Source organism: Prionailurus bengalensis, chromosome D4 (genome assembly GCF_016509475.1).
Source record: "Prionailurus bengalensis isolate Pbe53 chromosome D4, Fcat_Pben_1.1_paternal_pri, whole genome shotgun sequence".
In the NCBI taxonomy this organism is placed as follows: domain Eukaryota; kingdom Metazoa; phylum Chordata; class Mammalia; order Carnivora; family Felidae; genus Prionailurus; species Prionailurus bengalensis.
The window spans coordinates 56,448,638-56,518,848 of record NC_057359.1 but is presented as its reverse complement, the minus strand read 5'-3'; the positions used below and the strand labels follow the sequence as shown (position 1 = coordinate 56,518,848).

Sequence of the window (70,211 nt, the reverse complement as noted above, 5' to 3'; positions counted from 1 at the left end):
TGTATCATTGACAGGACTGATGCTGAAGGAAGGGCATCCCTGGCAGGCAGAGGAGTGTCATCTGAGGAAATGTCTGGAGGTAGGAAAGTACAAGGGAGTGTTTGGCGAGCAGAGGGGAATGTTGTTAGCAGGGTCTGGAAGGGACTGGTCAGGGCCTTCAAGGTTGGGCCCTGAGCCATGACCAAGTACTGCAAGCAAGGGGCACCACAGCCAGGTTTTGAGCAGAGATTGGGAGAGTCACCTTCCTTCAGTCTCATGAATATGCACAGAACCTGTTGAATTATGCAGACCGAAAGGATGTAAATGTATATGCAAATTTTCTGCTGCCCTTCTTGTTGCTATGGAAACCAAAGAATAGCAAAAGGGGGCCCAAACCCTGGGGAGACCAGACTGGAGAGACTGGAGACCAGGAGGATCTCCTCTGTCGCCTGCTTTTCCCTTTCCTTCTGTTTTAATCTTTTTCTTTGCCTCACTCTTTGTCTCCGGGCTCTCTGTTTCCATCTCTTTGCCCCTCTTGATCTTTCTGTCTCTATCTCTATTTATCCCTCCTGGTTTTTTTGTTTCTGTCTGTCAGTCTCTAAGCTTCTGTCTGTCCATGTGTATATATCTTTGACTGCATGTCACTGTTGCTCTATGACTCTGAGACAATGTTTCTCTGTGACTTCATGTCTCCCCCTATCTTTGTGTCTTAAATTCCATGGCTCTCCCTCCTGCATTTCCCTGTCTCCATGTCTCTGACTCACATCTTTTTTTCTCTGCATCTCTATTTTTGTGTCTGACTCTCTCTAATTGTGTCTATTTCTTGGTCTTTCTTCCAAGTTCTTTCCCTTCTCTTTTCACTCTGATTCTGTCTCTCTGAACTTCTTATTCCAATGCTTGTCTCTGATGGGAAGGACAGGAAGCTGCACATCTGTTCTTGACTGATGGCCCAGCCACCCACATGTTCAAAGATTCCTAGGTGCTCTCCCCACATAAAATCCTGTTGCAGGTCTGGCCCCTGTCAGTGTTGCCATTGGACCCCTGTGACAGGCCTATGCTGGCTGCCAGTACACCAGGGCTCCTGTTCTAGCCTTTGCCTACTGTGTGACCCTGCCTAGTGTTTCTCTCTCTGGATCTGTAGTCCCATCTCTCTCGAAGCTGGTGGGCATCTTGAGGCAATGAGGTATAGAGAATAGAGAAGTGAGAGGTGAGTCTTAGTGGTTCACCCATCTGGCCCTCTGCCCAAGGGCTGACGTGAAGGGTCTGGCTGGGGCCCAGGTATGAGAGTGTCTAGGGCTAGTTGAGACCAATCCTGGCCCCCAGAGAAGACTTCTTGCTGATCCACAAAATCAAGCAGCAGCCTATCCACAGTCTATCCATGCTTCTGCCTGTTGCAGACTTAACCATCCAATTACCTGTTCAGGGTCCTTTGTTTGCCCCTCTGCCATTGATTGGGCTTACATTTATAGAACACCTATTCTACACCATGCTTCTGCCTTCACAGGTCCACAGTGATAGAGAAATGTCATCTGGGCTTTTTGCATCTTCCCCCTCCCCCCCAAGAAGGGTCTCTTTGGTCCAGGTGGAAGGAAGAACACAGACCCTTCAACTCCCATAGCTTCCTATCCCTGGTGGGCTCATTTGTGGGTATAAAGCATATGCAGCTGCAAAAGTCATGGATCAAGGTTAGGAGAAACAGACACAGAGATAGAGACAAGAGTAACTGGATCTATGGAGGCAATATGTCTCCATACAGGGTTTGGGATGGGGTATAGGAAATTTAGGGCAGGACTGAGGGTGAGGGTGGGCCAGAGTATTTTGAGGGCAGGTAAGCCACCCTATGTAGAGGTGGAAGCTTCCCCTTTCAGCCCTGGGCAGGATGCCTTAACCTCTATGGAAGCACTAGACATGGGGGATCTGGCTGGGGCCCAGGTGTGGGGGCAGTCAGAGCAGTCAGGGCAAGTCCCCCTCCTCCAAGAGACTGCCAAGCTAAGGCCCCAGCTCTCCTGTCTCGCCAGAAAGGACACAGACATAATCACTCTTCCCATTGACTGTGATTCACCCATGTTCAGGCCCAGGCGTGATTATGCTGTCAGGAATTCCATGTTTGAATTAAAAACCTCCCTGGACACCCTATCCCACCCCACCTGGGCCAGTTGTGCCAATGGGTGTTGGAGCAGGGTCAAACAAGGCTGTCTGGAGGGCTTTAGGCAAAGCCACACATGGAGAGAAAAAAAGGGATTAGGGGAAAGATGGAGAGTGAGAAAGACTGAAAGACACAGGAGACATAAACATTGATGGGTAGAAAACCAAAGCCAGCAGATGAAGGGGGCTCTGGTACCCACCGGGCTGGCACTGAACACTTGACTGGATTATCTCATTTAATTGAATCCTCACAACAGTCATAGGCAATAGGCACTATTATGATCCCATTTTATTCCTGAGTTAATTGAGGCATAGAGACATTCAGTCATTTCCCTGAGGTCACAAAGCCAGTAAATGGTGAGTAGGTACTTAAACGTTTCAGTCTCACTGAAGAACCAAGAAGACAGACAGACATAGAGACAGAGGTTGGGACAAATTCTCACACCACCACTCATGGCAAATCTGGGACTCCTGGAATCATCAGGCAGCTGTTCAGGGGAAAGCCTTCCCACAGGCCGAAGAACATGCAGCTTCCTATCCTTTCTATCAGAGTCCAGGACTGTGACAGAGACATAGAGGGAGAGAGAGACAAAGACATCAAAGCAGGGAGAGAGATGGAAGGGGAACTCTGTGCCACAGAATTCCTTATCTGACTTTCCTCCTTCCTGCCAGGTGTGCAGCCTGTCCTGCCCCTGAGTCTGATCTAGCCCAGCAGACACCTTGCTTTGGTGGGGCCTAGGCTTTGAGATCCACTTTTCTTCCCTACAAATTTATTTATTTATTTTAAATTTAATGTATTTATTTTGAGAGAGAGCACATGGGAGGGGGTGGAGAGAGAAAGAGAGACTGAATCCCTAGCAGGTTCTACACTGTCAGCACAAAGCCCAGCTCAGGGCTTGAACTCATGAACCATGAGATCATGATATGAGCCAAGATCAAGAGTCAGATGCTTAACCAACTGAGCCACCCAGGCACCTCCCCACACACAAATTTATTGAGCATCTACTAGTAGAGAGGCACTCCTGCTCCACATCTCCTACCTCTTTCTCTTTCACTATTGAGAAATCTTTCCCATTGTCTAACTTCAATCCCCTAGGATAGGTTCTGCAATAAGGGATCAAGATTAGAATTTGGGGACACTTTGATATGGAGGCTTATTCTAGCCAAGTACAGAGAAGAGGCCCCTGAGGGCTGGCTTTGGGTGCCTTCTGGTTGGAGGCCCCTTCTAGTTGGTTTAGAGAAGAGGCTCATGGCCCAGCTGGTGGGGCCTAGAGAGCTGAGCTGTCAGCAGTAGGGAGGATAGGGTTGAGAAAAAAAACCAGGAACTATCCTGAGGGAGCCAGGGAGTTGGCTTTATGGTTTCTAATGTTTTAACCCTGGTTTCAATTACCCCCGGGGTCCCCAGGCTTCCCTGATGGTTGTGGGCTCCCAAGCTTGAGGGAGGCTCAGGACTCTCCTGGGAATGCCAGAAACTAGAGGCTCAGGGATAGGAGTCTGGGGGCAGGGGAGAATTTCCATCCTCTTCTTCCATGTGTCTGGCTGAGAGAGGCCGCCAGACCAAGCAGGACTCTGGGGACAGCAGGGAGGCTGGGGAAGGAGGGGCCTACACTCTGCTCACAGGCTTCTATGGAGGGTCTACATCAGCCAGCTCCTTAGCACCAGTTTGGTCCCATTGGCCTCAGCCCAATCCTGGCTGCTAAAGCCCAGAGCTCTTTCTTGGCCTCATCAGGCTCTTTTTTGGTCTTGTGACAACCCTGACTCCTGGCTTTCCTTCTGCCTCTGGGGCAACCACACCTTCCCTGCTCACTCTGTTTTTTAAAATTATTTTTTTATTTTTATTTTTTTATTTTTTGAGAGACAGAGTGCAAGCAGGGGAGGGGCAGAGAGACAGAGACAGAGACACACACACATACACACACACAGAGTCGGAAGCAGGCTCCAGGCTCTGAGCTGTCAGCAAAGAGCCTGACGAGGGGCCCGAACTCACAAACCAGGAGATCATGACCTGAACTGAAGTCAGATGCTTACCCAACTGAGCCACCCAGGCACCCCTCTGCCCACTCTGTTTATTAATCATGGTTCCTAGGGCTTCAGCTTCAATCCTCTCCTCCCCTCCTCCTGCCTCTCATCATTTTTTCTCCCTGCTCCTGTGATCTATCTTGTTATCTTCTAGCACATTCAGAGTGCCCAGATCAGTCCAAGACTTTGATGGATGCCCGTACAACCAGCAAGAGCCAGTTACAGGGGGCATTAGAAGCCAAACAGGGACTGCACACTTCCAACCAGGTGGCTCTTTCTCACCTTCTGTGTTCTTCCCATCCTTGTCGCTGCTGGTCACCATCCCACAGACCTTCAACTCCATGCATATGTCAAGCCCCAACTCTCTCCAGCTCAGTGAATGGCACCATCATCTCCCAGTTACTCATGCCAAAAACCTGGGAGTCATCTATGCTTTTGTACACAATGTTCCCTCTGGGCCTGGCACACAGTAGGTGCTAATAAATGTCTCTTGAACTGAGCTTAATTCAGTTTTCTCTCTTGGACTCCCATCTGCCTCTGTCTGTTTCCCTGGGACTTGGTGTCTCTGGCATTCAATCTTTAAATCTCTAATTTTTCTCTGTCTTCTCAATCACTACAATTGAGTTTCTGAGGGAGAAGCTGGGGCTTCTTTTTTTCCCTCTGTCCCTGCCCCAGGGAATCACAGGCTCGCTGGAAATGGAGCTGTGGGAGATGAAGGGAGGAAACCAATCTTGGGGCCATGTGGCCCTCAGTCCTATTTGGAAATAGGGAAGCAGTTCTGCAGCAGCAAGGATCAAGGTCAGACTCTGGGCTGGCACTGGAAGGAGACAATCCTTTGAAGACATATGCCTTCTATGAAGAATTGGGGAGAAAAGGATCAAGACCCACTGGAGTGGGAGGAAGGGTAAGTTCTTTGTGTTTTTGAGCAGGGAATTAGTTTCATGCAAAATTTTGCAACACAACATGAAGAAAAACGGCATCTGTGATTTTGCAAGTCTGTGTCCTTGCTCCAGCCTTCAAACACACTTGGTGTCCTAATCCTGACTTCTCTGTCCTCTTTTGTCTCTCTCCCCACCATCCACTCTGATTCCCCTATTCCTTCCCTGACCATCTACTACTCTTTCCAAACGTATCCCAGACCTTGGGATCACTGGGGGAGGGTCCTTGGAAGAGCAGACTCTAGACTAAGTGTCCAGGGGTCTGTTCTCTGTGTATAGGGCAACACAGGGGTTCCTCTGTCAAGGGAGCAGATGGAGATGAATCTGAGCCCTCCCCTCCCCCACCTCCCCTGACAAAGCCCTGTTCTTTCTTCAGCCCCAGGGCCCTGCCCTGGGTTAGATTGGAGGTCTCCCTCCCATGGGTAACTGCAGACACCTCTTCCCTGGCTGCCCCACCTTCAGCCTTAGCCTTTCTCACTACTCTGTACAGCAGCCTCAGTGATCTCACTAAAATGTAGATCTGGTTATGTTCCTCACCTACTTTATGCCTTTCCAGACTTGCATGGCCTTGGCACTAAAAGCACTTCAGGACGTGGTCTCTGAGCCACTCAGGCTATCTCAGTCTGCCTTTTGCCTTCTGGGTCACTGCTTAATCCCTTACTGGACACCAAATCCTCTTTGCCATCCCTTGAGGATGTAACCCATTCAGATAGCCTCCCTCTCCTGTGCCCTGGGACTTTTCTTCTCTGGGCCAATGTTGTCCTGCTTGCTTACCACATTCATTCATTCATTCAACATTTATTTAAATCTAGTTCAAATGTTAGGAGTACCTGTTCTATGCCAGACCCAGCTCTAGTTGTCACAGGGCTGCCCTCACGGAGCTCACAGGCACCACACAAGTAACTAGGTAGTTTAACGTCACACAAATTACTATAAGGAAAAAGACTATGGCACTATGGGAGAAGAAAAAGGGGCTTAGTCTAGGCTTCTTTTAGGTGATATTTAGGCTGTCACCTCTCGCCTAAGAGGACCATGGATTCAGACACAGCACTCTCACATGGACAAATTGTATACTTGCCTATTTTGCTTAGTATCCATCTTCCTTAACTAGAATGGGAATCCCATGAGGACAAGGGATTTTTAAACTTTTTTAGACAAAAAGTAAACAGTAAAGTACACAAACCTTAAGGGTACAGATCAGATTTTGACATATGTGTTTACACTTTTGGAACCCAACATCCCCCCCCCCCCCCAACAAAGGTAAGTACAATTCCAACTTCTATCACCATAAATGAGTTTTGCCTGTTCTTGAGCTTTGCATAAATGAAATCATTCAATATGCTGTACTCTTTTCTGTTTCTTTTTTTTTTTCAATTGACATTTTGTCTGTGAGCTTTATCCATTTTTGTTGTGTGTAGCTATAGCTGTTGTTTTGTTTTTGTTTTTTTTTTTCTGTAACTGTATCATAATCTATTCATTTATTTGGGTTGTTTCCAGCTTGAGACTATTATGAATAAAACTGCTATGAACATTCTTTGTGAGGTAATAAGGTACATAGATGTTCAACTTAGTAGATCCTGCCAAACAATGTTCCAAAGTGGCTGTACTAACTTATACACGTACCAGTAGTGTGTGGAGTTCTAATTGCTCCACGTCCTTGAGAGGGCAGAGCTTTTTGTCTGTTTGCTTCATTGCTATGTTCTATCACTTACATCAATGTCTGGTACATAGTAGATGCTCAATATATACTTATTGATTGCCTTATGAATGGGGGAGCTATCTGCATTCCTGGGGTCCTGCTCTGGCCCAGGCACTAACTTGCTGTGTGATTCTGGGCAGGAGACTCTCCCTCTCTGAGTTGTTTCCTTGTCTGTAGCATAAGGGGAGTGACAGTAGAGGCTTTACCTTCCAGTGCCAGCTAGATGCTCTGAGAGCTGGACACCTGTTCATTCATTCAGTCCACTTGGGTCTATAAGGTCCTACTATGTACCAGGATGGTGAGGGTGTGATCCGTGACATATCACTGACAGCCTCTTTCAGGTCAGCCAAGACCAGGGGTCATTGCCCATCTTGTCCCCAACTCATCCTTCTGGAGTCTGTTCTTCCTTCCTCTGTCCAGCCCTGACCCCAGGGGGAGGGGGTCTGGACTGAGCCTGTGGATGGAAAATGTGATTAATGATCAAAAAAACATCCAAAAGGAAGAGACCAGGAAAACAACTTGGGGAAAGCTCCTCGCCCAGGGGAGGGGGGCCATGTCCTGGGCCTTGGGACAGCTCCGGCTGCCCTCCCGCCGCCCTTTCTGGGAAGCTGCCACAGAGTGGGTAATTTTAGCCAAAAGTGAAAAAAAAAAAGCCACTCTAATTATTTATGAAAAAAGTTCCCCCCACCCAATGTAAATTATGCTTCCCCTGGAGGCTTCCCCCTACTGTTACTCCATTCCTAGTGGTCCCTCTGCTTGGTCAGGCTGGGGGGCCCTAGAGACACTGGGCTGGGGGCAGAGGAGGAATTTCAACATGAAATGTTTTGTTCATTAGCAGAAAACATAGGGGGAAATTCCCTTTTTGCCTGGGCCTGGGCAGCCCAGGCGAATACCCAAAACCTATTGTCAAAAATAGAGTCTGGGCTGCAGAGCAGGGTGGGGGTTTTACTGGGGTGGCGGGGGCGGGGGGGACACAGACGTTTATTCCCCTTCTCATAGACTCCGGGCTTTCAGGGGTTTCCTGAACCTTAATTCTTCCTTCTTTTGGGGATTTCATTCCCAATGTCTCAGGTTGCCCACAAAACTTCCTTCATAGCAAAACGGGAGGAACTGGGGTTAGACTGGCCTTAGAACTTCCAACTAAGGAGGAAGGGAGGATATCAAAGAGAGGGAGGGGAGGCCTTGGACCTATCCAAATAATTCAGAATTCTGGTAGAATATGTTGGGATCAGTAGGTAGCAAATCTGAGGGGGGCCAGGAGCAGGAATGAAACCACCTCTTTCTATCTGAGTGGATTTAGAGGGCCCCAGTGAGGAGGGAAGTACGTAGATAGCTCCAGAGAGCTGAGGACAATTCCAGGCTGAATATTTAGGTTTCCCTATTATAGTTTCAGCTCTTTCCTGTTCTTTACCTTTAGGGAATCTTTGCCCTTTCCTGGTGCAAGGTTAGAAGGGTCAGGGCACTCTTAGGCAGTGGTCCAAATGACAAGATTCCAGAAGGGGCTCTGCAGCATAGGGGTGTTGTAAGTGGGTCCTAGGTGCTGTCCCAGGATAGAAGTGAGTCCTCCCTGGGGTGCTAGGCTGGACCCTGAGTGTGTGTGTGGGTGCTCAAGGGGCCCCCCTGCCTGGCTCGTCCTGGGGCTGTGTGGGGATCGGGTTTCTCGGCGCCTGGAGCCTCCGCGAGGCCGAGCTGTTCCCGGTCCCCGGCCAAGCCGCCCCGGGCGCTGGCACTGGAAGAGGAAGCAGGGGGGGGGGGCGCGGTGAGGGGGAGCAAGGGGGGGGGAGTGGGGGGAGCTATGAGGGCTTTTACGTAACTGCCTCCCAGAGCCCGCCCCTACTGCCAAACCCCAGAGTGGGACTTTGTGTGATTGAGTGTGTGTGCCTATGTGACATGCGGTGTGACTGAGTACATGGCTGTGTGTGACCGTGTCTGTGTGTGGAGATGGTGTATAAGTGTGCGATTCGGGGGGGTCCTGCCCTTCTGGGACCTCTAGCTGCCAGTCCTAAGCAGAGGACCCTGACTCCCAGTGTGCCATGGCGAGGTTGAATATAAACTTTTGACTCTTTGAAACTATGTTACTTTACATGACTGTGTGTTTGGCATTTGTAGGCAAGACAGAGAGCCTATGTGTGTTTGTAACTTCGGATAGCCAAGTGTGTGACGCTAGTGGAACTTTCTGATGGACCAGCACATTAGAAGAGCATCATTTCCCAAAGGAGCACTAGAAAAGGTAGACCATAGGAGGTGGGATAGAAGCCTCCTTCCCTGAGGGCACATCAGTAGGAATGGAGAAGGGTCCTTGCTATCCATGATGGAGGAGGGTTGAGCCAAAAGTCCTGCCACAGAGCCCTCTTTCATGGCAAGTGTAAAACTCCAAGGACTCAAGAGTCAAGAAGAATTTCCCTCAATTTCCCAAGTCTTTCTGGGGTTATCAAATCTGAAATCTACATCACTTGCAGGGCAAGAGGGCTCTGAACTAAGGGCATTATTTCCTGCTGCCCCTCACTGGAGAAGCAGATGTTGGAGATCGGTGAAGATAGGGTGGGACTGGGAGGAGAGTGTCCATGAAGTTGGTTTAGCTTAAGAGTAAGTGCATGACAGAGAAGGGAGCTGGGGCGGAGCTGGGGCCAAGGGAGATAGGGGTGCCTAGCTGGCTCAGTCCCTAGAGCATGTGACTCTTGATCTCAGGGTTGGGAGTTCCAGCCCCACATTGGGAGTAGAGATTTCTTTAAAAAAATAATAATAAAATTAAATTTTAAAAGCTTGAGAGGACACAGGGCCAGATCCTGCAAAGGCTTTGAAACCCCACCTAAGAAGCCTGGCTTTGCCCCCACGCCGGGGTATGGGAGGGTTCAACACGAAGATTTAGGAAGCCCAGAAGCTCGTGGCAGATAGGGCATTGAAAGCTGTGGGAGCGGAAACCCACGAGTAATCTGTTGCCCCAATCCAGATGGGAGCAGAATCAGTTCTTATGGCGGCCAAAGGGAAGGCGCCCCACCCAGTCTGTTCCATAGGTGGGCGCCGCCTCTGAGCTGGAGCCGCAGCCTTAGGGGGGTACGCGCGTCCCTCATCGCCCGCCAGGTGTCGCTGCGACACCGGAGAAGAGGGCGCGGCCAGGGTGTTGCGCCTGGAAGTTGCTGAGGATCTACCGACGCCGGGATCCAGTCCGACGTGCGCCTCTTGTCCTTGCTAAGCCTCGGACGCACCGACATGTCCGGCTCCCGGCTCCTGATTGCCTGGCGCAGACCCTGCCCCGGCACCCGCGGACTTCGGTACTGCTGACTACAGCCCCCGAGTCCCCAGGTGGAAAGGGGACGTTTTTCGGGGAGGAACCCCCCACTGCCCTCAACCTGGCAGGAGGCAGTGGCTAAGACACTGAAGGATCTGGAAGTCAAGTCAACCCAGCAATGACCTGCCGATCTCGGCGCCAGTCGGCCCCTCGAGGGGTATGGGGCCCCCTGAGCACCCAACCTCATCCAGGCCTAGTTGCTGCGCAGGGTGAGGGGCAATTCCTGACTCCCTCACCCCCCATTTCGTCCCGCCGGCCCCGCTCTTTCCCAGGGTCCACCATTCCGTCCCCGTCCGTGGCCTGGGAATCTGGAGGCTGCGGGCCCGAGAGGCTGGATAAGGGACCCTTACTGTGGGTAGGGATGGGCGGGATCTCAGCTGAGTGCCACTATTTCGCTGTGTATCTTTAAGCCCCAGCTGGCCCTCTCTGAGCCTCAGCCCCGGCTGACCCCTGCCGGTTGCTCTGAGGGGATTCCGAAGCCACGGAAGTGAAAGTGAAAAGCCCAGGCAATGGCGGGAACAAGGGAGTCCCTGAAGCACTTCTTGGGAAAGGGCCCGGCGTTTGGGCAGCCTACTGGGAAAGGGTGTGAGGAAACTGCGAGATAGTTCCTTCCCCTCTCCCCGCCCCCAGCCCTGGAGCAGCTCCCGGGAGGGGCCAGGCGCAGGGATTAATGGTCAAAGGTCGGGTGAAAAATCCATGGGGTGGAGATAGGGGTGGGCCACTCGTTCTCCGCCTCTGGCATTCAACCTTTCTTTTGCGCTCTCGCGTGGCCTCAGAAGTTGGTTGGGTTGTCTAGCCTTAATCCCCCTTGTTGTAGCCAGACCAGAGGCCCGAGGGCAAGTGAAGTGAGCACACTGGACCCTCAGGGGCCGAGGCTGCGAAAGGAAAACTCGAAGGGTGAACCTCCAGCGCCAAACTCGCGCGTGCCCCGCATTCTGGAACTGCCCGTCCAGGCATAGAGGGTGTAACCTCCCTACCCTGTTCATCCCAGCGGAGGTTTCCCCCCAGACCATGTGTCCCGCGGGGCGAGGAAAGAGGGGATAGTTATAGTGTCACCGGAGACTTGATGGGAGAGAAGGCCTGGAGTCCCAGCCTGGTCCATCCTGGTCAGGGTAGCGAAAAGCCCCCTTCCCTCCGCGTGAGAGGTGTATGTGTATATGACTGTGAGAGTGGTCATTGCTGGGAGCAGAATAGGGGAGGGGCAGAGACGGCTGGTCTCCTGTACCCAAAATGGGTCCTGGGGGCTCTGGCTCGTGCTTCTGTCATAGAGATGCCTGCGGGAGGACCCTGAGAATTGGCCCAGGGTGTGCCAGGGTGTCGGTACGAGGTAGTCAAGGCCTGAACAAGCAGGAGCACTGAGCAGCAGAGACCTGGCCAAGGCTGAGTGAGAGAGGGAGTGTGAATGAGCGACCTGGGAGGGGGAGAAGGGGGCGCGCCCAGCGTCCCTAGGGAGTCCGGCGGAGTGGGTGCGGGTACGTGTGCACGCGTGTTTTTGAGACCAGCGGCCGGCCTGCGCGTGAAGCACAGGGGCCACAGCCGTCTGGAGGGCGGGCGTTCCCAAGGAAGGGCGAATGTGAGGGGGCCACGCGTGCCAGTGCGGGCGAGTGTGCCAGCGGGGGGAGGGTTCGTGCGAGCGCGAGTCTAGTGGGAGTGGGGGCTCCCAGGCCTGCGCAGAGTGAGTGTGCCCGCGCGTGCCAGGCGCGGGAGCGTGCCAGGGCGGGGGCGCGCGGGGACAGTGGCCGGGAGGGGGTCGTGGCGCGCGGCCGCGGAGGCGCGGGGAGACAAGGCGGGAGGGGGAGGGGAGCGAGGGCGCGCGCGGCCGAGCGGGCGCCCGCGGTCACATGGGCGAGGGAAGGAGGGAGGGAGCGCGCGAGGGAGGGAGGAGGATGGGGGGGTTAAAGCCGCCGAGCGCCGAGGAGCCGGTGCAGAGCGGGCGGCGGCGGCGGCAGCGGAGGCGGCGGCTCCAGCCGGCGCGGCGCGGGGCTCGGCAGCGGGATCCGGCAGCGGTGCTAGCTCCGCGCTCCGTGCCTCGCTCCCTGCCCGGGGTGGTCGAAGGGCGAGGCGCGGAGCCCCCGCGGCCCGAGGGCGCGGTGAGTACCCCGCGGCGGACAGCGCGCGGCCGGACCCTCAGACCCTCGGGCTGACCGACAGACCCGCGGCCCTCGTGCGCGCGGGAAGAGGGAGAGGACACGCGTGGGCCCGCGACCCTGGGGAAGAGAGAAACGGGAAAGTTCAAGGGAAACTTTGCCCGCAAACTCGGGGGCTGGGGCGCGTGAGAAGCGGCCCCCAGCGTCCCGGGGCGTCGGGGGTTGGGCGTGGTGATGGTGGGGGCGGACAATCGGCTGGGGGGATGTGGCCGGGGCGGATTGTCCTAGCGTCCCTATTCTCTCTCACCCCTCAGCAGCGCACGCGGGGTCTGGGAAAATTCCGGAACTGGGGGGTCGTAGTGACCCCCGCGCGCCCGAAGGCGGATTCCTTCTCCCGCAGAAATCTAGACTTAAAAGCGCCCAGGGGTGTGAACGGACGGTTGCGCGTTTGCCAGTGTATGTGTGTCCGTGTGAATACGCGTGTGTGTGTCTCGGTGTGAGCCTGCCTGTGGTTTCCTCGTGAGTCCGCCTGTATCTCCATGTAGTGGGTTTCCTTCAGTGTCTCTTTGTAAGACCCCCTCTGTTGTGTGTTTGTGAGTCCGCTTGTGGTGTATCCCCGTCTCTTTGTGAGTCAGCCCGTGTGTGTCTCCTCCAGTGCGGCTCTGTGTGAGTCGGCTTGGGTGTCCCTGTGTTGTTCCGAGTAGTGTATCTCCCCGTGCGTGGGGGCTGGGCCGCGGGGAGGTCACCAGACGGACAGCTCTCTTCCTCGGCTCCTCTCCTCTCCCGAGCCTCTTCTCCTGCGTCTAGTTCTCGCGCTCGCTCGCTCCCTTGGCCCCCTCCCCCCTTCAGTAGCTTCAGGCGGGCAGGACTATTTCACGCCTTGTTGAAAATTCAGGATTTTCTTTCTCTTTCTGTCTAGGCTCTCTCTTTGATTAGTGTCTGTGTGTGTCTGTGTGGCTGGCAGCTTGTCTGCAACACTAGGTGTGTGTCTGCATGCCACTGTGGGAATGGGTCTGTAACGCTAGTTGTTTTGCTTGTAATACTTGGTATGTTTGTGTCTGTGTCACTGGGGGTGTTCATGCGGCTGTAATCATTGAGGTGGGAATTTGAAATGCTGGGTGTGTGTTTGCATTGACAATTGCTGTATGTCCAGGGCGTCTGAAACAGTGTATTTTTGTGTTCTAACTCTGGGTGTGATGGTGTACCATTGCTTGTGTAGGAATGTGACTTGAACAATTGAATATTCCTATGGCTGCAGGGCTAGCCAGGGCTTGGGGGTGGAGGGCCTATGTGTCTCAATAAACTATGCCTCTCTCTCTACTGTCAAAACCACACAAATCCTCTGGATTGGTTCTTGGGGTTCCTGGTCAGGATTGGTGACATGGAGCTAAGGTTCACATTCCGTCAGGGTTAATACTCTGAGGGACTCTGAACCTTAGACAAAAACTAGGAGTTTAAACTACACATTCAAGACTTCCTGGGGCTTCTTTAGAATTCATAGTCAGATTCACACTGGGACGCTTAAATGCATATAGGCATACACTCAGATTCACACTTAAATTCTGGGGCTCATATCCAACTGTACACTTCAGTTGTAGGGTTACATCAGACTCACGTTGGGACTCATGCTGACACTTCTATTCTCATTCCTGTTCTGAGGCTCATAGACTTACACTGATACTTAGAGCCCATGCTCAGAATCTCACTGGGGTCCTAGAGTTCACATCTGGATTCACACTAAGACCCTGGACTTCCATTTTGGATTCACACTTACATTCTGGGGCTCATAGCTGGAGTCACATGAAGGCTAAGGGCTCACACTCAGATTCTCATGGGGAACCTCGGGCTCATATTTGAACTCAAGATTCACACAAGACACTGAGGTTCATAGACTCATCCTTTTACCTTGGAGCTCACACTCAGATTCACACTAGCAAGATTCTCACTTGCATCCTGGGATCACTCAGGGACCCAGTGTTCAGTGTTCACACTCAAGACTAGCATCTCTGGTGATTACATTAAACTCACTTCTGTCTTGGGGCTTAGACTCACACTACACTTTTATATATTCACATGGGGGCCCTGGGATTCACACTTGGAATCACACCCAGTTATGCTTCCATCCTGGGGCTCACATTCAAACCCAAACTAGGGTTGTGGTGAACTCATAGTCAAATACACCCATGCTTTCTTTGGTTTATGGTGTAGAACAGGGCAGTTGGGTAAGGAACAGCAACTGCCACAAGACATGTCCCCTCCAAAGGTGGAAAGGAGAGAGGATACATATTTGGGAGTGTCACTCACTTGGGTTGTGGACTGATGGAGAGGGTTGTGGGAAGCACTCGCCCAGTTAAACCTTTTTGCCTTTCTTTCTGCAAGGAGACTAAGGCTATTGGTAGGACGATCTGAGTGGCTTTTTGGCACAGGAGTGATTATGTACTCTTAGAGTCCCCATGTGAAAGCATATCCCCCTTAAATAGTTTTGGGTACCCCTTCTGTGGTAAGGGAATCGGTGTGGGGAAAAAAGACTCGTGTCTTCCCAAGACATTTCTCCCATCCCAGTCATCCTTAGTATGGGAGGAGTGTCAAGATTGACTTGGTGAGACGGTAGACCTCTGGCTCCTTTGACCTTTCCAGGGTATTGAATCTCTGATTCTAAGGGAGATGGTAGCCTGGATCTGTGGTGAGAAGGTAGCCAAAGGAGGAGACTGGAGTGAAATCCACCCTCATATTTCCTCTGCCCTGGCTGGAGAAGGATAGAGGCCAAGTTATGTTATATCTCACAATGTCTCCTGGAGTGTCTATGGAGCTCTTAACCTTGTCTCTATGGTATGACCAGCGATCTCTACTGTACTCCACAGAAAAGCAGTAACCCTGTGAGGGAGGGTTGGGTTAGGTTGTAAACTATGCTGGGACTCCACCTGCCTTGGAGACACTGCTGGGCTTACATATCTTCCTGCTGTGGAGGCCAGCAAGTTAGGGCTGCCTGAGGTGCATAATCACCCCATGGGCACCCCGACAGCAGTACAGATCTGGCCCTCAGGCTCAGATGGCTCAGCTCTATCAGCTCCCTGTCCCTGAAGGGGACACATGCTCCCCACCCCCCTCTGGGGGGGGGCTTGAAGGACTGGCATTCTGGTCTCTGCCCCCCCCATGGTGAGTTGAAGTGTAAATGAATGGAAACATATGGAGCAGATTTTCTTTGAAATGCAGATGGGTGGTGGTGGGGGGGGGACCATGTGTGCCTGGTTGGGGGGGGGGGGTGTCCCAGAGAGCAAGAAGGCTGAGAAGAGAGCTGACCCCTCCTCCAGTCCCACCATAGGGTGAGGAGAGTTGTATAAACTGTGGCCCTGGGTGACCACACCCACCCAGGCTCCAGCTTCCTGTGGGGAGAGGCTGGGGAGGCCAGTGGTCCCTGTGGGCTGAAGGTGCTGAGGTCATCACTCCCCTTTACCTCTGTAGAGGGCAAAGAGAGCCTCCAAAGCACAGAGTCATGCTGGGTTGGGGGTCACCAGAGCCAGGAACTCTGGGGGCCAAGAGGTGGAAGGGGGAGCTAGGGCAGATGTGGGGAAGAGTTAGACCCTGCTTCTTGCAGAACTAGCTCTGGGAAGCTGGGGCTACAGCTACAGTGGAAGGAACTGAGGCTAGACTATAATGATGACATCTGGTCAGGGCAAGAGCTCCTGGAGTTTAGGATTGGAAGAGTCCTCAATCCTGAAGTTTTTCCAGACCTGGGATGGTCAGTATTTCCCCTCACAAAACTCAGCAAAGTTACGTAGTAATTGCCTGTGAGCTCTGTGAGACCCGGGGACTGGGTCTCTCTGCTCACTGCTGTACCCTGCCCCTGGCACAGACCTGGAACACTCCTTGGTAAGAGGGTGATGCATCTTTTTCTCTCTCATCAGACTGAGCGCTCCATGCAGGCAGGACCATATCCTCAACTGCCAGCACAGTACCTGACACGGATTAGGTGCTCAATAAATGTTGAGGAATGAATTGTTGAGTGGGAGAGGGGATTCTCTGGGGTTTGTGGCTTGAGACAGAGCAGTGTCTGTTGTATTACCCCTATTTGACTTGAAAGGCACCTGAATGATTTGTAGTCTAGACTAAAGGAAGGATCTCCGTGCACTCAGGGAAGGGGTGCAGAGGATAGGCAGCTTATTCCTTGAAAAGGGTGGGACTAAGGGCGACTGGGGTGGAGGTGGGGATGACTGATTCTGTGGCAGAGGTCAGAGGTCACTTCTGTCCTCTCAGCTTCAGGATTTTTCAGAAGGTGGGTAAGTCCTTTTCTCATGTGGTTGTGAGCGTGTCCCTTGGTCTCTCTAGGTTGGTTTCTTGGACTCTAGCTAAGGCAATAGACCCCATCTCTGAGCTGCTGAGGCTAGGCTCTGAGGTTGTTTAGCTGCTGTGGGCACCACAGACTGTCTGTATTGGTTATTAATGTCTGTCTGAGAACACGGGGTTCAGATCCTAAAAATACCCTGTCCAGCCAGAGCCTAGGAGTTGCTCGTGTGGGCTAGTGTAGCAGTGGCTGCATCTTGATAAGATAGACACAGAGCCAGAAGAGACTAGGAGAGTATAGGAAAACTGAGGCAGCATGGGCAGGAGATGCATGAGAGACAGAGCTTCTGTTGTATATGGGACAAAGATTTATAAAACTAGTGGTGCGAGTTCTTCAAATTATGGCAACATTTAGGGTAGTCTGTTATTTTACACTGTAGAGAATTTACTTCCCGGGGAGTTTGAAGATACATCTGATATCAGATGTATAAATTAAGTAGTCAGTCGTAACCATTTCAAGTCCAGCTTCAAGATATTCCAAAATAAGTATGTGGCAAAGAAAAAAAAAAAATCTTCCTTAAGTAGCCTTTTCTGAGCCACTGGCCCCACCCCTACCTCCTAGAGCCCTTCCTTGCAGCGTGAGTCCCAGTGGGGTTCTTGTACACCCCCTTTTATAGGCCCCCACCTCACTTCTGACCCCCTAGGCATCTGTGTATCCCCTCTTCCCTGGAGATGGATGCTGCACAGTGGTTCCAAAAAGGTAAGAAAAGCCTGGCCTCTGAGGGCAGATGCCGTGTGACCTTGGCCTGTAAGCTGACCTTTCTGGGCCCCTCTGTGAAATCACGGGATGGGGGGGGGGGGGGGGGCTGGGCCCTGGCCCAGGCCCGGAGAGAAGGCGGTTTTGGCACCCATCCAGCTCCCTGACGTCAATGATTCTCCAAATAATGGAATCAATATTGGGGGGGGGGGGCAAGCGTGAACCAGGCCCCAGCGATTAGAAACAGATCAGCACAAACCCGCAGCTGATTCTGATAGAGCTGCCTTGGAGAGCTAGGGTGGGAGGCCTGGAAGGAGGTGGACCTGGGGGGGAGGGGTGCTCAGGAATGGAGGCGGAGCCACCCAGTGTCCAAAGCAGGAGGATACACAAGTAGGCAGAGATTCTGGGTTGGAATGATGTGGTGGGGGCCACTGAACTAGTTCCTTCCTCCTTTGAGTCTATGGGGTTCCAAAGCTAGGGGAAGTTTGTGAATGGAGGCTTCTTTCAACCAGTGAGTGATAAAGGGTGGACAAGGGGAGTTTGTAGTTTATCTCTTTGCTTCCTACTTGGGCCCCTAGGCAATGTTAGGAGTCACAGGTTATACCTAGGATAGGGGAGAGTACCGAGTGAGACCTAAGGAAGATGGTCTTTTACTTGGAGGTAGAGGGCATTAATCTAAGATAGATGGGTATTCCCTCCTCAGAATGGGAGTCTGGCCTCCTCCATCAGGTTGTATCCTCTCACCCTACTAGAAGGCAGCAGGTGAGGATGGAGAGGGCCGTGGGGTCCATAAGGGGCTGGCCTGGCAGCTGACAAAAAACAGGAAAGAGGGCTGGGGGAGCAGCTGTAATTACGGGGCATTTATTATTAATCAGATGAAATTGCTGGAACAGCTGGTGTAATGTGCGTAGTGATACAGACTCTGCATGCACCCCCAACACATGTGCACGCACACATACGCACAAGCCACGCACAGCCTGAGCCTTGTTTGCTTACACAATTTTTTTCTTGTGAAGGTTGGAGCCCCCCCCCCCCTTTTTAAAGTAATCTTTACACCCAACATGGGGCTCGAACTCACAACTCCAAGATCAAGAGTCGCATGCTCTACTGACCAAGGCAGTCAGGCGCCCCTAGAGGGCTCCTTATGTGTGTCTGTGTCTTTTGATGTTGGTACTTATTTGTGTTTTTTCATGTCTGCCTGTATCTTCCTCTCCCTCTGTTGTCTCTTTTCCCAAATGTCTGTTAGTCTCTGGCCTGATGTGTGTCTCTTGTCTCTAACCTCTCTGTCTCCCTCTGTTTGCCTATCTCTTGGTATGTCTGTATCTATTATCACCAGCCACCCTGTCTCTAACACCTTATTTTAGTTTGTGGCCATCTCTGTCTGGTTGCGTCTTCGGTCAGGGTTGGATGACATGGATGATCCTTTCTCATGGGTATGTGTTTAGGCACCTGACCATGCCTTTGGCAAACACATCTGGGACCTATTTTTTAGGGGGGGAGGGGAAGTTGGATCCTGAGGATCTCTTCTGTTGAGTGACTGGAGCCCATTGAAGCAATAGTGGCTTTCAAGACAGCTCTGAATACAAAGCTGGCTTTCTTATCAGCTACCATTTGTGGGATTTGGGGCAAGGTGCTTTTGTTCTCTGAGCCTCGGTTTCCTCATCTGTAAAATGGAAACAGGGTTAACTCTAAAGTTGTTTTGATGATTCAGTACAAAATGTATGTTAAGCACTTATCATGATACCTGACTCATTAAGAACTCTGAACAAGTGTTAGCTGTTACTATTACTGGGAAAGGCATTGTGCAGGCAAGAGAGAGAACTGCAGAGGCAAACCAGTAGAGCACAAAGGCTTTGGAGCTAGACTTGGACTCAAATCTGTGCACTGGAACTGATCAGCTATATGGTCTGAGGCAAGTTACTTAACTTCCCTGAACCTTGTTTTTTCAACTGTCAAATGGGAATAATAATAGAACCTACCTCATGGAGAAGTCATGAGGATTAAATGAGATAATGCATATAAAGTGCTTGACACAGTTCCTGGCATATAACAGATTCTCAATAAATCGTAGTGGTGATGAGAAGAGGATAGTATGATGGTGGGTGTTTTTGCCCTGCTGGTTGCGTGTGAAAAAGTGTGTGATGTGGAGGTACTTGTGCCTGTGAATTGGTTGTCTGGGGACTTTGGATTGTTTGTGGATATGAGTATGTATCTGTATGTGATGTTAGGCCACTTGTGGCTTCCCTTTGTCCCTGTGGTTTAGCATCTGAAGTCAACATGGGGTGCTGGAGGGAGTCTGGACTATTCTCAACTTTCCCTTTTCTAGGGGCACCTGGGTGGCTCAGTTGGTTAAGCCTCCGATTTGAGCTCAGGCCATGATCTCTCAGTTCATGAGTTTGAGCCCTGCATCGGCCTATGTGCCAACAGCCCAGAGCCTGGAGCCAGCTTCGGATTCTGTGTCTCCTCTGTCTCTCTTGGTCCCTTCCCTGCTCACACTCTGTCTGTCTCTATCAAAAATAAATAAACATTAAAAAAAAAAACTTTCCCTTTTCTAGACACTTACCTGCTGCCTGCCTCAGTCTCCCCTTCTCTGAGAGGCATTGTATGGAATGAGTTCTTAGTTGGACTAAGGCCTGTGGGTCCTCTGTGACCTCTGATTTGTGCCCTTTGCCCTTCTAGAATCCAGCCTTGTCACATCATCCCATCCCCTTGGTTTTGGAAGTCTTGGAAAGAGTTGGTCTGGAGAAGGAGGACATTGATGTGCTCAGTGTACGGCCAGTGGTGAAGAGGTATGTGCTGGGGACCCACATGAGGCAGGTCTGTCTCTGGGTATCAGGCTGGTGCAGTGGGGCTATAGGTTTGGGGATGTACGTGAAGGAGGGCCTGAGATCCCTTCCTTCTCTTCCTCTGTTCTTCCTTCTGAGGCTTTTCATGCCCCTATGATGGGCCCACGAAGGGGAAGGGACTTACCCGCAGTCACACAGGCAAGGGCGAAGCCAGGTCAGAAAACTGGGTTCTGTACTTAGAGTGCTGAATCCTGGATGTGGGAGTATATTTCTGTCTCATTGTCAGGCTCCCTCTCTGCCCCCAAAGCATCTCTCTGGCTTGATTGGGGAAGCAGCTGGGCTTGGAGTAGATGGGATGGGGGTCGGAAATTCCAAAATCTTCTGGGGCCAGCCATGGGGCTGGGCTTGACTCTCCCTGCCTTTCATTAAGGCCAGCCAAGGCCCCCGATTGGCAGCCCAGGGTGGGGGCGTCCAAGGAATCGAGGCGCTGGAGCGGAACGGAAGGGCCTATTGTCCAAAACCCGCCAGAGGCCCACAAAGGCCAGCCGGCTTTTCATCTCAGCTCCCAAACAGACTGGCCATTTTCCCGGCCCAGGAGTAGGGGACTGATTGACCCTTCAGAACTAGGACTGGGATGTTTTTGAGGGTGGGGTGGGGTATCCCATGCTGACACATGGCCATAAAAGGGACTTAAAATGGAGGTGGGGTTCTGAAGAGGAGGGAGGCTCCAGAAAGCTGTAGAGAGTTAAGCTTCCAATCCACTGTTTCCAAAGGACCTAAGGATATAGAGTAGGGTATCTGATAGAAATTCGGATTTACACAACAATAGATAATAAATATTTATAGGGGGCACACCTGGGAGGAGTCTCATGATTTGATGGTAAAGTGAGCTACTTCTATGAGCATATAATCCCACCCCCCCACAATTGGGATCACCGTATTGAGTTGGAACAGGGGCTGGAGAAGAGAAGGCTAGTGGTTGGGCAAGAGACTGGGCTCCTGCAGCAGGAGGAACTGAGGCCAGACAGCAGGAAGGACTTCCTGCCAATGAACAGTAGCTCTGATGCCCTGACTGTGTCTCTAGAGATCCCAGAGGATCACAGAGAGCAGGGGAGCTAGAGAACACCCCTGGGGTTAGTTAAGGGTTAGGCAGCTTCTGTGGGGGCCCAAAGAGGAGGCTGGGAGGGAAGACTTGGCAGTTCTGTCCACCCTCCCTCCACAGCACCTCCAGCATCACTTTAAAAACAGCTTTTTAATTTAACAAAGTGGATGAAAAACTGTTTTTGGAAATAAAGATATCTGTTGTCTCCCAGGCTAGCACTCAGCTCTTGCAGAGAGCCTCTCTCCGGGTTTCTCTCCGCTGCTGGTGGTTCCTTTCCTCTCTCTCTCTCTCTCTGTCTGTCTCTTTTTTTGTTTGTTTCTGCTCTGCAACCCCCCAGCTTCCCCTTGGCCTCCCATTACCCCCTCCCGTATCAGCCTCCCTGGGAATCTCATCCTCAGTCTCTTATCTCCATGTCTCTGCATCTCCTTTTGTCTCTCCTCTCCCAGTTTCTCTTCCAGGGCTTGTCTCTCTCCTGAATCATCTCTGTCTCCCAGCCTGTCTCAATCTCTGTCTCCCTTCCCCCCTTCTCCCCCAACCCCTGCTCTAAATGGGTCTATTTAAAACACCCAACGCTGCCAAGTCAGAAAAGCGTCTCCTGATAAAGCGCATTAGGCCGAGGGAGGGAGGAGGAGGGGGGAGGGAGCAGGGAGCAGCGGGCGGATGGATTGATCCAAGCCCGTAACCCCATTAATCAGGCATCGTGGATCCCCCTCCCTCCCCCAGCTTCAGCCCCTTCTGAGCTAAAAGCCCCTTAAATATTTATCACCCCTCCCCCCAGGGGGTGAGGGGAGGGGTGTGTGGCCCTTGGTGTGAGCATCCCCAGCTGCCTGGTGCGCACCCCCTGTGTGTTTACACATGTGCACATGTGGTCATATGTGCATGCATGGGTGTGCATACCTAACAGACCCAGGGCCCATCTTGTCCCCCTTCACCCCCCCACCACGGAGTAGCCTGGTTCCTTGGGCAGCCCAGCCCCTAGGGGACCCTGGGAATCTAGCCTGGGTCTTTGCCTCTCTTAAAAAGTTGGGCATGTAGAATAGGGAGACCTTTGGGGTCAATTGGAGGTCCTTATGCCCCCAAAGTGCAGTAACTGGAAGATTGGGTGACATTGCACTATTATTCTCAGAGGGTCGGAAGGTGAGCTGGGGTTCAATGTCCAGATTCCCTAATATTCCCAGAGCAAGAAGTAACTTAGGGAATAGAATTGGGGGCTCCACGCTCCTAAAGTGCAGGAATGTAACTTGGAAGGCTGGCTGAAGTTTCCCCTTTATCCTCAAAGGGCAGGAATGTGACCTGGAGGTGGGTTGGGCACCTACCATTACCCTTAGAAATTTAGGAACCTTGACCTGGGCCTGGGTGGGGGTCGCCATCACCCCCAGAGAGTAGGAAGGTGGCCACTCTCTGAGGGGTGATGTGGGACTGGGTCCCACATCTCACGGCTTATTGATTTCCCCTGGCTACAGAGGTCAGTTAACCCTGAGACAGGCTGGGGTCTGCCGGAGTTGGCCTGAGGCAACTTCGACCTGGGCGGGGGAAGGGAGGCCCGGGCGGCCCTGGGTGTGAGGAGGGGCCGCTGCTCGGAGCAGAGGGTCCCTTCCCCCTCCCTCCCCCAGCATCAAGTGCCACATCTCCTCCTGACTCAGACAATTAGATTCAAAGGATGACCTCACTGCCTGCCGTCCCTCACTCGCTCCCTCTGCTAGCTCGCCTCGCTCGCGGCGCGCTCCTTCCTCCCCTCCTCCCGGCCCGCTCGCCGCCTCGCTCGCTCGCTCACTCACAGCTCGGGCCGGCCCCTAGCCCGCCCGCCCGTCCGGAGTCGCGGTGTTGCGGGGGGCTCCTGTCCCCCGGGCCGGCCCGGGCCTCCTGGGCCCCAGCCCCGGGCGCCCGATGCCCGCGGGCTGCGGGGCGGACCCAAGGAGCGCCGGAGGCACCGACGGGGCGCCTGCGCGGGGACCCAGGTCAGTGGCCGCGCGGCCGCAGGGCCGGAGAACTTGTCACCCCCACTGCCGCCGCTGAGACACCCCCGCCGGCGCCGCCCGCCAGCCCGCCTCGGAGCTTCCCGCTCCTTTCTCGGCCCCCGCCCCCCGCGGCTGCTCGGCGCGCTCCCCCTGCCAAGCTGTCTCTCTTCTTTCTCCCCCCCCCCCCCCTTCCCCAACAGCCCCTCTGCTTCTACAGCCGGTGGGAGGGACTGGGACTTCCTGAGGTCCCAGGGATGGGGCTGGGGCCCATTGGCTGAAACCGGCCCAGGCTTCTGAGAGAGGAGGGGGCTCTAGCTGTTTCCACTGGCCTGGGGGAGGGGACCACAACCTGGGTGGGAAGGGGGCTACAGAGAAAGAGGTCCAGGCAGGGTGTGGGGGTGACATCTACAGAGGGGATGAGCTCTTGATATCGTTCTTTTCTCACATCCTGTGGGCCTCTTGCCTGGCTTCATTTGTTCCCACCTCCTAGCAAACTATAGTCCCCACTGCCTAGTTTCATTTGGTCCCCACAGCCTATGGTCTTTTGGGCTCTGTCACCTGGTTTTCCTAGACCCTTCTGCCTGATTTCTTTTGTTCCCACTGTCTACTTTTCTATTTTCCTTAAGTCCCTATCACCTGGGCTTTATGGGATTGCCCTACCTGGTTTCCTTACATCCTTCTGTCTGATGTTTGCTTCCCTACCTGGCTTCCATGGAGCCCTACCATGCTCCCTTTATGATAGGGTGTTAGGGCCCAAGCTACACCTGGAGTGGCAAGTGGTAAGGATGTCAACAGCAATGCCAGTTGTTCCCAGGTTGGGGCCTGGCCAGCACAGCTTGGATTCCATTCTGCCTGGACAGCGACACAGCGTCCTCTCTTGTGATGGGGGGCAGGGCTGCAGGGTCCAAGGACACTTTACAATTCTTGTCCTCAATGGTTAGTTAGAAGAGCACTTGCTTGGCCAGTGCTGTCCCCATCTCTCTTTGGGCCTAACAGTGATGACAGGGCTTTGGCAGGGGTTGGGGGTTGAGGTCTGAGCCGTATCTCCTTCTCCTTACCTTGCCTCTTGCAGCCAGGCCTGACACTCAGGTGCACTGTAAATAGTTATGGGCACAGAGAGGTTTTGAAGAGGACTGGGATCATACAGCAGGTGGCTAGGTTGAGAACTGTTGCTGATCCTCATCCTGGAGAAGAGGGGGTGCTAAGGGGAGGCAGGAGGGGTCTGGGGAGTGAGCTTGTTTCTGGGGTTTTCTGGCTCTTGCTACCAGTGCCACCATCTCTTCACCCAGGGGTGTCTGGCCTGGATCCTTACCTTACCCTGTCTGTCTGGCCTGGCTCTCCTTTTATTCCGGGATGCTGGGAAAGCAGGGTCAGGGGAGGAAGGAGCCACCTAGGAAGTTATCAGATATTTATTTGCTTTTGGGGGATGAACAAAGTTCCTCCTCCCTTTTCCTTCTTCCTTAGGCTACCCTGAGCTTTAGCACCCTACCCCCAAGTGCAGCCCGGGCAATCCAAGGACCCAGCATGGAGTAGCTATTCTGTGTGTATCTTTGTATTTCTCACTGCTGGATGTGGGAGCATGAGAGGCTGAAGGTGACTGGGGGACTCTGAGTTTCTGGAGGTGCGATGATATCTGGGTGGAAGATAGACTGTTCTGAATGTGTGATGGCATCCATATGTGAGACTGTGCCTGTTTTGAGTGAGCGTGTGTGAGTCTGTGTGTATGACTGTGACTGTAATACGTGTGTGCATGCACAGCGTGTGTGAAGCTGTGGCAGTGGGCGTCCACGTGGGAGGGCCAAGATGTGTAGTCACGATGGTGAACTATGGGTGCCAGTGTCTGTGAGAGGCTGCCTGCGTGTGCCTGTGAAGCTCTGGCTGTGTGTATGTAAAGGTAGGGAGGGCTTCAGGGAGCTCTGCCAGGTGGTAGTGAGAGTCCCCAGTGTGTGCTACATCTCGGGGAGAAGTGAGCACTGGGTGCCATGTGACCCTGAATTGCTGGTGTGTTTGTGAGCATGTGTGCGCACGTACTCATGCCTGTGTTTACCCATCAGGAACAGATTGCTCTGGCTTCCCCACTGTGAGGAGGGAGTAAGGGGGAGGAAGGATGGCTTGCTTTTGCCCAGCAGACCAGAAGCTTCCTCAGAAGTAGTGTGTGCAGTGTGTGTGTGTGTTAGGGGGGCAGGGAGAACAGGACATTGTTATATGAAGACAGGCGAAGTTTCTGTTCCCCCTACTCCATTCTAGCTCTGTCAGAAAGACCATTTTCAGTTCTTTTTGTTAGAAACCAATGCTTCACATGCAATGTCTCCCCTGCCCCCCACCCCACCTGTGTGTATGTATGTGTGTGTATATGTGTGTGTGTGTGTGTGTATGTGTGTGCACAAGCTTGTAAGCATAGGCCTCTGTGTATATATTAGAGGGTGTGTCTGCACCATAGCAGTGATGGGGCCAGGGATGGGGTGTAGTGAGAGATGCAAAGGCAGATAGGTCTTTGTCCCAGCTCCCAAGTCTGGAAAACTATTCTGTCCGTCCTTCTGTTTCCATGGAAGGCCTTGCAGCCTCTTTCCTGCCCTGCCTCATCAGCTGGGATGCTCCCCTCCACTGTCATTGCTCTGCCCATCCCCCACCAATGAATGGGAGTTCTTCCAGCTATCTAACCTCCTGCTGCAGCTGTCTGTCTCGTCAAGAAGAGCAACCCCCCACTCCCTGCAGACTTAACCTGACTGGTGCATGGCCCTTTTCTAGGTAGCGGGGTCCTCCTGATTCTCCTAGAAGCCAGAAGAGATTCTGGACTAAGGCTAGGAGGATGGGGAATTTGGTGCTTGTGCCCCAGGTTCTTTGAAGTTGTCCAGAGACCATGTGCCCAAAGGGAAGATACACACTTACTTGCCCCTTCCTGTTCTCCATTTGATGGGAAGGGGATTGGACCAGATGACCTTTGAGGGAGAAAGCCAAGACCTTTTGCACATAGAGGGCTGCTTAAGCCCAAGCCTGCGTATATGTGCATATACAAACCCATGCCAGGTCACCAGGCAGCATGCAGGGCCCTGAGTAGGGCTCTACATGTGGGCATGGGCTGGTGGGATTCAGATTCCCACCTCTCCAGGATACCTCCCTGCTGCCCAGCCAGGCCCATCATGGGAAGGCCCCAGGTTCCCCCCACAACACGCCTGTACACACGTGCAGCAGGGCACGCACATGCTGATCTCAGGGTCCCCATGGTGCAAGAGGCTGGAGGTGGGGGGTTTGAACACTCAGAGTCCTGGCTGCTGCCAAAATCCATTGGAATCTTGTCCCCCCCCCCCCCCCAGGCCCCCATCTCTGGCTGTGGAGGTCACAACAGCAGGTGCGGATACCCACCCCCCTCCCCCCCAACTCACTCACATTGGGCCGCTCCTTTTCCACAACCTCAGCCAGAGGCTGGAGCTAGGGGACTGCTCCCCCTGCCTCCCTCCTGGTCCCCCTCCCACTGGTGTTCAACTTCTGCCCCCTTCTGCGGAGGGAGATGGGAGCCTATGTTTAGGTGGGGTCCTTTCCCCTGAGCACTGGGGCTTGACCCTAGAGTGAGTGGGGATGTGATAGCCCAGGAGGAGATAAGGCTTGAATCCTGAACCCAGGCATGGCTCCTATGGCCCTCGGGATGGGGGCACTAGTAGCTGAGAGGAGGGCCAAGTCTGGATTCAGAGAGAAAGCCAGAGACAAGAGACTCAGAGATAGAAGGTAGAGACGCCACAGAGAGTGGGAGCCTGCCCAGTGGCCAGCCAGCCCCAGTCCCAGAAGCTGGCCCCTGACCCAGGCCCGCCCCTTCCCCGGTCGGGGGTTTGCCGGGCCAGCTGCCAGGGGCCAGGCCTCCCTCCTCGGCCTTTAACCCCCCCACACACACACCCTCTGGACTGCTCAGGCCTCTGCCCCCGCCCCCACCGCCCACGCTGTCCAGGCTGTCTAGGCCTGGTGGGATCTGGGGGCCTCTCGGCCTTAGCCCCTCCTCCCCTTCTTGGAGCTTCCAGCCAGCCCTGACTGTCTCTCCCAGGCTCCCCTTCGGCCAGTGCTGCTCCTCCTTGCCCACCACATCCTTGTCCCTGTTACTGCCACTGCTCTCTCATTTTCTCTCTCTACCTCCAAATGAAGGTGTCTCTTTTCCTTGCTCTACCCTAATTCTTCTGCAGGTCTGAGGCCTCTAGAGCTCTCTAAGCTTTTAAGTCAGTCCATGCTGTGTCCTGTCCTGTGTTCTTGCCTCTTCTCAGGATGGGTCCTCTACAACTGCTGTCGGGAGAGAGGAGGGGGACGAGGCCCTAGGACAAAGTGTCTTTTCCCTCACACTGAAGGATTCTGGAGTCTGGGGTTGCCTAGGGGGACTAGAAGCTGTGGAGATGTCACCTTGGCTATGCCATGGGTCAGATGCCCCCCAGCAGATATGCATGTTCCTGAACTCACCCTGCTGTAAGCCCCTGCAAGGGTAGTCCAGGCCAGTGACTTTGGTTGGATTTTAATTTTGGGGAGTACCACATGGGCCCTCCCTACTCGTTCATTGTTCAGACCAGATTGAGCCTACCTGACCTCAGCATACCCACACCAACTAATGCCTTGAAGCTCAGAACATATTGTTGCATGTCAACACTCACATTTAGAGCTGGGCCCCAGCCAGTGATGCGCAGAACCCCTCAGTTCAACCCTGGATGTAGCAGGGTTTCCTGAGGGTTGGGCTTGTGTAACCTTCTGCAGGGATAAATAGGAGCTCTCCAAATTCATACCTCCCCTCCCTCAGGTTCTGCCTTTAGCTGGGCAGGGGATGAGGGTGGGGGGCACGGGGCACCTGGAAGTTTGCTGGAGCTGGCAAGAGGGGTCTTGGGCCCCTCGTAAGCCTGACTCAAACTGAGAAATTGAGGTTGCTCCCTAATTGGGAGTCTGTCATTGTGTCTGTCTGTGTCACTGCTAGTGACTGTCAGCCTCCATGGTGCCAATATTACTGTGAGCTGGTGTTATCCTGTATGACTGTCCATGTTACTGAGTCTGACTGTCAATATCCTTGTGTTACTGTGGACACACCATCATTGTTACTCTATGTGACTGTCAGTCTCATTGCATCTTTGATTCTGAGATTACTGTCACTGTGATTGTGTCAGTGTCAACAGGTATCATTGCCCCATTTGTTGGTGTCATTGTACGTGACTGTCATTCACTGCATTATTGTCACTATAGAGACTATTAACACCCCTATATGTCATTGTCAACTATGGAAATGTGCCCTGTTCACTGGGTGTTGTTATCATTGTGTAATGGTGTCTTTGTGTCACAGTGGGACAGTGACAGTAAATTGGGGCCCAGGATTTGTCTCTTGATGTGTCACCTATGTGTGTATAATGATGACACTATGAGATTCTATGTCAGGAGAGGTTCTGGGCTCCTTGTGCTAACAGGGTTTGGGTTGCTAGGTACTGGCCTCCTTTCTTGTTAGTGGAGTGCCCTCTGTTGCCTCCTCATGGTGGGGCTGGGGCTGGCTGGAAGCCAGGCTGGCCCCCTGGAGGGGTCTACAGAGAGCCTCAGCCAGTTTGCGTAGCCCTTATCTGAAGCTTTATGGGATTTATCCTCCAGATCTATCCCAAAGCCATGGGGTGTGGACTTGGAAAATTCTTGGGAAAGAGGCTCTTTGCCCTGGTGAGCTAGGGCAGGGCGGAGGTTATAGTCTGGATGCCTCTGGCCTCAACTTCCCTAACTGGGAATGGACCCAGTTGGGACTTTGAGGGAAGGGGGAAATGAAATTGGTTTGGGACTTTTTGGATCTGCAGGGGCAGAGATGGGGTGGGATAGGGTGGGGTTTTGGTCTACCCTAATTCCCTGAGAGCTACACTCTTATATCTCCAGGGAGAAAGAAACCTTATAGCCCCCAGGAACACTGCAAGGACACTATCCTCCTTTTGCACTGGGGGAGATGGATGGGCTTAGGGAGATGCTCTAGGGTAGACACAGAGACCGTTTCTGGGTCTATCCCTTCCTCTGCCCTTGAATCCCTGCCCCAACCCCTGTGGTCTCTATCTCTCTTCCCAGGTCTCTTCTTCCCTTTCTCCCTATCTTGGTATCTTCTTGTCCCCTGGGTCTTGGCTAATGGCTTTCCCTCTTTCCCTGTCTCTATGCTCCCCCCTCCCTGGGTCTTTCTCTTTTCTGGGTGCCCCCAGCCATGCAGTGTCTGTCTTGGTACCCCATCCCCCACTCTCTGCAGCACTTGCTCTCAGCAGCGCCCGTCTCCCATGGCTGCAGCCCCGTTGGCCCAGGGCCCGGCCCTTACAGTAACTCATCGGGCTGATGGAGGCGACTTTGATGAAGAAGCCACCCCTCCCCCTGAGGGGGCCTGAGTGTGTGTGTGTGTGTGTGTGTGTGTGTGTGTGTGTGTGTTTGCATGTGCATGCATACATGCATGCTTGTATACATGCACACTCATGCCAGGCTGTCTCCTTTCCCCTGCACTCCCAACTGGGACCAGGAAGGAGCTGGGAGCAGAGGGCCACCCTGTCCCTCTTCTTTCATCCTGTGATCTAACCTTGGTCCCCTCTGCCTCCGCATGCCCTGATTCCTGCTCCCATGTGGTAGGCAGTGGGGCCTGGAACTAAGGTAGAGTATTTTCTTGGCTGTGTGGAGAAAGACATGGACAGATGGCAGAGGTGCTGGGGGGGATTATCTGAGGGCTACCTGCAGTGATTGAGGTGGAGAACTAGGTAGGCCTCCAACCTCTTGCCTCTCTCTCTCCCTCTCCTTTGCTCCTTAGCTCCTTCTGAATTCATACAGTTCCTGGGTTCATTTCCTGGCCCCACTGCTTGCTGACTGTGACTTTGGCCATTGTCTTAACCTTCTAGGCCTGAGAAATAGTTGAAGATAGGGGAGTGGCTGAGGATCAAGAGGAGTCAGGCCAAGTGGTAGCTAAGGCCCTGGGAGTCACTGATGTGGGAGGGGTAGCCAGAGCCACCCAGGGCCTAGAGAGACAAGCTATGCCAGGGAGGAGCAGTCAGACAGAGCACCTGTGGCTGTGGCTGGAGGACAACCAGGTGCAGATGTGGGGACTCACCTGGTGAGGGGTTAGTGTAGCAACAGGCAGGCAGGAACCCTCTCCCATAAAGGAGCCCCTGGAAGTCAGATTCTCTCCAGTTCTCCCACCCGCTGCTACAGGCTGACACTCACATTTGTCTCCTCCCTGCTGTAGCTCTGTTTGCAGTTTCTCTGGCAGTTCTCTGGCTGTATGTCTGGCTGTTTGTCTGGCAGTATTTCTGACAGTGTCTCTGGCTGTGTCTGGCAGTGTGTCTGTGTGTCTGAGTGTCCCTGGCAGTGTTTTTAGTGGTGTGGATACTTCCTGACTGAGCATCTGGCTATGTCTCTGGCTCTCTCACTAGCTGTATTTTTGGGTGTATGCCTGTTTGTGTCTATCAGTTTCTCTGGTATTTCTCTGCTTGTGTGTCAGGCAGTTTCTCTGGCATGGTTTCTGACAGTGTCTCTAGCTCTCTTGCTATGTCGCTGATGGTTTCTCTGCCTGTGTTTCTTGCTCTTTCTCTGGTGGTACATTTGCTTGCATGTGCTGAGCATTTTACAGTATTTCTGGTGGATCCTTTGGTTGTATGTCAGTTAGTCTCTGACCATGTCTCTGCCTGGTTATCTGGTTATAGCTACCTGTTTCTCTGGTTTTATCTGATTGTGCCTCACACAGTGTCTTTAGTATATCTCCAACTGTGTGTGCTGTTTCTGGGATTCTGTCTGGTTGTTTTGGGCAGTTTCTCTGCACAGTATCTTGGCTGTATTTCTGGCTATATTTCTGACAGTACCACTCACCCTGGTTGAGTGTCTGGCAGTATTCCTCTTCTAGATCTCTGCTTCTGTCTGGTTGACAGTCCCCCTGTCTCCTCACACTAGGGTAGAAGGGTCATATTTGAGGCTTTTTCTGTAGGGAATAGTTATTTCCCTGCCCTCAGGTATGATTGTGTGCTGGGGTAGATTGGGGTGCAGTTGGATCCATCCCATGAAGCAGGATAACAGATTAGGGGGCCACTGGAACCATCCTGACTTGTGGGGACATATCCTCACCGTGCTTTGTGTACCTATGTAGGTGTGTGTAAACACTGATGCACATCTGCTGGGCTGAGTGTCTCAGGCTCCTGGGGCACATGTCTGGGGTAAAGGATGGGCTGGGTCCCCCAACAAGGACTTATATGTGAAATACCCTTTCTCTCCTGGTCACTGTACACTAAAGCAAAAGCCACATCTGACCTTGGTACCCTGGTGCCGTGAACATCACAGAGCCCAGTGGCAAGGCTCATGGGGAAGTGGGGGGGGGGTGCAGATATGAGGGGCTTCTAACCATCCAGGTTTCGGGCTTTCTCCCCAGGAGCACAGCAGGGGGCCTTCCATTCAAGGCAATTTGGAGAAGTATAGACCTCATGTTAAGTTCAAACATTACCCTTTCAGTTTGCAATGTTTATAGCTAATTAGCCAACCTCACCAGTAAAGTTATTTTTGTTTTTATAAAAATGGCCCTAGCATAACCAATGTTCCATAACTCATCCGTGGTTGACTACATCCTGCAACCAGCAGCCTTATCGAACAACAAACCACTGTAGGTTGCCTTGTACCATCCTAGCAAATGTTTGCCTACAGATGCCAATAATGTTGCTTTCTATTGCTTGGAAGAGAATCCTGAGCCCCATTAAGAAGGGCATTTGGGGTCAAGGTGTCCTAGCCCTAGGGCTGGGATTTCCCAGTCTTGCCTGAGAATAGGGAGGGGCTCCCAGGAGGTTTCTGCCTGGGCTGATGCCTCTCCTTCCCCCGCCATCCCTTATCCCCATTTCTCCCAGCAGATGGCTGCTCCTGTCCCGTGGGCCTGCTGTGCTGTGCTTGCTGCCGCCACTGCTGTTGTCTACGCCCAGAGACACAGTCCTCAGGGTGAGTGTTGGAGGGAGGATTCTGGGGGGGTGGGATGGTGCTCCCTGATGACTCCCACCCAGAGCTGAACATGAACCCTTCTCACACAGCTGTGTGCATCCACCCAAGACCACACACTGGCACTTGCTGGCATTGCCACACATGAACACACAGAAGGACATAAGTCATATGACACTGATATGCTGGGTGACCCACTGATATCTCATGTGCACAGTCCTCCAGTCACTCCATGTGGTTCCGTGCTGATGGTATCTCTGGCTTGATAATCTCTTCCTCTTCCTACTAGAGTGGCTGTGTGGGGTAACAGGCAGGTGAGATGGGAGTTGGGGGCTGCTATAGGTAGGGCCTGTATGTTAATCTGATGAAATGGGATCCCCTAGGGGTTTATGGGGGGTGTAGTGGAAGGCACTGAGAGAGACAGTGGCCAAGACTGCTTTCCCCTATCCTAGAGAGAAGATGGAGACAGAGATGGTTGATAACAAGATGTGAGGATGGGCAGGGTGACAAGTGGGAGAGGGCAGACATGCTAAGGAAGGGGACAGGTCAGTCAGCTAGAATGATTGGAGGAGGCAGGGATTGCTCAGGCTGGGCCATTGGCAGCCTCCTGCCCTTCCCCTACCATTTGTCCAGTGAAGGCTGAGTTCTTCACATAGCCCACAGAGCAAGATGCTGCACCCCTTCTGGAAAACAGGTGCCCTCTTAACTTGACCACCAGCGCTCAAACTGCATTTGAGGCACACCTCACATGGCCACATCAGTATAAGGTCTGACCCTGAAACTCCTTGAGCAAGCTCTAAGTTGTCAGGAGCTTTCCCCTTGGATGGGTTCTGCTCCCACCCCAACCTTGGCTGGATTAGGTAGAGGCAGAGAAGGTGGGGGCACCTCTGGGACCCAGGCACAGAGCAGATCCTGTCACCCTCAAGGGTGTGGGTTCAAGGAGGGTGGTGGGTCAAGGCTCTGGTGGCTTCTTCCTTGTAAGACTGACACTGAGACCCAGAAAGAGCCTAGCTCACCTCAGGGCTGCTCCCCAGTGAGCAGGGACTGAAAGGACCACCAGGTCAACTCATTAATCCCCCTCCTGCAGTCAGTCCATCTTGGGCTCTTGTGCTGACCTCACCTGCTTAGACCTGCCAGTGGCCACTCCCATTGGCTTGGCTCCTGCCCTGTGTTGCATGTAAAGACAGAGCCACATGTGACCAAAGACTTGAGTGTTAAGTCTGTATCTCTGAGAGTATAACTGTCTTTGTGCATTAGGCTATGCTCTTGTGTGAGTGAGACCATGTCCTTGTTTGAATACATTTCTCTGTGTGGTTGTATCCTTGGGGACTGTGCCCTGCGTGTGACGTTGTCTATGTGCAACCATGCTCTTTGTGGAGCTTTGTCCTTGCAATTGAGATTGTACCCTATGTGTGATATCATGATGGTTTCTTTCTGTCTCTTTGTATGTTTGTGTCCCTGTTAAATTGTCTCCCAGATGTGAGACTGTGCCCTTATGTGTAACTGTGCCTCTGGGTGACAGTGCCCTCCCTGTGCATGCATATGATCATCTTGTATCAGGTGTTAACCATCCCTGAAGTGGGATGGTGTCCCTGTGTGGCTGTGACCTTGTGGATGGTTGTTCTGTGTGTGCTTGTTCTTCTTGTGGTGACTGTCATTATCCTATGTGTGTGGCGATGTGAAGTTGCTTAGGACGCCCGGGGGGACTGTTTCCGGCATGTGGTCCCCATGTGAGCCTGTGTGCGCAGGTGTGAGGGAGCCGTCAGCTCTGTCCTTCTGTGTTCTCCATGTCCATGACCTCATCCTGTCTCTGTCTCTCATCCTGGCTTCTAACAACCTTTTCACAGCTGATTCCTTTGGAGCATTTGTCACTGCGTCAAGGCCAAGAACCCCATCCTCCCCCTGCTGCTTGATTTAATTTCTGAAATGGACAGCACATCAGTAGGGGCACCCACAGGGCGGGAGGAGAGCTATCCAGAAACAAAGGATTAAATCATTGGCATCTTTGGAGCTGTTGCATGGCTGTGTGTATTGCCATTGTTGTTATTGTAGCAATTGTGACAGTGTGTATCGTGTGTGATTGTCATGTCATATTGCCCCCTCTACCTCCATATTGTGGCCTGTAGTTGTCTTCTGTCATTGTGTTGTCATTTTTTCATTCCTGCCCTGCCCTTACATTGTTGGTTTGTCACTGTTGTCAGGTTGTGTTTCTGTTTCCTTTGTGAGGCAGACAGGGTGCTTGGGAGTGTTATCCCATTGCCATTATGTTTGTTATGCTGTTAGGTGGCTGTTTCCTCATCTTATGGCTGTACCTGCCCTGCAGTACTAAAGAACCACATTGGGTCCAAGTTAGTTCTGAGCTGCTGTTGGTCAGTGTTGACGTGTGGCCGCTGGGACCATGTTGGCCACGCCCCCTCCCCTACGGTCAGTTTTCAGCCTCCTCCTCAGGCAGCTGGATGCAGAATGTCTGTTAGTGAGGGAGGGGGCAGGGCTCAGAGAGAGAGGGGCTTGGCATGTTTCCTGGAAGCTCCAAGTTTTGAGAAGGGAGGCTGGAGGGGGGCTCAATGGCTAGGGCTGGTGGATTGGGGGGGCGCTCTATGGCTTGAGCCTCGGACACTGGGCCCCTGGTCAGGGGGAGGCCCCCATTCAGTCTCTGGTCCAGCCTCACAGCTGTGGCCTCTAAGGCCCCCAGCCACCGCCCTTCCGCCGTTCATCCTTTGTTTGGCTGGTCCCGGGCCCCCACAGATGAGTGGTCAAGGCTGGCTGGGTTTCCTACTTCCCTCTCCTCTGACAGGGGACAGGGACCGAGAGGCTCAGAGAGGGGCAAGACAGAGACAGGCAGCAGGGGAGAAACCTGAAGACACAGAGAGACCCTGGCACAGGAAGGGTGACAGAGGCAGCAAACAGGGACAAATGTTCCAGCACAGAGAAAAGCAGTACCAGGCAGGGGGCTGCAATGGGGGCGGTGGTGGCTGGTGGCATAGGGGGATCCCTACCCCCTGTAGTCCTGGTGGTGTTAACAAGTCTAATTAAGAGGCCACTGGCCCAAGTTAATTGGCTCGTTAACAGGAATTGCCTCTGAAAATCCCCCAACTCAGCGGGGTGGCTCTCTGGAGGGGAGATGTAAGGGAGTGTTAACGAGGGATCCCGCAGCCCCCCCTACCGCTGCCCCCCTCTCACGTTGCTCTTCCCCTTCCACCCTTTCTCCACAGATCTGGCTGAGACCTGGGAAGCATCTGTCCTTCCAGGCTTGGGGGGCAGGATGAGGAACGAGGAGATTAGATTCACATCACCCAGCTCTACATGTTTGCTTCTCTGCTGTTGTCTGTAGATCAGTGTCCCCGATTTTCTGTGTCCTACTCACCTCCCCCACCTAGTGCTGCCTCTTGACAGGTGCTCCCTCCCACCCTTCCACTCCAGTCTCCTGGGCTCAGTCCATCACGCCTGGGTTGCCGAGGCCAGAACTGGGGTTTGCTTTTGGCTCTGACAGGCCCCTCCTGTGGGCAGGAGAGAAATGGTCAGAGAGCTTTCTTGGTCCCAGCACTCTCCCCAACCCCCACCTCAGCAGTTCCTGCCTCACAAAGTTGATAGCTGCCAGGAGTTCCCTAGGGCTTCCATCCTGGATCTCCCTTATCCTGCTGCTGCCCAAGCCCTGGATAGCTGAAGCAGGGTAGTTTAGGGGCTAGCTTGCCAGGGGGGCCAGAGTTGGGGAGAGGGAGAGTGGCAAGACCGGAGACAAAGATGGGGACAAGAAACAGAGGGAGGAGTCCAGAAGTAAGGCCCCTCAGCTCCAGCTTGCCTGGGTAGCAGATGTCAGTGATTGGGGCTGGGCCTATAGGTGGCAAGAGGTTAGGGTCACGGGGGGTCAAGAAAACTTTCTAAAGGACCTAGTGACTGAAAGTGACCTGGTTTTCAGTGAGATTTAACCCCTCCCAGGACGCTATACAAACTTTCTCTCACACATATACACGCAGAAGATCACCCATCCATGCATAAAAACACCAGATGTGCACTCACACATACAAATATGGAGACATTCACATACCTATACACTTCCACAGCCATAGAGAACATTTATGCACTCATCTCCTGATAGGCCATTAGACATAGAGCCTCTTGGTCTAGACTCCTCACAGTGTCTCATCCACGCACATTTCATCTGGTGGTCCCGGGCAGCTCTGTGACCTGTGACTTTTGCCCTGTGCTCTCCCCACCCCCCACAGAGGCACCCCACGTGCAGTACGAGCGCCTAGGTTCAGATGTGACTCTGCCATGTGGGACAGCAAACTGGGATGCAGCGGTGACGTGGAGGGTAAATGGGACAGACCTAGCCCCTGACCTGCTCAACGGCTCTCAGCTTGTGCTCCATGGCTTGGAACTGGGCCATAGCGGCCTCTATGCCTGCTTCCACCGTGACTCTTGGCATCTGCGCCACCAAGTCCTACTACATGTCGGCTGTAAGTGTTGCTCCCAAGCCCTCACCTGACCTACCACTCCACTCAAGAGGACTGTCCGTGAGGCCCAGACCCTTAGCTCAGATCAAGTCCTCTTCCTTTTGGGGAGGCGGGCTGCAGCACCGACCCTTGCCTTCTGATCCTATCCTAGCCTTCTCTTCTGACCTCTGAGCCCGGTGTTTCCCACTGAGTCCAGACCCCTGGGCATTTTGCCCAGGTATCTCACCCCCACCCCACCCCTGGAGGTCTTTGAGATCCGAAAATCGTACTGCCTATGACAAGATGAGCAGGGGAGGGCTGGCAGGGCATGGCCTATCTGGGGCCTGGTAGGGAGGAATCTTAGGGTCACCGATCCAAGGTGGAGTGAGGCCAACTCCATGGTGTGCTCTCACAGAGGCTGGTTCTGTGGGTATAGGAATAGGCACTCTGGGAGGCTCCAAGGAAAAAAAGAAGGCTTTCTGGAGTGGAAGGCACTGGAGTCTTGGGAGATTTGGAAGATACATTGAAAAAGTCACTTCTGGCAGAGAGCTAGGTGTGACTATAGGACTTCAAGGCTGGGGGGCTGGTGTAAATGAGGAAAGGGAGCTAAAGGAGGGGATGGGGCAAATCATGATCCTGCAAGCTAGGGAGTAACATGATCAGGGTTACCTTCTTAAAAGATCCTTCTCACTGTGGTGAAGAGAGACAGGTTGGATGGGGCAGTGCCAGGGCAGGAAGGAGGCTGTTGCTGGGTGCGGGAGAGATGATGAGGATCAGGGACTGGGGCATGGAGTTGGGGAAGTTGAGAGGGCTGGTTGGACCTCCAGGAGTTGGTGGTAGATTGGAGGTAGAGAGGACAGGAAAATAGAGAGCAGGAGGAGTCAAGACAGTTAGTGCTACCAATCACTGTGACAGAGGCAAGGTGGAAGGGTCAGTGGAAGAAAAGATAGGGTATTCTATTTGGACAGTAGTATGCAGGTAGTCTTAGTTTGGGTTTCCTGAGAATCCGATTCCAAGACGAGAACTTGTATGCAAGCAGTTTATTTGTCAGGTGGCAGAAACACAGTGAGGAAATGAGAAAGTGATAGAAAAAGGAAGTTAAGGTGACCAATAAAGACAGTTATCCAGTCACTATTATTCACTTACGCTCTGGGCAGCTGCAGCTTAACCTTGGAGAACTCAGAGAGCCCAGGCAGACATGTACCTTGGGAGTATTCCTGCCTGGGGTGTGAGGGAGCTCAGAAGCTTATATACCAACTCCTGTCCATCCTTGGTTGAAAGAGTCTCCTGGAGGTGAGGGCAGGGATGCTTTAATTCCCCTGCACTTTGGCCTAATGCCTCAGCAGGCAATGCAGATTTTGGTGACCAATGAAAGCTCTTAGGCAAATAAATGCAGAAGAGGGCAGTAGGTATGGGCCAGAGATCTGTTGCAGCACCACCAACATCTGCTATAGATGTGTTGGGTTGGGGTACTCAGGGGACATCTGGGAGTTGATGGCTATAGCCAGTGGATCTGAGGGTCTAGGACTCAGAAGGGACCTGGGCTGGGGATGGGATAAGAAAGGCCTTAGATGGGGTGACATGACCAAGGGAGAGACTCTGGGATGAGGAGAGAAGAGAACCCAGAACTGGGCCCTCAAGACCATCCACTTTATAAAGGGTTGATGGAGAGAGATGAGCCACAAAAAGAGATAAGGAGCCAACAGGAAGGTAGAAGGAGGAGTGAGTGAATGTGATTCAGAATACAGATTGGAGAAGTTGAAATGATGAGCTTATCAGTGTTGCTGAGGGTCAGCTGAGTAGGCACCTGGATCTCAGCCAGAGGCACCCACCAACAGAATATTCTTTCCTCACAGGCTCACTTCTTTTCTCCTTGAGCCAAAGATTCATGTTTTGCTGGCCTCATCCAATTTTTGTGATGCACCCCACTTTCTGAGGATGGTTTCTTTATTCCCTGGGAGCTGCTGAGGGGAGGAGATGCTTGAGGGACCTGGGAGCAGACCTTTTGCCCATTGTTAGGAGATTGGTATGGACAGCCATGGGAAATGTTAGACTGAAAGTTTCCCCATGGTTATCCACAAAACACTGACACACCAGTGGGATTAGAGGAAGGGTGAGAATATGTTTTGGTAAGGATATTCATTTTCACACAGAAAAGCCTTCTGTGTGTTTAAATAGAGAGATGGCAATCATAACCAGCCATCTTAGTTGCAAGCCAAGGGTGGAATGACCCCTGTCGGCCAGCTTGAGAAATATAGGACCAGCCTACCTAAATTCTCTCTGGCCCACCATGAGGGAGGGCCATTGGAAGTGTAACTCTCAGCCCAGCCCCACGTCCTTACACACGGAAAAGGTCATATACTGAGTGCCATGGAAGAAGAATGAGACCAATTTGACACCCTGGTATTCTCAATCTGAGTCCCAGAAGCCCTTAGAATGGAGACAGCTGGCCATGATGGTTAGGCCTTGGTGATCATGGGCCCTCATTCCTAATGACTTGATCTTCTTTGAGAGGTCATTGGAGGGAAATAGGGTCTGGAAGTAATGTCTGTAGTCTGTACCCACAGGACATGCCCACAGCTGCTCTGTTGTCACCAGAGCCCAGACCTTTTATATGTAGTGCTGACCACTCCCCAGGCCCTGCTTGTCAGAGGAGAGCTGGTCATGAGTTGGCTATAATAACAGGTACTTATCTCTCATTGCCTTATTTCCTTCTAAAGAGTTGGTGGTCAGAGGAACAGGGCACATTAATCATGATTGTCTCAGTCACTTTATATTAGTAACAAGAGACTGGGTTTGGCAACCCTCAATATCAAATTATTCTTCTTCTAGCCAGAACTCAGAGAACAGGACAAAGTTAACCCTGATTTGTAAGTCATTCAAGCCAAAAAATATTTCATATTTATCCTAAACATATATGATTTTCATGTTTCTATTTCTAAGGGAAACTGATCATAAAAATACCCTCTTGAGGGGCGCCTGGGTGGCTCAGTTGGTTAAGCATCCAACTCTTCATCTTGGCTCAGATCATGATCTCATGGTTCATGAGCTCAAGCCCCAAATTGGGCTCTGTACTGACAGCATGGATTCTGCTTGGGATTCTCTCTCCCTCTCTCTCTCTCTCTTTCTCTCTCTCTGTCTCTCCCCTGCTCTCAAGTATGCATGCTTTCTCTCTCTCTCAAAATAAATAAACATTGAAAAAATATATATATACTCTTGAAAGTCCCATTAACCAGACTGATCCTTGAACTACTTTCACCTCCCTGCCTTCAGGTGGATGCTCACAAACAGCCCAAAGGAGTCCCCCACCCAGGATGATGGAAGGACCACCCACATTAGGAAATGGGATCACAGGGTTACCTTTAGTAGCATCCTTTTGTTTACTAGACAGTGCTGATTCAGTGTCTTTCTGTTTTTAAGCTAAAACAAATCAGAGTAATTTACTAATTTAAAATGGACAATTCCTTATCCAATTTTTAAATATCTATATTTGGTTGGTCAGGAAAGGAACTCCAGAACCTCTGGTTCAGCACTGCTTCCCCCTCAGCCCTGTTTGGCTGAGAAGGAAAGAGCAGCTTGTGGTTGAAGATGTCTGGGGGAAAAGGACAGGTGGGAAGGCAGGAGAGGGGTATGTGGGAGTCCAGAAGTTGGGGTGCCTTGAGAGATGTCATGAGATAAGGTTGGGGCAGGCCATGGATTTGATGCCAGACAGGAGGAGTGTGGGTGGGGCCTGGGCAGGGCTGGAGCTGGAAGGGTCACCCTGCCCCACCCAGCCTGATCTGGCCTGGCCAGGGGTGTGGGCAGCCTGTTTCTCCTCCTCTCTGGGCCGGCCGGCGGGCAGGCCTTGTGCGTGCCGGGGGCTCCAGCCCAGGCAGGCTGGCGAGATGAGAGGAAAAACATGCGGTTTGGTGGACTGGACATGGAAAAACAAGCCAATTAGGAGGAAAACAAACAAACCCTGGGCCAGCGGGGGCAATGTACACGCATACACGGCCCCGCATGGGACCCAAGGACATCCTGCCACAGGCTGATGCAGTCACTTGGGCATCTCAGGAGCCCCCACAAGGGGCAACTTGGGATGCCTGGGCATCCAGGAATATGTCTGTATGACCAGACTGTGACATGACACAATTACTTCTGAGCTTTTGCTCACACAGAGCCTCTAACATGTTTTCACATGTTGTTCAGCTCATACGTGTGAATATACTTGAACTTCTGGGCACTTTCCCACACCCACAGTTTGAAAAAATATATTCAGGCTTAAGCTCCATCTCCTATATAGTGTTCCAGGTATGTCGTCTTGCTGTCACTACATTTCAGACTCAATGGTGCACTTACACACATTCTCAGAGAGTACCTCAGCCCCTTGGCCATACACATACAGACAGTCTTAATCAAACTGCCCTGTCCGGAATCACACACAGCCAATTGCAAAGTTACGCAACTGCCCAGTCTCAGTCACACACATGAAGCCTCTGAGTTAACGCACAGCCTCACAATTGCAGTGTCTTAAAAACGGCTTCTTCCCCATCTTGCAGCACACTCACAACAGGCCTGATCACACACTGTCCCACAACCTCACACTTGGTCTCTCATAGCACCCCCACCTCCGCCCACCCGGCCCCTCAGCTGGGCTCCAGCTGCAGCAAGTCACTCCTTTTCTTCCTTTCTTTGTTTTTCTTTCCTCCTTTTTCCTCTGAGAAACCTGGTCCCTGTCAGGAAACCCAAGCCCTTCCCTGCTCAGGGCCCAAGGCCAGGCAGGAGTAGCCAGATGACAGACAAAGCCCTGCCTGGCCCCCCGGTCCCCCATGACCTGCCCAGTCAGAGAGAGGAACTGGTTTGAGGGGAAGGCTGGTCTCAGGGGGGAGGATGGTCAGAGGGAATGTAGGGGACTGGTCAGTGGGGAGGCTGGCTGGGGGAGGGGGCCTGTGAGTCCAGTGCCATGGCCCGCTCTGCCCTCCAAAGAGTCCCAGGCAGCAGGGAGCTGACTCTGCAGCCTTCAGTACCCACCCCACCCCCAGCACCCTTCTCCTTTGAAGCTGGGGGTAAGGAGGGGGGTGGCAGGAGGGGGGAGTGGAGGCTTCTCAGCCGACCTCGGAATGTCCTTTCCTCCTGGGGTGGCTGCCAACTCTGGCCTGGCCTACAGGCCCCCACAAGGCACTTCCTGTGTCCTTGGCCACCCCCCACCCCACCCCCATGCCTCTGTGCCCCTGGGCAGATAGGGAAGGGATAGCAGAGGCACACAGGATGAACATGGAACAGACACAAGATGGACACGGGGCCAGGAAAGCTTCCCAGGGGAGGCAGACAGCAGTGGATAGAATGCAGGTTGCCCCTTGTGGGGGCTCAGCTGGGCTCTGGCTCTTCCCTGCAGCCCTGGGGCATGGAGCTGCCTTTGCCCACAGCACAGCCCACTCTAGCTGCTACATTCACCCAAGCTTCCCAGATGCCTCTCTGACCCCTCATCTTTCTTGCTGCAAAGCCAGATTGGGCCCTAGGGGTTCAGCCCCAATACACATATACTTCACACACAATGGACATGTACATGCAATCACACAGAATCAGTCACCATCACGTGTACACTGTGGATGAAAGCCCACAGTTCCCTGTGTGTCACCATGGTCACTCAGCAAGCATAGACATGCACTCCCCCCTTCACAGTCCCTGGCTTATTGAACTGCCCCCCTCCCATTTCCTGTCCACCTGTCAGGCAGGGGGTGGGGCGGGGGGGGCACAGGAGGGAGGTGTCAGTGTCCCTGGAGCCACTGACGGACATTCCTTGCCTGGGTCAGATCACAGAAGTTGCCTCCTTCCAGGAACCTGAGCCGGCTGTCCTCACGCCTTACCCAATGCCTAAGGGTGGGACAGCTGGGCTAAGTGCTCACAGCAGCAAGAAGTGTGGTTAGATAGCAGAAAGGACTTCCCAAGTGTGTATGTGTGATCATGTAGGTGGGTATCCCCATCCTGGAGTTCAGTCCCAACTCTAGCTTGCTGTGTGACCCCAGGCAGATCCCCATCCCTCTCTGGGACTCCTCATGCTAGAGTGAAGGCAGCTGCTGACCAAGAAAAGAACTGCTTAAAGGGTCTGTGATGGAGGAGCTGGGGGCTAGGGCTTGGAAGTGAGGTATATACCAAGGGAACAGTAGCTTCCTCTCAACAGGCATATGCACACACATGCAATCCTACGTGGCCACACATTCTGAGCCATGCCCATAGATACCTCTACATTCCATTGTGGATCATTCATGTCACAGAGACACATGTGACATATATACCCACGCACCTAGACACCTATACACAGATACTCACATGTACAGCCACCCAGTGCTATTGCTCCTGTGGAACCACCAGGCCTCTCCTTGTGTTTCTTAATCTCTACTGAGGGGAAGCCTGGGATGACTCTTCTCCAGGGAGCTCACTCTGACTATTCCCGCAACCAGAGGACCCAATCAGGACCATCTGCCCCCGCGCCCCCCTCCCCCCACCAGCTTCTGTTGCACAGTTTTTCTCTGGGAATGGACACAACGTGTCAGGAGATGTGGGGCTGGGGCCGATTCCCCCAGACATCATCTCCATCCTGTGATTGATGAGCTGAGGCCCGCAGCCCCCTGTTCCCCCACAATTCCCGCCTCCATTGAGCAGGTGGGGGGGGCTCCCTCTTCATATAGGCCTTGTTTTTCTTTAATTAAACATCTGGCTGTCTGCGGCCTGGGAAGCCTCAGACCCTCGCTGACAGCCACCCCTCCCCAACCTCTGGCATTGCTGATGGGTTGAAGGGGGGAGAGCTGGGGTTCTGGGGCCCACCTGTCCCCACACTAGTGCAGGGGACTAGGGGCTCCAAGAATACCCTGACCGTGCTGTCCTCACCCCCAGTGCCGCCGCGGGAGCCTGTGCTCAGCTGCCGCTCCAACACTTACCCCAAGGGCTTCTACTGCAGCTGGCATCTGCCCACCCCCACCTACATCCCCAACACCTTCAATGTGACCGTGCTGTGAGTAGACTTGCCTGTGACCCGGTTTCAACCCTGACCTCTGACCTCTCCTTCAGCCACCCACCATGCCCTCAGTCCACACCCTAGCCCAGCCTTGGGCTTGACCTTCCCCCAACCTCTGCCCCACCTGACTCTTGATGTTGGTAACAGTGCCTGGGCCTCACCCTTCCCCAGGCATGGCTCCAAAATTATGGTCTGTGAGAAGGACCCAGCCCTCAAGAACCGCTGCCACATCCGCTACATGCACCTGTTCTCCACCATCAAGTACAAGGTCTCGATAAGTGTCAGCAATGCCCTGGGCCACAACGCCACAGCTATCACCTTCGACGAGTTCACCATTGGTGCGTCAGGAGGGGGGTGGTCCCTGCAACATACTCCAGTGGGAGTGTGTGAGTGGGGGTGTGCCAGAGGTGTATATGAGCATTGGTGGGGATAGTCACATGTGTGCATAGGTATATGTGGAATGTATATACATGTGTACATATGTTCATGGTATGTATATACCTGTGAATATTTGAGTGGGTGTCCTTTACCTGTAGGGGCCAAGAGACCTTTCCAGCAGCTCTTCCCATACTCTCTCTGGCTCCTAGAGTATTCAGGAGGGGGAGGGGGGGCAGGCTGGGCCAGACCCTTGTGCAGCTGCAGCCTCCACCCCCCGCCCCACGCTAATGGCTTCCTTACGGCCTGTGATGAATGAGGTGTCAGAACAGGAGACAGGACTGGGACAGATACCGCCCTCACCCCCACCCCCATCCCAGTCAGACCCTTCTGCCTACTCCTGTCCCACTCCAGCCAGACCCTCTGCCTGCCCCTGCCCCATCCCATCCAAATCCTCTGCCTGCTCCTGCCCCAATCCCAGCCAGACCCTCTGCCTGCCCCTGCTCCACCCCATCCAGATCCTCTGCCTGCCCTTGCCCCAATCCCAGCCAGACCCCTTGCCTGCTTCTTCTCCATCTCAGCCAGACCCTCTGCCTGCCCTCCATGCCATGGCTGAATCCCCCAGCCAGACTGTTTCTACATGAGCTGGGCCCTTAGACTCCTGTCAGGAGTCCAACCCAGATCTGCCACACCTGTGGACTGTCTTTTAACCTTGACCCACAGAGCAGCTTCAAACCCAGACTCTTCCAGGGTAGACTTTATCTCAATTTGGAACTGGAAGAGTTGAGGTGAAATGCTGAGCTTGAGGGGAGTGTATGATGCTGGTGCAGGAGGGGGTGATCCAGATGACAATGGAGGCGATGCTGGTAATGGTGGAGCCATCATTTAGACTTGGTAATTGGGATGCTGGTCATCATGAGCATGGGGCTGGGATGATGGGATGAAATTTGGGATATCATTATCATGAGCTGGTGACAGTGACTGTAGTGACAGTCCTTGGTGGGAATAGGGATGTGAGAGGTTGAAATAATGAGATGGTTGTTAATGGTGGTTGCCAGAACTGACAACAGAGAAGAGGGGTAGCAACCATGACAGTTATGACAAGAATTGGCAATATGAGATGGTGGACATGGTGACTGGGGCTGACAAAGTGGGGTTTTTCCAGAGATTAGTGTGGTAATGAAGCTGTGTCTCCTTAACAGTGAAACCTGACCCTCCAGAAAATGTGGTAGCCCGACCAGTTCCCAGCAACCCTCGCCGGCTAGAGGTGACTTGGCAGACCCCTTCAACCTGGCCTGACCCTGAGTCCTTTCCTCTCAAGTTCTTTCTGCGATACCGACCCCTCATCCTGGACCAGTGGCAGCATGTGAGTGCTCTGCCCTGCCCAGATCCCAAGTGCCAGAATCAGAGCCACGTGGCATATCCATACGACCTGTATCAGCTGATAGCTGTTCCAATGTGAAGCCTGAGGGCAGCCAGAGAGGCTTTCCTCAGGGAGAAGGGATCAGATAGGCCTGGGAGGATGGATGGGTCTGAGGGAAGTATCCTGATCTGAGGCCCTAAGGGGTTCCCAGTGACCTCTGTTAGTGTGATGGGAACACATCTGTTTTTGTGGCACCCAGGGTAATGGGGAGAAATCCTGGAAGGGAGATGGCAGGTAGGGCAGTTAGTATTTGCCTTTCCTTATCTCTGGCTCTCCTCTGTGATCAGGCGTCTCCCTCATACACTCTGGCCCAGGCTGTGGGCTTGTACTGGACCCAAGGAGCAGGACGGCTCTTATCCTCAAGGACGCATAGTCTCAAGGGTTCGAGGGATCAGAATCAGTCAGTGGAGGCAAGCTTGTTCCAGGGTAAGAGTTCAGGCCATGATTAGTGTCAGGGCTCCAAAGTCAGATGTAGCTTAGGGGTCAGCTCAAGGTTATAGATGAGAAGGTAGTCTAGGCTGGGAACTAGGCAGTGGATAAGGGCTGGTATGGGGGTCAGGCTGTGGTCTGGGCTACCTACCTTTTCAGTACGTATTGATCAAGCTACTGTAGCTCAGGGGAGCAGCCAGGGGTTTGGGGCAGATTTAAGGTTCTCTCTCCTTTGACATTCCAGGGCCCTTAGGGTTGTAGGTGCTCTTTGTGGCCCATGAGGTCTGTGGGCTCAGACTGGGGCTGGGCCACAGGCCAACCCAGGCTGGCACCCAGGGGTCAACCCACCCACCAGGCTCCAGCCCCATCTCCCCATGCCCCACTTCCAGCTAGCCTTTAAAGTGCGTAATTCGATTCCAGGGTGCCTGTCCGGGTTGCAGGCCTGGCCCCCACAAAGGCTGCTCACATATTCCCTGACAGAGTCCGGAGTCCCTCCCGCCTGGCCAGCTGCCCGCGCCTAATGCATTGCTAATAACCAGGGTCTAGTTTCACAAGCCCCCCTCCCCTGCTAACGAGCTACAGGCAGCAGCCCTGCGCATCGCAGCGCACACGCCTCATAGTGGCCTTGGCATACTGCCCACCACACACATGGGAGCATGTATACATACACGTGGTTCCTAGCAGGAACCATGCTCCATACATGCATGTGACTAACATGCCAAGGCCATGCACCACAGAACTGACCCCCATACTGATGTGGACAGAGCAAAATATGCAGACTCTGTGGTAAAAAATACGTATGACCTGGCATGTGCTTTCCCTGTTCCATATCTCATTGGCATTGTGGTTGGTTAGATTTATGGCTCTTTTGAGCTTGACTTTTGCTCTGAATACAATCTACTCTCCCTTATCCTTAATATTGGAAAGGAGCAGGTGTATGATTGGGAGGGGGTAGAGAGGGGTGAGGAGAAAAAACATTGTTTGGATTTTCAGGAGGAAATGAAATATACAGGCCAGGAATTATACAAGAATGGGTACCATGAGGTCTCACAGGGGCTATCTGAGCATGGACAAGGAGGAGGCAAGTACAGGGACCTAGCATGGGTTCCCTGAATCTTCTGTTCTTGCCCTAACTCAGCAGGGAGGCTGAAGGGCATGCCTGACATATGCTACGGCCGACTGGACGGAGGACTCTGAGGCTAGGCAGATGCCAGTTACTAGAGAATTCCTGCCAGTGGAAGAGCCATTCTCTTAAGGGGATGGATTAAGGGATCAGTGATAACCCAGCAAGAAGGGCCCAGTCTTAGGATATGTGGCTGCCAAGAAAGGATTGGGTTCCTGGGCCACATTCCGAGAGGTATGGTGCCCACCATAAGCCCACCAGTAAGTGGTAATCTGATCTGCTTTTCATAGCTCTCTCCCTTTGGGGAAAGACAGTTGTGAAGATCTGGGGAGATAGAATCAAAGGAGAGGCCTGAGGGTCAAATCCTGACAAGAGGGAAAAGGAGCTGAAGGAGCTGGGACTACTCAGCAAGAGGGGGTCTTTGCAGGGTAAAAGGGTGTAGGGGACCAGAGGAGGAACTGGGCCCCAACTCCAGGGGAGGAGAGTCTATGGGGCCCACCAATCTTCTAGGTCTGGGAGTAGGACTTACTGAGCTTAGGTCTGGGCCCCAAATGACTTTCACCCTGACCCTGACCTTTACCAGTGCCTGCCACCTCAGGGCCATGGGGATGGGGGCGGGAGGGGGGATTATTGGAGGGGCTTCTTGCTGTACTTAGACACACCTTCACACATATGAATACACATACACGTGTGCACATGTACTCACAGCCTTTCAGGTAGGTAGCCCAGACCCCAGTTTTCTGGGAAGGAAGATTGGAACAGGGACCAAAAAAGCCCTGAAGCCAGACGTGGCCCAGAGCAGCATCCCCCCCCCCCCCCCACCGCCCGCCCCTGCCGGCTGCCCCTGTTTACGAGGAGGCTTAATGAGGCAGCGGGTGCCGCTGAGATGAACCAGAGCTCAGCCTGGGACTGGGAGGGGCGCTGGACAGGCAGGCCAGCCTGAAGGGTGGGGGAGACCAGCAGAATAGGGCTGGCCTCCGCAGGGGTGGGGTGGCGATGCCTCCAGGAGGAAATGGAGCAGCTGCCCTCCTGTCCTGCCTCTTGGGAGCTGCCCACCCCACCCCAGTCCACCTCAGGCAGGGTGACGACCATACTGAGGTCTTCCTGAATGGGAGGAAGTGGATGCACTGGGCAACTGGGAAGCCAGGCTCTGAGCTGGAACCCATGATGATGACAGAGCTGATTGAAGTGTGTTTGGTCCTCATTATACCCCTGTGAGATAGATCGTAAATGCCATTTTACAGATCAGCACAGCAAGGCATATGGAGGTTAAGTAACTTTGTCACTTGCTTGTAAGGAGTGGAACTAAAACTTGGACTCAGGAAGCCTGGTTCCATGACTGTGTTCATAACCTTCCTTCTAAGCTGCTTGTTTTGTTTTGTTTTGTTTTGTTTTGTTTTGTTTTGTTTTAATGCTGCTTCCTGATGGGAGAGGGCAGCATATCACCATCCCCATTCTTACCCTGTTACTCTTATCACCTCCAGGCAGGGGCTGAGATCAGGGCTCAGATTGAGGGCTGTGAGGAAGCTGGGATGACAACAGAGTGAGACAATGAGCAAAGTCCTCCTTCTGTTCCCCTGGGGGTGCTTCCAGTCTCCTTAAAGATTTTCTTACTCTCCTTTAGGATCATCTTCCCTCTCTCGGGGTTTCCCCCCTGACATGTCTTTACCTTCCTTGAGGAGTATTCTTAATATCTCCTCTCTCTCCCAAGGAAGTCCTCATTTCCTCCAGGGGGTCTTCACTCTTCTCTGCTCAGAAGTGTTCTCAGTTCCTCTGGGGGTGCCTCACTCTCCTGACCCCCAGGGCCCCCTACCCCCATCCCATGGTCTGGCTGCAGGTAGAGCTGTCAGATGGCACAGCGCACACCATCACAGATGCCTATGCTGGGAAGGAGTACATCATCCAGGTGGCGGCCAAGGACAATGAGATTGGGACATGGAGTGACTGGAGTGTGGCCGCCCATGCCACGCCCTGGACTGAGGAGCCACGACACCTCACCACTGAGGCCCAGGCTCCGGGTGAGCCCATCCCCCATCCCCTGTTCTCTCAGTGACCTGCACTGTTGCCTGGTTCTATCTTGTGCCTTTCAACTCCTCCCAGGACTTAGAGTCTTAGAGCCCAGGCACTCTGTGGCTGCTTCACTGCTGTCTGTCTGTCCTGCCCATGCTGTTCCTGGTCCTTGCTCTGGACATTCTTGGTAGGGGCCATTGGGTGGAGGGGTCATCTGTGAGCCTTGGGGAAGCACGATCTGCCTGATGGGCAAGGCAGGATGTGTTTGAGAGAGGAAGCAGGGGCTGTCTGATGGGAGAGGCAGCACTGTCTAACACAGGGAGCAGGAACAATACACCTCATGAAACCCCCCAGAACTGGGTTGGACTGTAGCCCTGGCCCTGCCCTGAGTTACCCCCATGTTCCCCAGAGACCACGACCAGCACCACCAGCTCACTGGCACCCCCACCCACCACGAAGATTTGTGACCCTGGGGAGCTGGGCAGCGGTGGAGGAACCTTGACACCTTTCTCAATCGGCGTCCCTGTGACCCTGGCCCTGGCCGCTGCTGCCGCCACTGCCAACAGTCTCCTGATCTGGTAAGTCAAGTAAGGTTGGGTGGCAGAGGGGAACCTGAGGGAATCCCTATCCCACCCTCTTCCCTCACAGCCCCCTGCCCTGTCTCCCCAGAGCCCGGCATCCCGTGAGGACATGCCAGCGCACCTGCAGAGGAGCAGGAGGCCGGAGCTGAGCCCGCAGACCCCAATTTCTATTTTGCACACGGGCAGGAGGACCTTCTGCATTCTCTTCAGACATAATTTGTAGAGACCCCGGCAGGCCCGGGCCTGCCGCCCCCGAGCCCTGCCACACCACACTGGCCCTCCTCCCTCCCTCGGGAGAGGAGGACCTTGCAGCCAATCCACCCACCAAAGACCCACCCCTACCCCCACCCTGGCCCCTTGGGCTGGAACCTCCAACGCCAGCGACTCCCAGGAGCCCTTGGGGGGGTTCTGAGGGGATCCCCTCACATCCATAATTTCTCCTCCTGCCCCAGCCTCCTGTCTGTCCCAGGGTCTCTGTTGCCACCATCAGATTATAAGCTCCTGACACTGGGGGGGCCCAGCCACCCCTTCCCCCCAGTGCCCACACTTTTTCACTCCCCCACCTCTGCCCATTTTGTACGGCCCTCCCCTTTCCCTGTTCGTACCCCACAGTATTTAATGCCCTGTCAGTCCCTTCTAGTCTGACTCAATGGTAACTTGCTGTATTTGAATTTTTTATAGTTGTATATACAGGGGTGGGAGGGTGGGGGGGTTCTCATTAAACGTCACCATTTCATGAGTCCTTGGAACAGACCCACTTTGGGAGGGTTTCCTTCTTCCAAGGATCTCTCCCCTTCTAGGCCTGGAGGAGGGAAGAAATTCTAGTTGGGCATCCATATGGGGGGGAGAGGCAGTTTAGCTCTCAGGCAGACGTGTGGAGCTTTCTGCTTCTTTGGAGGATAGGGCTCCCTGGAGGCCACGGATAGAGTTGCAGGGACTGAGGGGTTCCAGTGAGGCAGGTCCCACATGGGGATGTCCAGTCAGTCCTAGAGGCTGCTGAATCCTGACGGGAGCAGCCTGTCAAGAGTCATCTCCAGAGCTGCCTTCCACGAATGCCTAGGCTTTACCCATAGAGGCTAGAGATGCAAGAAGGGAGGTGACCAGACTTTATCCTTGCGGTAGGAAAGACTGTCATCCCTGCCATCCAGGAGATACAGTCCAGGGCTTCTAGCAGGTCAGGCCTGGGGCTCATCTGAGCTACAAGGCACAGAGCGCAGAGCGTTCTGGGCCTGGGCAGGCCAGGAAGCTGCCTGAAGGAGGCCACTTGGAACGTGACTAGGGACTGGACCTGTGCTTCAGGACTAGAAATGTGGGGTACAAGATTCACCCCAGCGTTAGATTACAGTCAGGACTTCATGTGAGCGGGAGAGGAGCAGGCTTTGGGTTTACAGGGTGCCCAGTCTTTGGTCCAGCCCTGTACCCTGCCCACACCTCTAGTTTTCAAACTAGAATTCCAAGATCCTTCTGATTTCTTCTCAGAGGAGGGGCTCCTGGCTGCCCCAGGCCTGCTCAGGTATAGCCCCCTTGTAGAAACCACCCCACCACAGCTCCTCAGCTGAGGATGCCTAAGGCTGGGGCCAAGTTTGCAGGTACCTCTGGCCTGGGGATGGGAGGAAAGGATTAGACCAGAGCCCCAACCCAGGTTGGCCTTGCTCTGGGTTCCTGAGACGAGAGACAGATGGAGTCAAAGCCATGGATACACTGACTTGTGTACACACTCCCCACAGCAGGTGCTGAGCACCATACCTACACTAAGCTGCTAATACCATGATGCCACACACACATATGCCAATTCAAGCCCTTTTTTCAGGCAGGGTCAGAAAATGGGTGTTCCTTGCTGGTCTCACCAGGCCTGGCTCTGCCCCTTCCCCTGCCACTAGGAGGAGGGATCCATAGTGCCTCAAGCACTGATGAGTTAGGCCTCGACAGGACCTGGGGCTGGGTGAGGGGCTCAGAGTGAAGGTGGCTAGCTCTCTTCCAGACCAGGCACTACAGGAGGAGAGGGGTGTTCCAGGTGGGAGATTCTATCGAAAGCAAAGGCCTGATATCAGGGTAGAGGGGCCTGTGGCTTTTCAAGCACAGTAGTCTCAACTGTGGGAATGCATGACTCCTCATTCACAGGAAGAGGCTCCCAGGATGGACATACTGAGAAGTGGCTGTGGACCTGCCCGTGTACCCTGGACCCCCTATTTGCCTGTTTGTCTGGTTCCTGTGAGGTGTGGCTTGGGCCTGAACCTATACTCTGGGTTTAATGGGTGGAGGGAGGAGGGGGTCACAAACTCTCACCCAGGACATTGTATTCCTGGGATGGGTCTGAGCCTCCGCCTTCCCTGTCTTTGTGGTAGTGGGGCTAAAGTTCGGGGATCTCTGGCCTGTGCTGCCTTCCTGTCTTCAGAGCCTTGGTCAGCCCTGACCCACCCACCACCCACACAGGGCTTGGGCATCATCAATCTGGCCTCTATTAGCAACATGGGAAATCAATTATGTGGGGTCTGGGGAGGAGAAAGAGAGTAGGGGGCCTGCTGGTGTCTCAGAGTCCAATGGAGAGGAGAACTGGATCATCTCCCTGCCCCCAAACTCAAGAGAGAGACCCAGCTCCGTCCTAAGCCCCGAGGGGTCTGGAGGATTGGTGTCATTGCCTCTGACAGGCGTGGGCCTGGGGTTAGTCATTCCTCTTTGGAAGTTCTGGCCCTCAACCTCACAGAGGCTGCTTGCTTTGGAGGGGCTTGGGAGTGCTGTTTGCTGCTGCCTCTGAGTACTGTCTCTCCATGTCATTATTTCCCATGGTGGTTCTGGGGAGCTCATGTAAGTATAGATATCAGTTCTTAATGCTAAATCAGAGCCCAGAGAATTAAAACACTGTTGAGGGGGGCTGCCAGGGAAGGCTTGGTTCCCAGGCCCAATGTGTACAGCAGCCTACCCTTTCAGCTCACTCGTTTCCTTTGCTCCACCAAGGGGCACTGGGGATGGGGACCTTACTCTGTGTCATATTCCTATAAGGCTAACTTGTTTTTGCCCCCACCCTCTTCTCACTCAACCCATTTCCATCTGTCTCTGTCCCATTCCTATCTCTTAACAAGTCTTTGTCCTGGTTACTATCCTTGTGTTTCTCTCTGAGTGTTTCTATCCTGTCTCCTCCTCTGTGTATGTCTCTGACTCCTGTCTCTGTTGCCATCCCTGTCTTTGCCTCTCTGTCTCTCCTCCCTATCTCTCAATCTTCCCTTTCCTACCTTCCTCCCTGGTCTGTCTCTGTGTGTCAATCCTCATCTTGGTATCTGTGCCTCTCTCTGTCTCTGCATGTATCTCCACCCCATCTTGTGTTTCTTTTCCTCTTTCCTGACTCTCTTTGCCTTTCCTCACGTTGCCTCCCTCTGAGTGTTCCTGCCCTGGTCCAGACCCCAGCCTGAGGCCACTGTGCCTCTTTGGCCTGAGCTGGAGGCTGTCCTGGTTTCTGCTGCCCCCTCTCGGCCACCTGCCTGCCCTTCATTCCTGCTCCCGGCCAGGCGGCTATCAGCCCCCTAAGCCCACATCTGCCTCCCAGCAGCCAGCCAGGAGAGAGGAAAGTGGTCAGGAGACACTAGGCTGTCCCTTTGGGGCAGCCTCTGGCCCTGTGAGCTCCCCAGAGCCAATGGGTGAGCTCATTAACTCCCTAGACTGGGACTTTGGGAAAGTTCATCTTACATGAAAAGAATGAAGTGCTTGGTGGCAGAAAAGATTGGGGTGTATTCATCACACCCTTCCCTCTCAGAGGAGGTCAGAGAGGAAGGAGGTCTGAGGAGGGGAGTCTGATTGAGCCAGCCTGAGGAGAAGCTGGAGGAGAACTCATCTGACAGGGGTACTCCAATGGGGAAGGCTAACCTGAAGGTGAGTGGGCCAGTGTGACAGGATGAGTCTGAGGGGAGGTTGGTCTGGGACATGCTATACAGCTCTTGGTTGGAAGGTCCAGTCTGAGGGGGTAGAGTGATTGAGTGTCTGAAGGGTCCAGTCTAAAGAGACACCACTCTGAAAGCATACAGGTCTGAGAACAGGATCACCAACTAGTCCTAGTTGGCCTGGGACTTTCTCAGTTTAGCACTGAATACCTCAAGTCCTGGGAAACCTCTCAGTCCCAGTCCTATTTGAGAAGGCCTTGCCTAACAGTGCCAGTCTGATGGGAGAGTCAGTCTGTGAGCTAGTGGATCTGAGGGATTCTGGTTTGACAGTGCCACTCTGAGGGGAGAGGCTGTTTAAAAGGCTGGAAGCTTCTTTGGGCTGGAACCATGCCTGCAAGGGAGTGGATGATTAGGGTCCTTGCCGAAGGGCAGTGGCTAGGGGAATGGCCACGAGGGGGCAGAGCAAGCTCTCAGGAGAATCAGAGGTAAAGGCCCCAGAGCTGGGAGCCAGACAGTGCATAGCTGTGTGCAAAGTGTACCCTCAACATCATGTGTCACTGTGCCATCACCTGCAAGTTTCAGGTGATGATGTACAACCACACAGTTGTTTTTGTGTGACTAGGTTAACAGGGGCACATCTGTGGTATGTTAGCATGTAGCCTGTGATGGAGAGTGTGCCTAGTATGGCCATGGCTGAGGCCTTACCTGGGGCTGTAGGGAAGAGAACAAGAGCAATCTGGCAGAGAAGTTACCTTGGGAGGGGCTGAGATGAGGAGAGGGTAACTATGCTTCCCTACCTGTACCTACCCTCGTTCTCTAGAGTATTCCCTGAGAGTCCAAGAGCTAGTAAGTACTTTGGTGATGTATAAGGACAGCCGCCAGGCCAGACTACATGACTAGGCCCTGCTGCCCTCCTCTCCAGCTTCTCTCCACCTGTTCCCTTCAGCTGGTACTCCTCCAGCTGGATACCATCCTCCTACCCCATTCCCCAGTCATTGTTCCAATCTCTCCTACTTCCATGCTTTGGTTCACACTGTGCCCTGCCTGGATGCTCTCTTGTGAAGCATTTGAGGTCCCTCTGATGCTGCCTCCTATTCATTCCTGTACCATGGACTGAACACCCCCCCGCCCATGTACTAAGGCCTAGTTCTGTGGGTCCCTGCTTCACTTCAGGGACTTGAAAGTGCTAGGGGCTGCTAGGGTCTTGCTCAGAGGATGGCTCTGGGCGAAGAGGTATGGACAAGGCAAGGCTGGGGATCTCGGTTAGGAAGGCAAAGTGAAGCCATCACAGAATCACAACTCCATCCTACCCCCCTGCTAACAAAATTAACAAAAGCCCAAACAAGCCAAAGCAAAAATGCTGCTGCAAACTCAAGTCAAACCAAACAAGCAAATTCTTTTTATAAACCTTAAAATGTGATAGCCAAGGAAAGTAACAGAAGATTCTGGTGTAACAAGTGAGCGGTATGTCACCTAACCCCATTGCCCAAAAGGAGCATTGAGAAAAGATGAGTCAACAAATACCAAGGATTGTCACTAACTAATGTCCTGTAATTTGAAGAAAATGGATTGTTGAGTGAGTAGGTAGCCTTAGGAACAGTCTGGGGAAAGGCCTTTGTAAGTAGAAGCTTTGTGTTCCTCCATGAGATCTCAGGAGAGGCAAGAAGAGCTGCCATAGCTTGGCAACCTCCAGAGTATGGGGCTGAGGTTGGGGGGACAAACCAAAGCCTACAGGATGGGATATGCATCACCTCCCAGCTGGAAGAGGATATCTAAGGGGGGCCTCAGTGGAGAGACAGCACTTAGGCCACATCAAAGTCAGCAGGTTGCCAAACCATCCTCATAGCACAGAAATGGGGTGGGTGAGTTTGAAAGCAATAGCTGGCTTTCAAACCATAGCTCCCAGAAGATAAACAGGTCCAGTTGGGAAGGGGCTCAAAGACCTACACTCCAGGGAAGGAAAGGTCTGCTAAATGTGAGCCATAGTACGTGGTTGAAAGTGGAAAGAGAATGGCCTGGACTTTAGGCATTCAGACCACAGCCACAATATAGGTAAGAAGGAAGTAAAGAGGGAAAATGGGAAGGGAGGGAGGGAAGAGAAAGGAACAAGGAAGACAAGATGCAAAAAATAGATGAAGGACCCAATATAGAAGAAAAAAACCAAAAGAATAAAAGATTTCCTGGCAAGTTATTCTGTTAGAAGCCCTTAATAATAGTATGAAATCCAGAGAACATGAACTCAAAGACAAGATGATGACATAACAGAATGAGCTGGAAAGGGAGATTACAGGGGTGCCAGGGTGGCTCAGTCAATTAAGCGACCAACGCTTGATTTTGGCTCAGGTCATGATCTCATGATTCGCGAGATCAAGCCCTGCAGTGGGCTCTGTGCTAACAGTGCGGAGCCTGTTTGGGATTCTCTCCTTCACTCTCTGCCCCTCCCCTGCTTGTGTGCATGTGCTCTCCTCTCTCTCAAAAAACAAAAACGAAAAGGGAGATTACAGAACTAAGGAAAAATAATAAAGGAACAAAAAAGTATCATTACAGATATAATAGACTAGCAATAACAAAACACAGAATAGATATGGCTGAAAATCAAAGTAATCTGTAGGAAAGGCTTTGAGATCCTGAAAGTGAATACGATGAGAAAAGATAAAGATACTAAAGCAATTAAGAATGAAGTTAGTAGGACAGAGGCAAGCTACTATAAGCATAATTGTTGGCAGCCCTAAAGTAGAGGTTCCAAAAATGGAACAGAAAAAGATATTAAGATAGGAAATACAGAAAAGCTTTCCCTGAAATTAAGGAAGCACTGAATATCCAGACTGAAAATGAACACACCATATACCAGAAGAATTGATACAGAATAATTGATACTGATTTATAAATACTGATTTAGTTACTAAACTTTGAAGATTAAGTAAGAATACTTTGGGATCCCAGGCAGAAAGAGCAAGTCGTGTATGGAGGAAAATTCAGTCTGATCTTAGGCTTTCTGCAACCTAACATTCAACAAACCAAAATAATGAAGCAATACCTAGGAATTTCTAAGGGTAAAAAAGTGTTACCCCCAAACATAACCAACAAACTGATTGATCTCACTCATGAATTTGGGGATACAGAACTCATGAGCGCTTCTGAAAACTACACAGTGACAAATTCAGTCAGCCAGAGACTAGTCAAAATAAGCTGAGGAAGGGAGATCTATGGTGAAAGGACAGGTGGTGAACATTCATTGCACTTAAGTGAAGATTAAACTGGGAATTTTAGTTGTAGAACACACTGTAAATATAAATCCTTATAAGGTGAGAACAACATTGGCAACATAATCTGGAATGGAGAGAAGCAGTGGGAAGGAAAGCAGACGTACTAATCACATTTTCTTTCATAGAGCAACTATAGCTCATAAAACTGACAATGATAAAAATCCTACTCCAACCTCTTAATCAAAATTGTTCTTAACTTGAGAGGGGTCTTTTAGGAATGACTAATTTTTGAGATGAAGAAATGCTTAGCTGAAAGTTCAGCTATTCCTTCATTTTCACTTTGTTTTATTTACTTTTTTAAGCAGGCTTCATGCCCAGCACAGAGCAGGATTTGAACTCGTGACTGTGAGATCAAGACTCAGACACTTAACTGACTCAGCCACCCAGGCACTCCACCTTTGTTTTCACTTTAGTTTCTTTTCCCTCGATTAATTTCAAGTATGTTTTGTATGTTAAGTCAGAAAAACTTCTTCTGCAGTAGGTCCCATTCATCTATAAGTTTTCTACCTGTCTCTCTTCTTATATACTGTTCTCTTCACTTCCTGCCTCCACCCCAGTACTTTATTCTTACCAGATGTTGACCTATCTCTGGGTGGTGAGACTTAGTGACAGGTTGCATTTTTCTTTGTATTCTTTTGTGTGGCTTATAATTTTTAAATAACAAGCATGTATATTTTTTCAGTCTATTTTTTTTTTTACAGACTATCTAATCTATCTATCATCTCTTTTGTTTTAAGGTAAATCACTTAACCTCTATGAGCCTCAGATTCCTCATCTTCAGTCTGAGGACAACAAGATTTACATTAGAGGTTTTGAAGATTGTGAGATAATATGCGGTAGGCTTAAAAATTGGCCTCCAAACATTTCCACATCTTCATTTCCAGAACCTGTGAATGTTAACTTACATGGCAAAGGGATTTTGCAGCTATAATTAAGGATCTTGAGATGGGAAGATTATCCTGGATTATCAGGTAGTCCTGATGTAATCGCAACCATCCTAGTAGAAAAGAGGTGAAAGGGGTCAGAGTCAAAGGAGAGGTGATGGGGTGATGGAATCAGGAGACTGAAAGATGGAGGAGGGGTCTACAAGCCAACAAATACAGACAGCCACTAGAAGCCGAAAAGGCAAGGAAATTGATTCTCCTCTCAGAGCCTCCAGAAGGAACCAACCCTGCGTACATCTTGACTTTAGCCCAGTGAAACTGATTTCAGACTTCTGACCTTCAGATTGTAACAGAATAAATCTGTGTTGTTTGAAGGCACTAAATTTATGGTATTTGGTTAAAAAAGCAACAGGAATCTAATACACCTTCCTATGTGCTGTTCCCTTGGCCTCCCCATCCATCTCTTTTATCCCTCCAATTTCCACTTGTTCAATATTTGATTCAAGTTTCCCTGACATTGCCTATCTTCTGCTGCTGCCCAGAGATGGGGTATTTATCTCCTATCACAGCAGTCACCACTCTGGGTTACTGTTGCTCATGGATAGGTCTCTCCCTCACAGGCTGGGCATGGGTGCCAATAGAGCAGGGCCAGTTCTCTCTGCCCATCTAGCCCAGTGGAGGACCCAGCTTGGTAACTATTAAGTTAACAGGTGAGTGAATGAGGGCTAGGTGAGTAGTTGGTACGATATAACAAACCATTATTCTATTTCCTTGGTGTTAGTATCTCTCCCTCGCTATTACTACCTGGCTTTCTCTCCCATCAGCCTGTCCTCTACATACAGATACTCTTTCATCTCTAGAAAACCAATCTGTGACTTCCTTCTTTGGTCCTTGGTCTAAAATACACCCACACCTGTTGTAAGTCTGTCAGTAGGTTTACTTTCACATGCGCATGTGTGTGTATATGTGTAGGTTATGAAGACCTGTGAACCTCTTTATGTGTATTACCTGGATATGTGGTATGTGTGTAGTGAGTGCAAGACCTGTGTATCTCTGTATGGATGTGTTTTCATGTGCATGCCTGTGGTCTGGGTAGACTTGTTTCTCTATACATAGGTCTTCACTTGTATGTATGTGTACCTCTGTTTGTGGGTTGTGTATGAATGTGTTAGTGTGTGTCTGTATGTGCAGGGAAGGATACCTTTGACTTCTGCCCCCAGGGGGTTTGACGGCCTGAGGCAGGAGTTGGTGTGCCTGGATAACTTACTGAGATGTTAATGGAGTTTTGTTCCAGTGCAGTCTTCCTTTCTTGTCTCAGGCAGAAGGCTGGGCCGTTTTTCTCCCTGTCTTTTGGGGTGAGCATTGCAGGCCCAGGCCCCTCAGCCTAAGATATCTTCCTGACTCTAGCCTTGTGGAAGCCCAAGCTTCTTTAGGGGATTATGCTAAGGAGAGAGGAGAGGGTCAAAGGAATCTAGAGTACCCCTAAATGAAGAGGGGATCTGTGTTTGCAGGAGTAGGTGGGACCCACAAACACTGCCTACTGATGCCCTAGGAATGGAGACATGGTGAGCTTGAGAAGGCAGGACCCTGGAGATTGAGCTCCCAAATGGGCATCTCAGCAAAGAACATGTGAATCTCAGCATAAAAACCCAGGATTTTTGCACAGGTGGGGAGGAAGGGGTGAGGAGGTTCTCCCAAAATGACTTTCCTACTAGCTCCAGGAGCAAAGACCTGGGAAAGAAATTATAATTAGTTTTGTTTTGTTTTTACCATTTTAGCCATTTTTTAAGTGTACAGTTTTGTGGTATTAATTATATTCACATTGTTGTGTAACCATAGATTTCATTTTTATAAAATAGAGAAACATTACTAATTCTACACACCTGAGCACACCAACCACTGGGCTCAGTGTCACAGGAAAAACACATACCAGTTATGGGGGGCACTATGGAGAGGCAGAGGACACCTCCTACCCCTGGGGGGAAGCCCAAGGAAGGATGGGAGGGAAAGGCAGGAATAGTGAGGACCCTCCTGTGGTCTGTAGTGGGCCGGGTGCAAGCTGGGGCGGCAGAAGAGGTGGAGCCAGGCAGTCTTGGCTTTGAGAGCCAGGCTGAGGTTCAGGAACCTCTACTGAGAGTCAGAGGGCCCTGGGAGCTGGGGAGACTTTGTCAGATTTGTGCTTGGGAAAGACTGCTCTGGCGGCCGTGCAGAGGAGGGCAAGGAGGGAAGAGAATGCAGAAGAAGAGGTAGCTAAGAGGTGTTTTGAATGAATAATGTGGAAGGCCTGAGGGCAGGTAGGAGAAGAACCAGGGCTTGGTCAGTGAGAACAGTGCTTTTTAGAGCACATAATCATCATAGCTTGATGAATGTGGAGGGGAAAGGAGGGAGAGGGAAGAGCCTTGTACAACCCTGTTGAGTGGGAGATGGTAGGAAATAGCAAAGGGGGAGGATAGGCTTTGGAGAAGTTGATAATAATCCTGGCTCATACATTCAATCACTTGCATATTATGGTCATACAGCAAGTAAGGAGCAGATGGGCTCAGATTATATATGTCAAGTGTAAGGCACTAGTGGGACTTCTTGGTAGAAGGCCTTAGGTCAGTAGTTAAGAGAATGGACTTGGGTCAGATAAACCTGGGCTCCTGTTAACCTTGGACAAGGTGGTTAATCTCTCTACAGCTCAGTTTCCTTAAGTGGAAAATGGGAAAAGCTTGTACTTCATAGGGTCCTTGTAAGGATTTAATGAGATGATGTATATAAAGAAATTAGCATGACAGTGCCTGCCATGTTGTAAATACTCCATAAATCTTAGCTTTTAATAACAAGAGCAGCAGCAGCAACAACAAACATCAGTCTGGGACTTGGGAGTGAGGTCTAGGTTAGAGTTAAGGCATCATCAACACAAAATGGACACAGAAGCCATAATGCAAAGGAGGACTTCAGTTAAGGAGAGAAGAGAGGAGAGAGTGGGGGAAGAGAGCACAGCCCAACAGAGAGGAGGGGGCCAGGGAGGTGAGGGAGACAGACAGAATGCTGAAGTTGAGGACAATGCAGCAAATCAGAGTTTTGGGTTTTTAAAAAAAAATTTTTTTAATGTTTACTTTTTTTTTTTTAATTTTTTTTAACGTTTATTTTTGAGACAGAGAGAGACAGAGCATGAACGGGGGAGGGTCAGAGAGAGGGAGACACAGAATCTGAAACAGGCTCCAGGCTCTGAGCTGTTAGCACAGAGCCTGACGCGGGGCTTGAACTCACAGACCGCGAGATCATGACCTGAGCCGAAGTTGGCCGCTTCACCGACTGAGCCACCCAGGCGCCCCTAATGTTTACTTATTTTTGACAGAAAGAGAGAGAGAGAGAGAGAGAGAGAGAGAGAGAGAGAGTGCGCGCGCCTGAGTGGGGGAGGGGCAGAGAGAGAGGGAGACACCAAATCCGAAGCAGGCTCCAGGCTCTGAGCTGTCAGCACAGAGCCCAGTGTGGGGCACAGGGCTCGAACTCACAGACCATGAGATCATGACCTGAGCCAAAGTCAGATGCTCAACCAACTGAGCCACCCAGGTGCTCCGCAAATCAGAGTTTTAATCCAGACTATATCACTGCTCTCTGGGGCTTCAGGAAAACCTGTGGGTTACCTGAGTCCTGGTTCCTTCATCTGTTCCATGGACCTATCTTGCATGCAGGTGAGGGATATCCATGATGAATGTAAAGCTCTGACAGAGTCTAGGTGCTTAATTAACAATAGTTGTTTTAGGAAGAGGAATACCTGTTCCCAAAGAGGGTGGCTTCATGGAAGGCAGTGAAAGATGGAGTTTCAAAAAGGGATCAACAGCCTCAATGCTGCCAAGAAGTCAACAAAGATAAGGACTACAAAATATTCATTAGATGTGACAAGGAGGTGAAAGTGACCTTGGTGAGCCACCTCCAGGGATGGTGAGAGCAGAAGGTGGGGGCAGCGGCTGAGGAGTGATGGGAGGTTGGGAAGAGGATCTGACAAAGCAGGTGACAGCTGGGCAGGGATGCTGAGGAGCGAGTAGGCGGGTAGGGGGCAGCAACAGGCATGGTTTCAAGATAAGGAAATCAGAGCAAAGTCACAGCAAGTCTGCCTGTCCCAGAGTATGACTGCCTTATGCTCACCCTGCTCCCACCAGCTGATGACTGGCTCCACCCTTGGGATCCTTTGCTCCCCACACAAGGCCTCTCTGTCTGGGCACAGACCACGGTGAAATCCCAGGGCCCGGGGTGTGTCCTGGGACCCAACCTGGGTCACCCAGTGCTGAGGTCAGTCACCTCCTCTCTCTGCCCTACTTGCTAGTGCAGCCTAGGAAAAGTTGGAGTGGTTCATACCTTCTGCCAGATCTTGACTTCTTGTCCCTGTCTTTTTGCTTGCCTGGATCTGCACAGCCCAGGGGAGATGGACAGTAATAATAAAAATAGCTACCAATTATATTCTTTCTCCAGGTCCTTTCCCACCAGTATTTAAACATGCCTATGTAAGAAACATAAAAGAAATTTTTACAAATTAAATATAAACCCTCTCTGATTCCACATCCTTGTGTATCTATTCTCCTTCCCCCAATTTTTTACAATAATCTTGAGTCATGTGTATTGTATTAGCTTCTTACTCATGAAACCATTCAGATCTGGTGGCCACCACATACCCCATCTCCACTGCCCACCTTCCATTGCCCACTGGAACAACTTCTTGCCAAGATAATCAACAGCATCCTTTCTTTTAAATCCAATGGTCCCTTTTCTGTAACTACTGGACCTCTCTGACATTCTGGATTGCTGACCTGTCCCTCTTTCTTGAACCTCTGTCCTTTCTTGGCTTCTCTGAAACGGTGTTCCTTCCTGGTTTTTCTTCTATCTCTCTGACAGCTACTTCCTTATTTACTTTGCAGATTTATCCTTTCCCCTGCATCCATTAATGTTAGTATGGTGGACTCCTTTATGTATTGTTTGGATAGCCCTCCCTTCTGGTGAGAACTGCCTTTCACTCATATGGTTATCATGGGAGCCACCATATAATGACTTCACTACCCCCCCCCCCGCCCCCCGCCTCATGGATCACTGATACAGGGAAATGGCACCTGACCAAAGCCAGGCTCATGAGAGCAAGTCCCTAGGAATTTTGAAACTGGAACTGAGAAGGGTAAGCTGGAACTAGAACAGAAAGAAATGAGCCAATATCTTGTTGGGATTTAAGCTATAAAGCTGAGAATTGCCAGAAGCTGGATTTATTATTATATGGATTGAAGAAACATAGGAAGCTTGTCTGGAGAGAAAATAGGAGAGAGAGGAGGCAGGATGGGGACAACAAGCAGGACTTCCCAATTCCTCTGATTCTCCCAGTGTATCGCCATCTTGATTGCTAGAACCCCTCAGTTTCCTAATCATCAGCATTAGAGAACAGCCAAGAACGCAGCTTCTGCAATTCAGCAAGGCACATAATGATCTAGCTTCTAGCAGTCTGAGGTTCAGACTGAAACACACTTCTTATTCCAAGTGAAATACTTACACTGTTGTCCCCTAACTGCTTGCAGACCACCCATTTTTGATGTTTCTATCCTGCCAGGCAAACGTGATGGTGCTTCTCATCGCAAAGTAAGTTGATTGGAATGCAGGTGAGGCAAGGGAATCAATCCAGGGCAGGTTGAAGAAAGGCTTCTAGCCCTGTCACTCCAGTGTGTGATTTCCCATGAAGCCAGAGGCAGATTTAGAGGGACTGAAAGTGCCCCTGTTAGCACTATGAAAAACATAGTACTAAAAAAGAGAAATTGCTCCAAGAGCTTGCACAGGCCCTGCATTTTTCTGGCAAACCTGAGGATTCAGAGAGCATGGTTCTACAAATTTTTAGTGTTGATTATGGTAATAGAAATATGTTGTATTCATAGATGTCCTTCACCTTTTAAATAGTTTTCCTAAATGGGAAAATTCACATTTTAAAATCCAGCCTCCTGGAGCGCTTGGGTGGCTCAGTCAGTTAAGTGTCCGACTCTTGATTTCAGCTCAGGTCATGATCTCACAGTTTGTGAGTTCGAGCCCTGCATTGGGCTCTGCACTGACAGTTCTGAGCCTGCTTAGGATTCTGTCTCCCTCTCTCTCTGCCCCTCCCCGGCACACTCTCTCTCTCAAAATAAATTAAAATAAACAAAAAAAATAGGGGTGCCAGGGTGGCTCAGTCAGTTGAGCATCTGACTTGATTTCAGCTCAAGTCATGGGATCTCACAGTTCGTGGGTTTGAGCCCTGTGCAAGAACCTGCTTGGGATTCTCTCTCTTCCTCTCTCTCTCTCTGCCTCTCCCCTGTTCATGTGTGCACTCACTCTCTCTCTCCCCAAAAAATAATTTTTTTTAAAAATAATTTTTTAAAAAAATAAACTAAATAAAAAATAAAATAAAATCCAGCCTGCTTAGTTTAGAAGTCATAACTAAAATTTCCATCATCCTATGCAGCTTGTGTATAGGCAAGCTACTTTCCCCATGTGAAACTGATTTGGAAGTGAGTAATATGAGTGAGGAAAATATCACTAAAGTTCAATATTTCTGGTTCTCCTCTCCTTCTGAGAACTAGGAGGATTGCACTTCTCTTGTCTCCTGATGTTAGGGATGGCCATGAGATTTGTTTTGATCAGTGCAATGTGAGTAGAAGCCAGTGTGCATTTTTCCTCACTCTCTTCTACCACAGCAAACACCAAAGGTTCCTATCAAGAAAGTGGTATTGGGTGCCTGGCTGGCTCAGTTGGTAGAGCATGCGACTCTTGACATGGGGGTTGTAGGTTTGAGCCCCACATTGGATGCGGATTACTTAAAACAAATTACTTAAAAACAAAATCCTTTTTTAAAAAGTGGCATCATCATAAGATGGTGAAGCCTCCATCAGCCTAGCTCACTGAGTGATCACAGTGAGCAGACTCCTCCTCCCAGGTTCACTCATGCTGGACTGTAGCATGCAAGAAATACATCTTTGTTATTTTAAGCCAGTTAAGATCTGGGGGTTGTTTGTAACAATTGTTACCTAGCTAATTCTAGATACCTAGGAAGGAAGCAGGTTGGACATAAGACTTCAATTTCTGCTACTGGTGGTAGTACAAGTGTCCACTTTTTGGTGGTAGTGGTAACAGTGGTGGTTTCCCACTGGTTGCAGTATTGAGTTCTTACTGCAAAAGTGCTACAGAGCTTGTAAAATCGGCAGTCAAATTAAACTTTTGGTACTTAGTATTTGGAGTGGCAGTGACTGTGGTTTCATCAGGTTGTGTGTGGTATGGTTTGAGTGTTGTTCCTAGAAACTGAGCCTCAAATCCATTTCTCCAGCCCTCCTAACATTTCTGAGCTAAATAATATCTTTTAACAAATCCCTTTTATGTTTTAACTATCTAGGGTGGATTCTATTTGTAAAAAGAACTCTGATAAAATTATTATGTTTAATAAGTCTCATGTTCCATCAATTACAAGAGGCAAGTTATTTTATGAACTACAGTTGACCCTCAAACAACACAGGTTTTAACTGCACAGGTCCACCTATATGTGGGTTGTTTTGTTTTGTTTTTTATAGTACCTTAAGTGTATTTTCTCTTTCTCATGATTTTCTTAATAATATTTTATTTCTCTAGCTTACTTTATCATAAGAATACAATATATAATGTATATACAAAATATGTGTTAATCAACTGTTTATGTTATCAGTAAGACTTCTGGTCATTAGTAACCAATTAGTAGTTAAGTTCTGAGGGAGTCAAAAGTTACACACAGAGGGCGCCTGGTTGGGTCAGTGGGAAATGTGTGTGATTCTTGATCTCAGAGTTGTGAGTTTGAGCCCCGCGTTGGGTGTATAGATTACTATTTAAAAAAAAAAAAACAACTTAAAAAAATGTTTTTAAAAAGTTATACATGGATTTTTGACTATGCAGGGGATTGGTGCCCCTAACCCCTGTATTGTACAAGGGTCAACTATACTAGGAAAAATAAAACTAAAAAACTGTTACATGCCACTTTTTGTAAGACTATATTCTGATTTCAGTTTAAACTGGGGAGGGGGGCGGTGGATGTGCTTTAGGATGAATAAGCTATTAGCAAAAGGAATTCTCCCCCAGATGAAACTGACAGCTGATGATGATTTTAAAAGAATTGTATCATTCTGGGAAGAAAATAAAACCACACCCAATCCTCATAAATGCAGAGATCTGTGATTATTCAATCCCAGGATAATCCCTAAAACACCACCAGAAAGTGTAGTACTTATTAGTACAGTGCCCCACAGAGAAATTCTCCACAATTATGCTCTCAGAACACTGGATAAGGGATCACATCTTTGTGGGGAAAACCTGGGGCACCCAGATTGGCTGACTGAGAAACTGTAGCTAAAGAAGTGAGTCAACAGATGCCATGAGATTTCCTACCCCACAATTTTCATTGCCATTCATGGCCAAAAAATATAGATGATACCCTTTCTCCTTTCTTCCTTCCTCCCTCTCTTTCCCTTTCTTTCTTTCTTTCTTTCTTTCTTTCTTTCTTTCTTTCTTTCTTTCTTTCTTTCTTTCTTTCCTTATATTTATTTATTTATCTGTTTGTTTATTTATTTATTTTTGAGGCAGGGGGGCGAAGAGAGAGGGAAAGATCTCCCACCAACTAGAAGATCATGACCTGAGCCATGATCAAGAGTCAGATGCTTAGCCAACTGAGCCGCCCTTACAGTGCTTTCCTTTTACTCCATTTTATTCTTTATTTCTTCCATCTCTAGATATCAGGAATTTGGGGGTTGGAGTTTTTTTGGGGGGTTGGGGGTAATGGTTTAAAGGAGTTCAAAGGCAGTTCAAACAAAGGTAATAAGATTATTAGAAGCCATATTCACACCTTATAGAAAACTGACTGGAACATGAAGGGACAATACCCAGAGAACCTATATATGAAGAACAATGGTGCTATGATATAACCCCAGAAGCAGTAGCTGGATGTATCATTGATCTGCTCTATACCAGAGAGGAGGTGAATTTACTGGCATAAATATCATGGAATGGCTGGAATATGTAGGTGGGGACATTTTTGGAATCATACATATAAGAAAATGTGTGTGTGTTGGGCAAACAAGGGGTGGACTAGGGCAAACACCTGCCAGTCTGCATTCTTTCTTCTCCTAAGACCACCCCTCTGTCCCCCAATGCCATGTTAGGCAATCTGAGCCTCATCCATCTCTTGACCACAGTTGATTGGTCTAGAATTAAGCATCTAACTAAGCTGAGCCAATGAGAGTACTTCCTGAGGAATTTGCAAACTGTAACCAAGAAAAAGAAACCAGTATCTTGTTGAGTGCCTAGACAATAAGATTTTTAAGCTTTGTGACTGTCTGAAGTGATGTTTTTCACCATGTAGCCAGAAAAGCATTGAAAGCCAGTCTGGAGATGAGGATGATAGGGGCAGGGGAGAACAGAGGAAAGAGACTGGCACAAAGTAACAGATGAGAGGTGGAGAGAGAACCTAATGGCTTTTGTGACTATTAGTTCCAGTTGTTCCTGAGGCACTCCTGTCTTTAGGTTTCAGTATCTGATTATAAATTTTTTTTTGTTTTTTTGTTTTTGAACCAGGTCTTATTCTTCTTCGGTGAGCTCATCCACTTTTCTGATTTGACTACTACTCATTTTCTGATAACTCACAACATGTCTTGAGCCTGAACCCCAGACCTGCTTACCCAACTGTCTATGGGACATCTCAACTTAGGTGTCCAATTGGTACCTCAAATCTAGCATATCTAAAACAATTCATCATCCTCCATCTCCCCACACACACACCCCACCCCAACCCCTGTTGAAACTCACCCCTTTTCGTGTGTTTTCTATCTCAGTAAATGGCATCACAGTATCCCTAGTCACCAACCTGGGAGTTATCCCAGACTTTATTCTCCCTCTTACTCCTCATGTCCTGTAGGTCTAAGTCTCTAAGTCCTGCCAGTTGTAATTCCTAAATATCCTCATTGTTCTCTTTTTCTCTCCAATCTTCTTCCCCTACATCATTTCAGTCCTTTGTCATTACTCTTTGCCTTCACTGTCAAATGCCTTCAATCTCTCCTTCCACCCAGCAGCCCATATCATCCCTCTAATTTCTGGATATGATCACATTTACTCCTCTGCTCAAAAATTTTCAGTGGCTCCCCACTGTTTTCAGGATAAAATCCAAACTCCTGCAGCTGGGTCACAAATTCACTCACATGACAGATGTGCAATATAAGTCTCCTCTGTTTCCTAGAAGTAATTGATCTTGCTCACAATGCCCCCACCCTTGCTGGGTAACAGGGGCAAGGGAACTAAATCCATTCTGGTAAAGTCAGTAGGGTCTAAAAATTTATTTTAGACAGTCTCTAAGTAATTCAGTAAGTTTGGATGACTCAGTCTTTCAGATTATCTTACCCTTCCCAAACTGGTTTCCAAGATAGCATTTGGATTTATAGGGATCTCATGTGAATTTCATGGCATTGAGGAAAGGGGCCTCTTAGCTATGTGGCCCTTGGAATTGTGTCAGTTGGTATTTGCTGAGATGTGGCTGGTCCAGTATAAATGAATTGGTGAATTACAACCCTGAGCGGTAGCTATTACTAAAACAACTTTACAGATGAAGAAGCTAAGGCAAAAAGGAGTTAAGTAACTTGCTCCAGGTCACGAAGTTAGTTAAGTGGCAGAACCAGGAATCAACACCACCCTTATTCTGGAAGGCACTTCGATCTATGTCTAGAATTCCAGAGATAAAGCTGGATTGGGGAGCATTGAGAATCTTCGTGGTATAGTTTTAGGACTGTGCTCATCCATGGAGAATATGTAGAGCAGGATGGAAAAAGGGTCCAGTTCAGAACACTTAGAAATCACTGGTGTATGAGGTGGGTAGGAAGGCCTACCTGACAGCTCCTGCCCAAGTTGATCTTCCTCTTAGGAGAGACTCTAGGATGGAGAGAGTCAGGAGCTTCTAGGATGGAGAGTCATGCCTGGTCCTATTCCCGCCATGGATGAGCGATCTCTCAGAGTACCGCATTCCTCTCTGTCCTAGGCTCTCCCACAGCGCAGCAAAGCACGAACCCCCGACCAATACTGGGTAGGAACTCAATAAATATGTCCAAAGAACTTGTATTGGCAGAGCTGCTCACATCTCCTGGGGCCAGGGAATGTAAAGCCGCCTACAAACCCTCTAAAGTGGGGGTGCAGAGTCCACCCCCAAGTGGGAGTGATGTGCAGAAGTCCAAGGGGCTTCCCAGATGAGGAGGTTCAATCTCCTCCCAGATGTGGGGGCCCAAGGCCTTCCTCCAGATGACCGCGGCAGAGGCAGATATGGAGGGGCAGTTTCCTCATGTATAAGGGTACAGAGGCTTTTCTCAGATGTTGGATGTACAGCTCTTCCGGGTGTTGAAGGTGCAAGAAATTCCCAAAAGTAGGTGGGCTTCATCCCCGCCCCCTTCCCCCGGAGAGATCGAGACCAAGTAGTCCCTTCAGTCCTTCTCCCGCCCCTTCCCCACCCGGGCACAAGGGTTGAGCCAGTCCCCACCCCAGCGCGCGACCAATCGCCCAGGAGCCTGGCGCAGCCAGCCAATCGGGTGACAGCAGTGGCGCGGAGATGGCTCCGCCCTCCACAGGCCGCCGGCGCCGGCCTCTCAGGAAGCGAGGCTCTCCGCTGTTTTTGCTGCCTGCCGAGCCCAGTCGAGCCCAGCCGAACCCAGCCGAACGTAGCCGAGCCTAGCCGAACCCCGCACCCGGGCCGCCGCCGCCGCCCGAGCGCCGCCGAGCGAGCTAGCGAGCCTCCGCGGCCGCGGAGGAGGCACCGCCCCTGGGGGAGGAGGTGCCAGCTCGCCGCAGACCGCCCGCGGCAGAGGCCGCCCCGGTCGCGCCGCGGCGGGAGCGGCCGGCGGAGGCTGCGCGGCCGAGGGGGAGGGCCGGGGGAGGTGACATCGCCCCTGCCCGCCTCCAGCCCCCCCCTCCCCTCCCGCAGGCTCCTGAGTCTCAGTCGGCGCCCAGCATCCCGCAGCCCCGGACCCTCCCGCGGGCGCGCACACCGGGCTCAACTCAGGTAAGGGGGCCCTCCCCCCACGGGCACGGGCCCCGAGAACTAGAGACAGAGATAAAGAGACCGAGACCCACATGGAGACGTAGCGGCACAGCCGGGGCCGGGGGGGGGGGGGGGGGAAGGAGAGACAGACACAAAGAGACACACGAGACTCACAACTACAGAGACAGACCCCACGGAGAAGGGGAGAGAGACACGTCCACGGGGACAGAGCGACACACAGCCGGGAAGAAGGACCGAGAGACACGAGACCCATACACACAGAGACGGATACAGAGATACACAGAGATAGCCTGGGCGAGAAAAGAGACACTCAGAGATGGAGACAGAGACAAATATAAAGAGAGCCACATAGCTGCACAAACATAGAGGTGGGTATACAGAGGCAGAGGCACACATCTAGGCAAGGGAACCTAAAGACAGATTAAGAGCCAGACACAGACATACACAACTGACCTGGAGAGACAGTCCCACAGAGAGGCACACCCCAGTATACAGCCTTGGATACACAGACCCACACATGCCTGCCAGGGCCTCCACAAAGTTCCCTCTGTCTGAGCTGGCACCTCTGGAGGTCTCCTGGGCTGGCTGGCTGGCTGGCTGGAGTCCTGAGAAGGGGGAGGCGCCCAGGCCACACCAACACTGGTCACAATCCCCATCCTTCAAGGCCTTGGGCTTCCTCATCTCATCCATTCTCACAGCACTTTTGAGGGCTGGAAGCTTGGTGGGCAGGGCCAGGCCATGCCCATTGGTTCTAAGGAGAATGAGATATAGGCTGTCTACTTTAGCTTCCCCACTGTGGCTACACCCCCATCCAGGTGCCCA

General features: G+C 51.4%; 2 protein-coding genes across 6 annotated transcripts in view; both read left to right on the top strand.

Moving 5' to 3' along the window:
* The first annotated feature begins 12,016 nt into the window (after positions 1 to 12,016).
* On the top strand, positions 12,017 to 50,066 carry CNTFR (ciliary neurotrophic factor receptor). 5 transcript variants are annotated; one of them, XM_043567359.1, is made up of 10 exons: positions 12,019 to 12,159; positions 19,874 to 19,983; positions 31,878 to 31,962; positions 36,183 to 36,416; positions 43,266 to 43,383; positions 43,558 to 43,724; positions 44,964 to 45,127; positions 48,574 to 48,754; positions 49,156 to 49,324; positions 49,395 to 50,066. In XM_043567359.1, exons 3-10 carry the CDS (start codon positions 31,878 to 31,880, stop codon positions 49,474 to 49,476), a joined length of 1,200 nt encoding a protein of 399 aa, XP_043423294.1. In that variant the 5' UTR covers positions 12,019 to 12,159; positions 19,874 to 19,983; the 3' UTR covers positions 49,477 to 50,066. The 5 variants fall into 5 exon arrangements, with proteins under 5 accessions (XP_043423298.1, XP_043423294.1, XP_043423295.1 ...); XM_043567361.1 differs by having other exon boundaries at positions 12,021 to 12,159; positions 49,416 to 50,066; XM_043567363.1 differs by lacking the exon at positions 36,183 to 36,416 and having other exon boundaries at positions 12,017 to 12,159.
* A 19,154-nt stretch (positions 50,067 to 69,220) lies between these two features.
* Positions 69,221 to 70,211, top strand: part of ENHO (energy homeostasis associated) — a 1,974-nt gene continuing 983 nt past the window's right edge. The window contains exon 1 of the mRNA XM_043566777.1: positions 69,221 to 69,389. The gene's annotated coding sequence lies outside the window, so the exon portion shown is untranslated. The remainder of the gene's footprint in view (positions 69,390 to 70,211) is intronic.

Bases quoted from the DNA above. Each gene is read 5' to 3' on its own strand.
- CNTFR (XM_043567360.1), top strand. From the start codon at position 31,878: ATGGCTGCTCCTGTCCCGTGGGCCTGCTGTGCTGTGCTTGCTGCCGCC. The intron at 43,384-43,557 runs GTGAGTAGACTT...ACCCTTCCCCAG, and splicing joins ACCTTCAATGTGACCGTGCT to GCATGGCTCCAAAATTATGG. The intron at 48,755-49,155 runs GTGAGCCCATCC...CATGTTCCCCAG, and splicing joins CACTGAGGCCCAGGCTCCGG to AGACCACGACCAGCACCACC.